General features: G+C 48.1%; 2 protein-coding genes across 2 annotated transcripts in view; one reads left to right on the top strand and one right to left on the bottom strand.

The window, feature by feature from the left end:
- Positions 1–3,615: 3,615 nt before the first annotated feature.
- Positions 3,616–36,678, bottom strand: NOD2 (nucleotide binding oligomerization domain containing 2; the record flags this gene model as incomplete). The annotated part of the gene is made up of 11 exons (XM_080702190.1): positions 3,616–3,688; positions 5,460–5,543; positions 7,836–7,919; positions 10,986–11,069; positions 11,519–11,602; positions 13,135–13,218; positions 15,343–15,426; positions 15,580–15,663; positions 21,532–23,347; positions 27,222–27,327; positions 36,220–36,678. The coding sequence occupies 11 exons, from the start codon at positions 36,676–36,678 to the stop codon at positions 3,616–3,618; spliced, it is 3,042 nt and encodes a 1,013-aa protein (XP_080558316.1).
- Positions 36,679–54,052: 17,374 nt separating this feature from the next.
- The window catches only part of SNX20 (sorting nexin 20), a gene marked incomplete at both ends in the record, with an annotated part of 4,453 nt that continues 213 nt past the window's right edge, over positions 54,053–58,292 (top strand). The window contains 3 exons of the mRNA XM_080702726.1: positions 54,053–54,182; positions 55,585–55,736; positions 57,837–58,292. The exon at positions 57,837–58,292 is cut by the window's right edge and continues 213 nt beyond it. Of these exons, the coding sequence (XP_080558852.1) occupies positions 54,053–54,182; positions 55,585–55,736; positions 57,837–58,292 (738 nt within the window). The remainder of the gene's footprint in view (positions 54,183–55,584; positions 55,737–57,836) is intronic.

The following is a 58,292-nucleotide window of genomic DNA, read 5'->3' on the forward strand; positions in this document are numbered from 1 at the left end:
TACCTGAAAGCCCATGGGAATTTACATCCAGAACATCTGGAATCCATCCTCTCTACCTCCACTGCCAGCCCTGCGGCTGGCCCACTACTCTTGCCCGTAGCAGCTGAGAGGCAGCCCCAGCCCACCCCGTGTTCTCCTCCCATCCCCACCCTCTGTGCATCCAGTCCCATCTCCGCCCAGGAGCAAAGATCTTTCTTTGGTGAGAGGGATGGTACTGGGGATTGAACCCAGGGGTATTCTACTTCTGAGCTATGCCCCAGCCCTTCTCATTTGTTTTATTTTGAAACAGGTCCTTGCTAAATTACTTCATGCTGTTCTCAAACCCGCCACCCTCATCACTCAGTCTCCCAAACACTGGGATTACGGGCATGCATCAACATGCACAGCAAGAGCTCTTTCTTAAACATTACTGAGTCATATCTTTCCTCCAGACTTGCCATTATTCTAAAGTCAATTCTGAACCATGGTCATATAGGCCCTTCACGAGCCAACCCTTCTCATCTAGTGACACCCTCTCCTAGCTCACTGCAAACATACCATGTTAGCTTGCATGGTTGTTATAACAAGCTAGCACAAATGTGGTGGCTTAAAGGTACATAGTCTATTCCAGGCCGGGAGGCCAGAAGTTCAAATTGGGCTGGACCCAGGGCAGCCAGGGCTACGCTGCCTCCAAGGCTCCAGGGAGCCTTCTGTTTCCCCACCTTTCCCAGTCCCTGGAGCTGAATTCCTTGGCTCCTGGCCTCTTCGTACACCTTCAAAGTCAGCAGTCTGGCATCTTGTTTCTGTGGTCCCAGAGTCTTCTCCTGTGTCAAATGTCTCTTTTCCTCTCTTTTCTAAGGACACTTGTCATTACATTTAAGGGATACCAGATAATCTAGGATAAGCTCCCCATCTCAAGAGCCTTAATTTAATCACATCTTCAAAGTCTTCTTGCAGGTAGGGCCACATTCACAGGTCCCAGGAATTACAGCCTGAATGTCTTTGAGCCATTACTCAGCCTGCCATACATACCAAGCTCTTTGTTGTGACAGGGTCTTTCTGTGGCTATTCCCTGTAAGGGGAATGCTCCCTCTCCCTCTCCCTCATGACACAGCCAGCCCCTCTCATCCTTGGGGACACAGCTTACCTGGCACCTCCTCTGAGGACCTTCCTCAGGCCAAACTCTCAACAATCTGAAGAAGGTTCCCTCTACCTTGCACCTTTATTTCTTAGTTTTCCTTCACTGTGACAACATACCTGAGATAAAAAACATGAGAAGAGGAGAGGTCATCTGCTGCTGTTGCTTTGGGCCTATGGTGGCATATCATGGCATGGAGATTATGGTGGAGGAGGAGGCTTATGTCATGGTGGCCAGGAAATAAACAAGAGGAAGGGCCAGGCCTCAATATTCCCCTCAGGGGCACACCCCCAGTGGCCTAACTTCCTTTTACTAGGCTCCACCTGCTAAAGAGCCCACCACCTCTCACTAGCACACAGGTGGGCAACCAAGCCTTCAACACACAGACCTTTGGGGGACATTCAAAACCCAAACTATTGCCAGGCAGGGTAGCTGGAATCCCAGTACATGGGAGGATAAGACAGGAGGATTGTAGGTTTGAGGCGAGCCTCAGCAACTTAGCAAAGCCCTATTTCAAAATTAAAATAATAACAATAATAAAAAGATCCAAACCATAACAATTTCCTTCCTAATACTACAATGAACTGTACTTTACATACCTTCCAGTAGAGTTGTTCTCTGCCTGCCTTTCCCTCTACACTCACCTGAGTGCCTTGACGCGTGAACTTAAAGAAGATAAACGTACAACCCAATATTGTGCAGGGCAAATGGGCTGCTGCATTCACTTCTCAGGGAAAGCAGACCCATCTCCATCTTCCTCCTGACCTTCTACTCGAAACGATGGCCCGGGTAGAGCACAGCAAAGAGCCCACAGGCATGCGCAGCCACAGCAGCCCAGGAAGATGGCGCACACTTGGGGACCAGACACCTACCAAACCTTTCAGGGAGGTGAGACTCCACAGTGGTGAGCAGCTACCTGAGTTCTTGCTCATTAAATGCAGCTAAGAATTATTTCAGTTTGACCTGCACAGGGGACTGCCAGCAGAAGAAAGCTGCCTGCACAAATTCCCCATCTTTGTCTTGGGAAAGACTCCTGAAGCCACCGGGAGAGAAACAAGGAAGGCCCAGGGGCCTTTTCATACTTCGGCCTGGGCACTGCAGCACTCAGAGACACAGCTTTAAACTTCACGCTGGGTTAGACTCTTCTAAGTTGAAGCCAAATGTGTTTTGATTGCCAGCCTATTCCTAAGAATTGCTTTTGCCTTAAGCCATAAATTATTTTGTTGAAAATATTATTCCCCCCTCCCCTTCAAGTAGAACATTGTGCTTTAGGATTTGACAAATTTTAGGGATTTTTTTAAACGTTTGGTCACAATGAAGATAGCATTGGTGATGCAATCATTTTCTCTCCTGTGATTATTTACAGCAGAAAGTTCACGGTCATGGTTTGTATAAAAGTATCAATTTAGTATCAATTTGAAAGAATAAAACTAAGTCATTAACAATTAATAACCAATTTTCAGGCATAACAATGTTTAAAGTAATAACATTTGCACAACACCCAACAGTTTACAAAGGCTCCCACATGTATCGTTTTGAAAAAACCAGAAAGACATCTGCTTGGAAGGAAGGGCCTGGTTTTGCCCCCTGCAAACTTCCAATCCATAACTACATATCCTAAAGCATTCTGGCACAAGTAAAATGGAACTGTCTCCTATGGATTTATTTTAGAAGTCCGTTGTCAGAGTTCAGTTCACAGCCATCAACCAGAAGCCTAGTGGAGCTGTTTGAAATTCTGGCCCAGATTAATTTTTAAAAGCTGCATTTGGACGGGTGCTGTTTCCAAAGGCTTAACTGAAGTGCAATTGATTTCACTGGAAATAAAAGTCCACGTACATCTGAGTGGGATCTGAGTGGGGGAATGGTCAAATTTTTTCTTGCAAATCTTGAAACTCTTGGGGAACAAAAGCTATCCCATGTCTCCTTCCAACAATGTCTTGGGCATCAGAAAGGGGAGCAGAATAAGGTGTGGCCCTTCCCACATGGGGTACCAAGGTAAGGAGCTATCGGATCTCAAGCAGGATAGTGGGAGGAACAGGAGTGGAGATCGCTTGGGTAGATGACCCATGAGTCAAGACATGGCAGAAAGCAGTTTCCTGAATATCTCTCTCCTTCATGAGAGGAGCAGGAAGGCGTCTTTCATGTGGGTCTGGGACTCCACACCAACAGGCATTCAGTGACATCCACGGCCCCAGTGACCCCATTAGAGTCCTGGAGGGTCAGCTGGGGCCAGCTCCATGCGATGGAGAAGGACTGCCTTTTTTGCACATCATGGCTTGAGTCTGGGAAGAACTTGATGGCAGAGTAGGCTTGGAGAAAGTCTGTTCTGCAAAGGCACTAAGGTGCCTTCCTCCGGCAGGATGAAGCTGGCATATGGTGCTCGTGGAAATTAAATCCATCCCTGGGCAGGACAGCTGAGGCTAAATGTGATCCAGCTTCCAGGCTCTAATCTACGGGCTGCTCACAAACACACTGAGGTCAACATCAGCCTGAATACATCAAAGCAAGAGTCTAGTGTCCCTGAGGCTGAGCTTCTCTGTTTCCTCTAGAGAGAAAGAGTTTCCTCGGAGCCTAAAGGGAAGAAAGGTTTGAGAGAGGACAAAATTAGAACAGAGCTTTCAAAGGGAAGTTGCCACTTTTAAACCCATGCCTGAGATGGGCTGACCCCTGGGCCCAGCTGCAGCACTCGTGAGAGGAACATCAATGCTGTTTTTACCTCTGGTCACCTCATGAATCATTCTGCACCATGAACAAGGCTCTGTGACTCTGCAGAAAATGTCTACAACACTGGCCTGGCTAGCCACTATCTCCCCAAGGCCAGTCATTCTTTTTAAGGCAATAACCAAATCTCTCAAGAATGTACTGATTAAGTCCTGATACTTTCCCCAGACTCCATCGGTAGGTGGCAAGGAATACCAACCTGATGCTGGATTGCTCCCTGGACACAGAATGTGACATTTCTTAGGACTGTGCAATGGTTTAAAAAAAGAAAAGAAAAGAAAAACACCCTGGAGCCCAGGACCTGATGACCTCACAGGTTTGCACAATCATAGAGAAAGCAAAATCTCTCCAGGGCAGGACAGATTTCTAGAATCACACAGAATTAGGGTACACAATTCTCCAAAACAGAAGAATACAAGTTTTTAGAATTAAACAGAATCAGGGTTACACAATCAAAAACAGAAAACAAAACCTCTCCAGCCCAGGACAGATTTTTTTGAAGCTTTTGCGCCTAACTCCATCGTTTAATACCCATGTTTGCTGTGACCTTGATGTGCTTTTAGGGGGAGGTACAGGTCTGCATATTGAAAGCAGAGGTCACCGGCTTACAGGGATAAGGTAGGTAAATACAGGAGCTGAAAGAGTATTCTAAGACAACAGGCACGGGGGTCTACAGCCAACCAGGGTGGTTAGGCCCACCTCTCCCCTCCTCTGGTTAATGGCTGACAATGCTAATGGGGATCCAGAGTTGCTGGCTCTTTTGAGAAAACCCTGAAATATAGATCTTCAGAAGAAACCTCTTAGTTTTTCAAATATTGGTATCTAGCCCAGTGCCTGAAACACACACAGTAACATTTACTCATAATGTGTTAGACCAGGGCAATCCTTTCTACTTATTATCTGAGTGAAAAATAAATCCCCGGAAAAACAAGGCTAAATTTTTGAAGTCATGACTCAATGCTTTCTTTTTCAAATGCATGAAGGACTGTGCCCTTTAATTATATAGCTGTGGATACAGCATGCCACAGTCTCCACCCTGTGTAACCGCGAGGACTCAGAACTGCAGAGGGTCTCTCTCGCACAGCATCCCTGACCTGCAAAAGCAGATGTAACGCCCAGGAGGGCAAAAGCTGAGTTTTTTCCTCTCATTTTCATTCTCCAATTACATGTCCATCCCTACCCCATTACTTAGAACAGAAAAGCTTTTTAATAAATACTCCTGATTTTTTAAAATTTTATTTATTTATTTATTTATTTATTTATTTATTTATTTATTTTTGTGGTACTGGGGTTCCTGGAAACCCTTCTACCTCCAGGCTACACTCCCAGACACCTATTTTTTATATTTTTATTTGGAAACAGGGTCTCTTAAGCCAGCAAGACTGGCTTAGAACCTGTGCGATCCTCCCGTCTCTGACGTCCAAGTGTGCACCACCATGCCCGGCCAATACTCCTGATTTTAAAATTAAAAAAAAAAAATTGTTTCTACTTATAGCCAAAAATCTAGAATGACACTGAATATCAGAGTTGGAAGGATCTTAAGAGTCTACATTCCTCTCTCCTCTCACCCCGCTTTACAGATAGGTAAACGGAGGCTCAGAGAGGTTTGCTCAGGCCTTACCAGACTTCCAGGATGGTGGCATTCCTCTCGAGGGCCTGCAGGAGGGCTTCTGCACCAAGGTAGGTGATGCCGTTGTTGGACAGCCTGGAGAAGAGGATGGAATGCTGTTCTTTGCTTATAGCTCTGCTTTCTAGAAATGCCCTCCTCTCCACAGCTCATTGTCTACACTCACTCAGTGAGTGCACACAACCCCTCAAGGATGGACCAACTGAGATCCCCGTTTACACTTGAGGTATCCGGAGCACTCATCCAAGGGAAAACAGCTGGGTACAAACCCAGGCCATCTGGCTGCAGAGCCTGGACTCTAACCAATGCTTGGCAGAACCTCCGCTGGGAAAAGAAAGGTGTGGGCATCTTTCTCTCTCTTTCTCTTTAAAGATATCAGCAGCCCGGGTTTTATGGGGAAACAGTGGGAGATGATATAGTTCCGGATGGTGAATGAGACTGGCAACAAGATAGCGTGGGGCAAGCCCCCACCCCCACCGTGGCCTGACCTCGCTGGGGTGGACAGGGGTGAGTCTGTGACAGCAAGGGAGGACCAACTTCCCATACCCACAGCTGGTCAGTAACGGACCGGGTCTCGCCAAAGCCCCCCATGGGTAAAGTTGGCATCCGACTCCAGCCCACGTGCACCCACTTAACAAGCAAAAATGTTTTCCCCAAACACTGGCAACTTCCTAGCCCCTGAGAAGCAACACAAACAGCTTGCCAAGGTGGATGGCGGTCTGGCAGCAGAGCTGATGCCCGCCCAGAGCCAGCTGAGCACCTGTTTCTGAAGACAAGTATGCTCCTCCGGTGCCACCTGCCCAGCAAAAGAGGCCATCGGTGGTGCCCTGAGGTCCCTGTGAGGTGAGGCCTTTGGCACTAGCCACAGAGCCCCGAGCCTGTGACGATGGCCAGGTCAGCTCCTGCTCACACCACCGTCCCTCTCCTTGGGGTACAGGTCTCTGGCCACTGAGCCCACCAGAGGAAGGAGCAGCGTGTGCCCACCCTCAGAGGCCTTGCTGCTCTCCAGCCCTCCAGCTCCTAGACCTCGCAGGACAACAGCTCCAGCCCCTTTCACCAGGCCGTTCTGCTGCCATTGGCCCAATCCAAGCCACCCTCATCTTCCACCTGGAGACTGCAGTGGCTTCAGGTCTCCCTGAAGCCATCTTACCCTTTTCCTATGGAATAGACACAAAGCTGCAACAATGACCCTTTTTTATAGTAAATCAGATCACAGGACTTCCCTGATCCCTTCCAAATTCCCCCCAAAACCCTTAGAGTCCAGCCTCCAATCTTCCCCCTGGCTTCTGGGCCTCGTGCCCCTCCGCTGTTATGTTCTAACTGCCTAGGCCTCCTTCTGCTCTCAAAGCCACCAAGTCTGTGCCCGCCTCAGGGCTTTTGCTCCTGCTCTTCTACCAACCTGGGGCACCTCCCTGAGACCTCGGCATGGCAGGTGCCTTCTGTTTCCTTGGTCTTAATATAAATGCCACCTTCTCAGGGAAGCCCTGCTCAGGCAGCAGCACCCACACCCTCTCCCTGCCCCCTCCCCTCTTGAAACAGAAACAAATGTGTTTGCAGGTTTGTTACCTTCCCCGTCAGAGCTGTGTGAATGGGGCCTGCTTCCCCGTCACTGCTCCACCCTCAGTGGCTCCAGACAGCACCAGGCACAGAGCGGGGCAGGAGGAGCACTTCTCACATGAATACAAGCCTGGGTGATCGTGTGCATAAATGGATGTAGGAATGTGTGGAAAGGGGCGAGGGAAAGCGCACCTGAATGAACGGGAATCCATGCCTGCACAGCACAGTGAGAGAATCCAGCGGCCAGAACCAAGCGGAGCCCTCCTATCTGGGCAGCGCTGCCCTGGAGCAGGAGGGGGACCTGTGAACCGCGCAGCTGCTGCACTTAGCAACCCACCCACCTGTGCTCCAGCTCCAAGGGCCGCTGGCGGGGAAGACCTGCCACGCTCTGCCCGAGACATTTCTCCTGACCCCGGGAGCCTGCTCAGCCACAGGACAGTGAGCCAGAGGCAGGCATTGAAGAATGAACAAGCACAAGCACAAGTACTTGGTGGACAGACGCCCCTGCTTCCTCATCCTCTAGGGTGGTGAGTGACCCTGTGTGTTCTATACTGATGCCTGGAAGACCCCAGAAGTTTTGCGCTCCAGTGACCTTAGTGATCATTGACCGACAGCCACCCCTTTGTGGGTGAGCAGTTCCTACCAGTGTATGCTGGGAATCTCTGTCTACCCAGACCAATGCACACCATTGTCTACCAGGCCAGCTCATGAGAGTTACCTAGGCTGGGATGCTGCCCAGATCTCACTGCACAGTTCAGATCCCTTCCTAAGGCCAGCCATTAAGGTCCTGACTCCTGCTTACAGGTGCCTTACTTCAGGACTTTCAAACTTGAGTTTCTCTTCAGTCCTTCTGCCAGAGAACATACACCTTCATCCCGGAGATGATTCTCCTCCAGGCTAGTGAGAATAAGAGAGAAAATCTAATTAATGTATAGCGTCATTAAAGTTTAATCCATATCTTCCCTTCTGACTCCAACATTTAGAAAATCCAATAAACTCACAAATAAGAACAGATGAGGTAGGGTTGAGGAGTCTCACTTCCAGTAGCATACCTCTCCCTTCCTCCCCACCCCCCACGTTCTGTTTTTGTTGTTTGCTTGTTTTGTTTTGTTGGTACTGGGGACTGAACCCAGGGACCTTCTACCTCTGAGCTACTCCTTCCCCCAGTGCTTTTAATATTTTATTTTGAAACAGGGTTTTGCTAAGTTGCTGAGGCTGGCCTCAAACATGCAATCCTCCTGTCTTATCCTCCCCCCACCCCAAGTACTGGGATTACAGGAGTGTGCCACCACACCCAGCTTCCAAGGACATCTTTGCAAAAGAATTCACTACAGGGCTACTCTACATAATAAATTCCTTCCTGTTCCAGCTGTCCCGTATCCATGGAAACCTCATTTCATTTTGGGCAGTCATATTCTTGGTGGGAAAAAAAAAGATGACACTTCCCACTCTCTACTGTAGCCAGGGCCAGCCAAGTGACATTCACATGGCCGTTGATACATAATGGACATTGACAGGTGGGGCTTTTTAAAAGGGAGAGACTCCGCTGGCCTGTGCTTTTTGTCCCTCTCAGGTATATAGACTAAATCCTGGAATACAGAAGTAATTGTTGCATTTGGAGTAGCCACGTTATGATGATGAGACAACTGACCGTGAGGACGAAGCCACAGGCTAAAGAAGATAGAACAGAAAAAAAACCAGCCGGGCGTGGTGGCGCACGCTTGTAATCCCCGCGCTTGGGAGGCTGAGACAGGAGGATTGCACAGGTTCGAAGCCAGCCTCAGCTACTTAGTGAGGCTCTCAGCAACTTAGTGAGACCCTGTTTCCAAATAAAGTATAAATCAGGTCTGGGAGTATAGCCCAGAGGTAGAAAGCCCCTGGGTTCCACACACACACACACACACACACACAGCCAGCTTCAACAATTTAGCAAGGCTCTCAGCAACTTAGTGAGACTCTATTTCAAAATAAAAAAATGATTTAAAAAAATAAAAAGAAAAAAAACAGAGTGGAGGCCTCTGGTAGCCTTTAGTAGCTACCTTGACAGCCTACGCTACCTACCTCCAGACTGAAAAAATAAGTCCTTTACTGGTTTAAGCCTTGTAAATGGAGGTTTTCTGTCACTTTCAACTTAATGTACTGTTCAACTAAATTGAACTGAGATTGCCTCCATACTTTATAGTGCCTCTGTAGCTACCTGCAACCTAACTTAGTATGTAAACAAACTGCTACCTAAAACTAAATTTTTCTAACCAATAGCTGAATCTCAGCCAATCACAGCAGTTAAGCTTTAGCCAATCACAGGCTGCCAACCCAAAACACTGTGCCCAAATAAAGCAGACACAGAGCTGTACCAAGCAAGCTGTTTCTGTATACCACTTCCTTTTCCTGACCATAAACAGTGCCTGCCTGTAGGGCTGGTTGAAGCTCTCCTCTCGAAACCTCTCTTGGCTCTGAGTGCTGGCTGGCTCATGAATCAGTGTTTGCTTAAATTAGTTCTGCCAAATTTAATTTGCCTAAAATATTTATTTATTATTTATTTATTTATTTATGTTTGTGATACTGGACATTGAACCCAGGGGCATTCTACCTCCAAGCTACACCCCAGCCCTATATTTTATTCTATATTTTGAAACAAGGGTCTCATTAAGTTGCTGAGAGTTTCACTAAGTAGCTGAGGCTGGCTGTGAACCTGCGATCTCCTGTCTCAGCCTCCCAAGTACTGGGACTACAAGCGTGCACCGACACGCCCAGCTTAAATTTTTCTTTTAATAGCGATCATAACTGATACGTTCACAGTTAGGTGCTTCTTCACTATGAAACGAAAAGTGGTAAAATCCAATCAGGATACAGCCAATGGCACTTTAGCAGAGCTAGTGAGGCCTCCCCTGGCCCTGGCTCATCCACAACATTCCAGCCACAATATCTGCACATGAGCACGGCATATATATATGCCCCATTGCTTTTCTGCTTCCTGGAAAAAATTACACATTTAGCATCTTATCTTCCTGATAAAATATGGAACTACAAAGATGTCCCTGGAGTTGAAGATGATTAGCAGCATCTGAAGGAGGGAAGACTTGGAATCTGCTTCAGCTCAACAGGCTAAGCACAATTCATGGTTCACCTTTCAACTCTCCTAACTCCATTCTCCTTCCAAGGTGGCCCCTGAGTCTAGTACTCTGTGTTGAACAGAACTCAAGTTGACTTTGAAATTTAAAAAACTTCATTATTAGTATCAGTCATAGCACCAGTAGTAGTGTAATAATAGCCGCAGCAACCTTACCTTACCTATGGTTTAACATTTATGGAGCACTTATGCATATGCCAGGCACTATATTAAGTGCTGACAGGCACTCCCTTACTTAATTCTCACATCCTTTTATAGTTGGAAGCCTTACCCTCCTTTTACAGGTAAGAAACCTGAGATTTAGAGACTTATTTAACTTGCCTACTTGGTTCCAGAATCTGTTTTCTTAACTGTTATGCCATGTGCAGGAAGTAAGCAAACCAAGAAATAGAATTCAATTAAAAGCATGAGCAGCTGTACACCAGGCTCTGTGTGCTTTATACCACTCAGGACATAAAAAGACGGAAATCAATCCGTTTCCCACTTTTGTCTCATCCACACAGCTGCTCTCATGGACATGGCCAGGCAATCAAGAAAGCCTGTTAACTGGGCATGGTGGTACACACTTATAATCCCAGCATTTGGGAGGCTGAGACAGGAGGATCACAGATTTGTGGCCAGCTTCAGCTACTTAGTGAAGCCTTCCACAACTTAGTGAGGCCTATTTTCAAATACAGAATAAAAAATAGGGCTGGGGGTATAGCTCAGAGGTAGAATGCCCCTGGGTTCCAACCCTAGTACCACACACACACACACACACACACACACACACACACACACACAAAAGCAAGCCTGTTATCTGCTTCCCCAGAGCAGGGAATCCCCAAACTCACCAGAGTTCTTCTAATGCCACATTCTTTTCCAACATCAATGCTAAGGCTTGGGCTCCCACGCTGCCAATGCTGTTGCCTACAAGACTGAACATAATCATCAAACAAAAATGTGTCAGAGCAGGGAGAAAGGAGATCACCTATGAAGGGCAAAATGTATGGCCCCACTGTCCAAGTGTGCTCCATTTCAGACAGCACTAATGGATTACAGTGCTTTTCAAGCTCAGGAACAGCCTTCAAATCCTTTCCAACAGGAGGATAGGTTGAAATTGATCCTTAAGATAAAATATGATTGATTCAGCACAAGATCTTTCATTTTTAGATAGGGAATCAAGGCCCCAAGAGGGGAAGTCATCTCCAAAGTCACCCTGAAAGGCTCAAGTGCCCTGATTCCAAAACCAATGATATTTTCCCTCCCCCACTGCCTAATCCAGGTGAATGGAAATGAAGTTCAGCCACCTACAGACCTGGCCCAAGCTCCTCCCTCTTCCCTGGGCTCCCCTTGAGACCAGTGCAGGACAGACTCTGCAGCTTACCTGAGCCACTTCAAGCTCTGGTGATCACCCAAGGCTTCGGCCAGGGCCTGGGCACCCTCGTCACCCACCTTGTTGCCCCAGAACCTGAAGCCAACAAAGTCAACAGGTAGTGTTAGTGAGAACCTGCCGTGGTCCTAGACGCGTTCTGGACAGCTAATGGAGTGGCTCTCCGCAGCTTCAGCCAGATGAGCAGAGCCACCCAATCTCAGAGAAGTCTCACTGGGGTATTTCAGTCCCAGAAAAGGAAACCTAGGACACATTTTAGTGAGATATCCAAACTTCCCTTGGATATTCAGGAGCATTAAATCACAGACTTAAGGTATAATATTTTCCCTGACATTTTGCTTCCTGGTAAAACTGTCACCTACAAGTCCATAAGTACCTTCAGGGACTACCCAGAACAAGGCTATTTCTCCCTCAAGCCAGCTCTTGGTCTCTTGTTCCTTCTTAATACCCCCAATTCCTCCATGGTGTCCCATTCCTTCACCTTCTGGTCATCCCCCTCTGACCCATCTTAGTTTAGAAACATCCCTTTCACAAGGTGGAGCCAGCTCATGCTTTCTGACTCAGCTATTGTATATACAGGGACTTACCTGGACATGTATGTGGACAAGTGCTCAAAGATAGCTACGCTAGGATGTTCCCTACACTTTTCATTCAATCATGTGAGACAGGATTTGGAGTTTCAGCACAGTAAATGGCCCAGACAGGTGCCTTAATACATTTTTAAAAAGAAACAAATTTCCCAGATGTGGCAGATGAGATCTCAAGCAGAGGAGAGCTCATCAGGGGCCATGGCCTCCTTTGTTCTATACTCTGTTTCTACTAAAGCAGCTTGAAAGAGGTGCTAATTTCTGGAGTAATACAGTCCCATTCCTGGCTCAGACAGGGCTGTGGGTTGGAACACCCGGGTCCTCGGATTTGTTCTCTTCATACAGCCTCAGATTCTAAAGCCCCTCTAGTTCTTATCAAATGGACCCCAGTTCACACAGGACAGGAGAGAGGCTGCTAAGGACGGCACAGGTGCAATCCCAAGGGACAGCAGCTCTGCCCAGCAACCAGGGGACCTCTACAGTGTATGGGAGTCCTCGCACAGCTTGCAGGTGGCCCCTTCCCCTCTCCCGCACGCACTAGCCTGGCCACACTGCAAGCAAGAGCACTACGGGACACAAGACAGCACCCTCCTGTCCTAGTCTAGTCTCGCCCTTGCCCCAGTCCTTCTCTCCTAGGTCAACAGTCCTCATCATGAATGCACATCCCCGAGATACCTTCGTTTCATTAGTATGGGGTGGGGCCCAGGCCATGGAGTTCTTCAGAAGCATAAAGTGCTTCCAACGTACAGCCAAGATCCAGACCTACACACCCCAAGGACCCCAAGGACCAGCGGGCTCCCTAGCCCCTGTTTATGGCACAGCCCTCCCCCAACCCTGACATCGTGGACCTCCTGTCTATCAGGTGAAGAAGCAAACACTAAGGCAGCCTGGGGCCACCCACTCTCTCAGCAGAGCCTGGGCCGCCTCCAGGCCCTGCTGGCTGCTGAGTTTCATCTGCCCCTCAAGTCCTGAAAGCCCTTGCAACCCGCCACGTGGGTCCCTCTGTCCTGGAATCCAACCTACCCCAGGAACTGCAGGGAGGCATTTTCTCGGAGCCCCTGGGCCAGCACCTGGGCTCCTGCAGCGGTGATGTGGTTATTCCCCAGTCTGGAAGAGAAGACAGAAGAGGCTGAGAGCACAGTGGAGGACAGGGAAGGAGGCTGGTCAGCACCCTGGACAGGGAGGCCAGGAGGAAAGCTTTGACGACCTCGCCAGGGAGCAGCAGCCATGGGCTATTCAGTTCACTCTACATCTCCCAGGACAAGTGTGTGTGTCTGGGGCTAGTTCACAAAGCAGTGTGACAGGCCTAGGCAGAAGCCAGAGCAGGCCTCCATCTTTGGACATATTTTCTCAGGGGACAAGGAGGATTCAGTGTCACACCTCTCCTCCTCAGTCTCAGCCATCCTCCATCCAGACCCCTGCACACCTTCTGTAGCCTTCTCAAGTCCACTGTCTTGCCACAAGTAACACTGACCTGTTCTACAAGAGCTGGGGCAGACCCAGATGGTTAGGAAAGAGGAGAGCACCCTCTGAGACTTGTGGGGGTGTTTTCTGCTGACCCCAGGACGGACACTGCAGGAGGGAGGGCCACAGGGTAGCATTGGGTCCCCTGTGGACACCGCAGCAAGAGAGCTGCTAGTTGCAGCCAAATCTAGACACCTCCAAGAGCTTCAGAGAAGTACCTAGAACTCTCACCCACATGGCAGACTTCCTGGAAGAATCATACACTTTCATCTCTTCAGAGCACCTTAAGTCACTCTGGCTCACAACAATCTTATAGGGCAGGTACTATTACCCCCTTGTAGAAGGGTCCTCTGGCACCTCCAACCTCAGCTTCCTGTAGGTAACTCAGGGCTTCGGCTGCTGTGCTCAAAATCCAACCCCATGGCCAGCTTCTCACAGGCTGTGATGGAAAGACACAAGACAACTCCCCTCCCCTAGGCCACACGGGCTGAGGACACCCCAAGGGCCCTGCTGAACTCTTAGAACTGCACCAAAGTCCACAGAGCTTCCCCCAGGCCTTCCTTCTTCCTCTCTGTCCTCCACTCAAGGTCAGACATCCCCCAACCCAAACCTCCCCAGTGCCCTCCTTGTTTCCCCTTGCAAGCATTTCTCCAATACATTTGTTCCACATCTAATCACTTCTTGGAAGACTGGACGAACATAAGGATAAACAAGCTGCAAGCTTACATAATTTGCCCACGATCTTTCAGTCACTGGGCTTACTATATAAAGCACTTACTGTACTGTACCAGCTCGCCATGAATATTAACTTGCTCAACCACCCCAACAACCTATGAGGTAGCTAACATTATTATTCCCTTTACAAAGTGAGAAACAGAGGCCCAGAGGCATTAGGCTGACCCCAATTCACATAGCTAATGAGGATTCAGATCTCAGAGGTTCCTCCGTTCATACCATGGTAGCCTAGCCCCAGTGCCCCTAATCCCAGCTACAATGCACTATCCACAAACCCAGGCCCTCCCAGGGGAGGTGAACCAGGTCAGTCTAAGAGTAGCAGGTTATAGTGTCAGAAATGAGTCTTTTGTACAAAACAGCACCTGTGGCCTTGGCCCCAGCCACTCTGGCTGAGACTGAGCTACACAGGCAAACTTTAAAAAATGGCAGCTCCCATCCCCAAACCCAGCCCAGCAGGTGGGGAGAAAAGATGGAAGCAATTCTTCACTTCGTCTCAAATCACAGGAGGCAAGAATATCCAACAAAGGGAGACAGAAGGGTCAGATCAACCCAAGCGCCAGCCAGAGGGACATTTTAATGGCATCTGGTAGGAGGAAGAATCTAGTTGAAGCCAAGAGCCTCTGGAGCACTGCGGACCTCCTGAATGAAAGGGGAAACCTAGCCTGCTCCATGGGTGAGAGGCCCCTTTGCGAGCAGTTGGGCAGACGCTGCCACAGCGGTGGGGGCAAGTGACTGCATGAGCCTCCCCCAGAAGGACAGACTCAAGTGCATCAGGGAGCCCTGCAGCCCAGAGAGCTTGAGACACTCACAGACACAGTGAAGGATCTCTTCATCCTGAGGGCTGAAGGTCGAGGGGCAGGCAGTCCTCAGCAGAGCTGGTCCAGAGGAACCCACAGCAGCAGAGACCCAGCTCAAAACGAGACTGTCCAGTACACAGTCAGGAGGCCACAAGCCCCCCGTAGGCCAGGCCAGGGTAGAAGCCAGACCACACTGAAAATGGGTTTGCAAGGGAGCGGGGAACCCAGGACTCACCTCAGTGCCAAGAAGTTCTGCTTGCAAGCTAGGAGCCTGGCCATGGAGTGTGCACAGCCATCGGTCAATTTGTTGTTGAACAAACTGTTAAGTTCCAGGAGAGAGGAGACAGGCAGACAAAGCACCTGGTCAGTGAGCCTCAAACCAGGACATCGCTCACTCAGCACTGGCCAAGTGGCACAGCTTGGAGTGAGAGCGGGGACCCAAGGCCCAGTGTCCGCAGCCCAGCCGACTTACGCTAACTTCTGCAGCTGCTCACAGTGAAGGGCATGCTCTATGAGCTTACAGATGCCTCGGTCTGAGATATTGTTATCTCGCAAACTAAAATTGACAAAATAAATTAATTAGAATATGGAACTGATAGGAAAGGGGAGAAAGTGTACAAAACCCCCAGAGACTTTTATTCATCCCCAAAGTGCCAGCATCTGTGCTCAGAGTCACCACAAGGGTAGAGCACCTGGAAACCCCTCCGGCCCTGGCCAGGCAGCTGGTGATGTGGGGACAGCCCAAAGAGTGGAGAGCCAGAGCTGCCACTCTAGAACACTGAACTCCTCGGAAAGCCATAGATCTAACCTCAGGTCCAGTTTCCATCTCTGCAAAAGGACAATGATCATCACAGCAGCCTTGCTGAGGGGCCCTGGAAAGGAGCTAACCTATGGGAAAGGTGCAGCCAGAACCAGACCGGCCACCCCTGAGGGCAGCAGTGGTCCTCACCCACTACAGAGGGTGGGAGCGGCCGGGCCTTCCAGGATATGCTCATAGGTTGTGCCTGCGGAAGCCCCTGCGATATCCTCCTGCAGGGCAGACCCTGCCTAGCAAGCCCTTCCAACACTCCTCCTAGAATATCATTCCCCAAACTCACCTGATCAAAAGGTCAGCTGAAAGCTTCTGTGAAGCACAGATTCTTGAGGCCCTATTCTGAAGAGTTCATATTTATGGAACAGAACCCAGGGACCTGGTTTTTATTTTTTTTTTGGGGGGGGTGCTGTTTTTTTTTTTTATTTTGTTGGTACTGGGAATGGAACACAGAATCATTCTATCTCTGAGCTAAACTCCCAGCTCTTTTAATTTTTTTTTATTTTGAAACGGGGTCTTGCTAAATTGCTGAAGGTCTTGCTAAGTTGCCGATGCTGGTCTCGAAACTGCTAGCCTCCTATTTCAGCCTCCCAAGTACTAGGATTACAGGTATGTGCCACCACCCCTGGCTGGATCTGTATATCTGAACAACTGTGCGCATGAGTATTTATCTTCAGGCAGACTTGGGAGGCAGGACTAACTGGCTATCAGCTCAGTCATTGGACTCCCTCATCTAGATGTTCTGATCTTGATCAGCCACTTACTATTTACTAGCTATTTGTTTGAAGGAAACAATTGCATTACCACCAGGCTGCTCACACAAAGCCTCTGAGCAGCTGGCCAATGGCGAGAGTCACCTATAACCATGCGCACCAACATCCATGGGGCATCCTGTGCACCTGCCACTTCCCAACAGTAACATTATTTAACCCACGATGAACCCAGGAAGCAGGTAACACAGAGGCACAGACACGTGAAGTGACTTTGCTAGGTCTGCACAGCACTTAAAAAGGGGGGGCTAAGTGTCTGGTTCCAAACCCCACCCCTAACCACAACTGTAGGGTCTCTTGAAGCCTTCTTTAGGCTCTCCGGAGCATTGGTTTTCAGACTGCAGGTTCTGTGACCCATTTGTGGGTCATGAGACTCATTTTGAAGGTCCTGAGCAGCATTTTAAAAATGGAAATAGAACAGACAGAACAGAGCAGAGTGCATCAGGGTTAACAAAGGAAAGCCGTTTCACCAAGCTGTGTTTCAATTCTAAGTGCTGGTGTGCCCGCTCATTTGCTCTCCCTCACTGTGAGCCACTGCCAAAAACTTGGAAACCCATCACCCTACAGTCAGAGAGAGCCAGGGTCTAAAGAAAGATGCATAAGGGCACTTTACATACAGCGTTTCCTAGAGGCTGAGATTTCGGTTGGCATGGAAACACTTGGAGTGGGAGAGAGGCAGCCTAGTGCTGTGGGAGAGGAGCCTGCCCCTCCTTCCTCCCTTCTTCTTTCCTTCCTTCCCTGTCTCTCTGTCTTTATCTGTCTCTCTTTCTGTGTGTCTACACACACACACACACACACACAGAAATGCCTCCACTGCAACTTTATGGCTGTGTGTAAGGTAAATAGCAGTAGTACTTGGTCAGGGGCTTTAACTGCTGTGTTACCTTTCTGTCACTATAACAAAATGCCTAAGAAAACTAACTTATAAAAAAATTAATTTGGTGCACACTTTTTAACAATCCAGTCCACAGATGATTGGGCCCTACTGCTTTTGGGCCTTTGCCAAGGCCCATCATGGCGAGAGTGTGCAAAGGGGCAAAAGCACTACATCACACTCCAGGGAGCAAAGGGGCCAGGTCCCACAATCCCCTTCAAGGGCATGCCCCCAATATTCTAAAGGCTTCCCACAAGGCTCTACCTCTTAAAGGCTCCACCATCTCCCAGTAGTGCCACTCTGAGAACCACATGGACCTTCGGGGGACACTTACCCCAACCATAAAAACTGCTAATGGAAAATCAAGCTGATTTGAATAGACCAGTAATTCTCACAGTATGAGACCGGTATCAAAATCATCAGTGATGTTGATTAAAAATACAGATTCTGCCGGGCGTGGTGGCGCACACTTATAATCCCCGCGCTTGGGAGGCTGAGACAGGAAGACCATGCAGGTTTGAAGCCAACCTCAACTGGCTTAAGAGACCCTGTTTCCAAGTAAAAAATAAAAAATAGGTCTGGGAGTGTAGCCTGGAGGTAGAAGGCCCCTGGGTTCCATTCCCAGTACCACCAAATAAATAAATAAATAAATAAATAAATAAATAAATAAATAAAAATACAGATTCTGCTGGGTGTGGTGGTGCACGCTTGTAATCCCCGCGCTTGGGAGGCTGAGACAGGAGGATCGCGCAGGTTCAAAGCCAGCCTCAGCTACTGAGTGAGGCTCTCAGCAACTTAGTGAGACCGTATTTGCAAACAAAATATAAAATAGGTCTGGGAGTATAGCCTGGAAGTAGAAAGCCTCTGAGTTCCACCCCGAGTACTACCAAAAAAAAAAAAAAAACAGATTCCTAGGCTGCCACCTCAAACCTACTGAATGAGAATTACTGGGGGCAGGCCCATGGACCTGCATTTAAACAAACATCGGAGTATGCTATCATCTGAGCACCATGTGCTAGAATCAGGCCAGCCTCGCCATTTATTTATTTATTTATTTATTTATTTATTTATTTATTTATTTTTGCAGTACTTGGGATGGAACCCAGGGCATTCTACCTCTGAGTGACACCCCCAGCCCTATTTTTTATTCTTTATTTGGAAAGAGGGTCTCAATGAGCTGCACAGGGCCACACTAAGTAGCTGAGGCTGGCTTCAAACCTGTGCAATCCTCCTGTCTCAGCCTCCCAAATGCTGGGATTACAAGTGTACACCACCATGCCTGGCTCCAGCCTCAGCTTTCTTTGAAAATAGAGACAGACCCACAGCCTCTCCAGCCCTTCTATATATCATGGAGATCATGTGAACATTCCTATTTGAAAAGAGAAGAGCCCTTCAAGAATTCTAGAGGTCAGTGCAGATCACCCAGATGAGTGGTACCTGGCCTCTTGGGGTTTGCAGACCCCTTAGAAAGCCTGGTAAAAACTATAGGCCCACTATTCAGGAAAAATTTCATTCATATTTCTACCAGAATAGCTTCAGCAGTGAGAGTCTCCAAACCCCCCAGTCAAAATACCATGATTCTTCTCTACTAAGCAAATGGAATATTGTGCTGGCCATCCATCTTCTTTTTACCTGGTCAGATCCAGTCTCCCCTCTCTCCTGAGCTCTTGGTCCAAGGAGACTGATGCCCATGGACAACATCAGCAGGTAGATGGCTCTGCCTCCCTGGTAGAAATTGGGCTAGTAGAAGGCACTGGCAGGAGCCAATACTCAGGGAGAAGAGAGAAGGCCAGACTTAATTCTCCCAGATCCCCCACCCAGATTGCCAAATCCTGGCATTCCTCTACATACCTTCCTCTCAGCTGGTAAGCACTCTTCCCTGCCCTTCAGGCCCACCCCTTTTGCTATAGCCCCAGGCCCTGCACCACTCCCCTTGGCTCTTCCTAATTTCCTAACACCTCTGTGTAGGCAGACCTTTAAGCCAGGTCTCACTGAGTTGCAGAGGGCCTCACTAAGTAGCTGAGGCTGTCCATGAACCGCGATCCTCCTGTCTCAGCCTCCCGAATGCTGGGATTACAAGCGTGTGCCACCATGCCCAGCTCGGCAGACCTTTTATTAAACCTTCCTCCAATTGCCAACTTAAGGGTACCATCTATCTCCTCTAAGACCCTGCTTGGTATACTCATATTGATATATTAATCATACAGAATATACATATTATGTACTAAAGATACATACTTTATATTGTTATAAACGTATGATCATGGTCCTTCTCTAAGAATTCACAAGAGTCATTCATTGCACAGGTTCAAATAGATACCCATGTGATTATGCCATGGAGAAAGAAAGTCTTGCTGTTTTGTCTTAGAGAAGATACACCATCCTAATACAAGGAGATATGCTTGGGTCAATGAAGGTCATCTGGAAGCAGCCACAGAGCTGCTGTGAATAGATTTTTAACTTTAATCCATAACTTCTGCTTTCTCATAGTTTTTAAATAGACAGCAGGACACCCCTTTTCTAGAATGTAAGGGAAGTTGGGGAGCTGCAGCATGCTGGTTGCTGAGCCTGAGCACACCATCTGCCCTCTCCTGCCCCAAGATGTGGAAAAAAGACCCACACACTGAAGGGCACAGACACTCCAAAGAGTAAAACCTCACATCTTCAGCCAGGCAGGGAAAGCAGTACTCCCTCCCCCAGGTAATGCCGAACCCCATCCAGACACTGCACCGCCTAAGGAACTGAACAGTGGGTGGAGCCTTGCCAGCACACTCTATCTCTCAGGTCCTGGATTCCCATTTGGTAGGGATTTTAAAGTTTCAGATGGGTCATAAGTCACCTTTGATTTGAAGTAATTCCTAAAATACAAACACATTACACAAAACTTTGCACATGACCTCAAGGTTTTCCTAGAGCTCCAGAAATGGATCCATAGACAGATTACTCGGGAAAGAGGTCAGCAGGGAACTTGTAACCAGAAAAATGATGAAACAGCCTGCTCCTTCCTGTGTGCACTGAGAAAGTTACTGCACTTATCTGAGCCTCAAATCAAGCATAATGCCCCGACTGTTAGCCTAGAGTGGTGGTGCAGATTAAATGAGGTCATTCTGGAGAGCCTAGCACAGTGCCAGGCACAGAGGCCTTTCGCTGAAGTACAGCTATTGTTCGGTATTGAAAGTGAGGCCCAGAATAGGAAGTGGTCTGGGGTGGTGGAGCAGCAGCCGGGGCCCTGCTACAGCATCTCATGCAGATCTTGAGAAAGCTCGGTCAGGGGACCTGCAAAGGCATAGATCCCCCATGAAGTATGTCTAGCATTCCCTTCTTCAAAAAATTATTTTAAGCTTATTTGGATTAATATGTATAGTTGAAATTTTATGTATAAGCATTATAACTAAAACTGATGGGCAGCGGCTTGTGAGAGACTCAGGCAGCAAAGATTTTTTTTCCCCCCAAGGATAAAGTTTGGGCCGAAGATTAAGTTCAAACTGACCTTAGTTCTGGGCCAATATATAAGATTAAGTTCAAGCTGGCCTTGTGATGAGACAAAGCTTACTTTCTATGATTGTTTAAATGTCTGGCACAATGCCTTGAAATCTGTAAAAGACTTTTTCTGTCCTTGAAGTTCCCGTTTGTATGACTATAAAGATTGTAACAAATCCTGAAAAGAGGAGTAAGAAAATAGTAAGAAAGAAGTAAGAGAGAAGCTGGAGAAGCTTCCATCAGAATAAAGTTCGAGAAGCTGCCATCTGGTTTTGTGTGTCAGTGTCTTCTCTCTCACGACCTCGACTCTCCTCTCACCAGCACACGGACCTTGACTCTTGCTAGGGCTGAACCCCTGCAGGGCCCAGACTTCCCAGTGGTGTTCCCACGGGTGTTCCCAATGGAGTTCCAATGGGTGTCCCCACCCCTAACTCTTGATGACACCCTGCCAACCCCCCAAGCCAGCCCAGCAGTGCCAGCAACACTCACTAAAGAGCCTTGCAGACGCTGAGGCAAGGCAATAGCTGCTCCACGCCAATATCACCCACGGAGTTATAGTCCAGCTGCAGGGCCACAGGCCGCCGCAGGTGCCGCAGCACAAAGGCCAGTGCGGCACACTCAGCAGGGCCCACGCTGCAAAAGGTCAGCTTGAGGTGCCCGACATCCAGCTTGCGCACAGCCTCCTGCGCCAGCCGCTCCTCCTGCATCTCGTACAGGCTCCGGATGAGCCAGACAAATCCAGGCAGGGCGTGCATGCTCTTGGCCTCGCCCGGCAAGGCTGGCGGGATGGACTGGAAGTGTTTGTGGAGGCTGCGGGCCAGACACCAGCGGGCACAGGCCCGGCGCTGGAGCAGGGCCTTCCTGGACACCTGGCACTCAGCCAGCAAGTCCCAGTGCTCCTGGGATAACAGCCCGGCTAGGAAAGCTGCGGTGATCTGAAGGTTGTGCTGCTCAGCCTTCTGCAGCAAAGCTGTTACGCTGTTGTCCTCGTGCCCAGAGCCCTGGACGCAAAGCCTGGGTAGCAGCCTGGCCAGTGGCAAGCTACCTGGCCTGCGGCAGTTGAAGAGGTGTCTGAGTGAAGCTGTGGGCATGTCAGCACTGAGCACCAGGTAGAACGCAGCAAAAAAGCACTGGAAAGTAATGTGCAGGAACTCCAGGGGCGCCGCACACCCTGGCATGACACTTTGGGCACGCACCAAGAAGCCTAGAGAAATGTCATCAGGGTTGACCTGTGCTGCCTGGAGCTGCTGGGCTGAGAACACGTAGCAGCACATGCCCAGGCCCCAGAGAGCCAGCTGACCCAGGTGCAGGAGGGTGGAGAGCCTGCTTTGAAGGAGGCTGGGTCCCAGGCTGTGGGAGGCTGCGTCTGAGGGGCAGGCATGCATCAGAAAATGCTGCAGGATCAGAAGGTACATATCCGTGGTGGTCTTTGGGGACCCCCTGCTCTGCAGCAACAGCTCCTGGTGGCATTTGGACACCATCCACGAGATAACAGGAAGGTGGCACATCCCATGCAGGGCTGAGGTGGCTTGGAGCAGGTGGATGAGACGGTCTGCCACCCCAGGCTCAGGATGGCGCTTCCTCAGGTACAGCTCGATGCCCTCCTCAGAGAAGCCCTTGAGATGGCACTCCATGCGCACGTACTTCCTGAGGAAGGCCGACACCGCGTCAGGACGGCTGGTCAACACCTTGCGGGCATTCTTCAGCAGGTTGCCCTGCAGGAGGTTGAAAAGCAGCGTCTGGACCGACGTGGGGTCCATCGGAGAACAGTGCCGCTCTTGGTCCGTGAACCTGAACCTGAACTCGTCAAAGCCATCAAAGGTCAACAGGACACGATCAGGGTGGTCAAGGAGAAACTGGAAGACATCCTGTTGGCCAACATCGGGCCAACAGCAGTGTTCAAAGAGCAGTGACCTGACCGACAGTGGCTTGGCCACACACTGCAGCTGCCGGCAGCTGAATGGAAAGACAAAGAGAAATTCCTGAAAGTCTTGCCCAGTGGCCCACAGTAGGTGCAGCCGCTGCAAGAGCGTGCTCTTGCCACTGCCCGCCTCGCCCACCACCAGCACAGTGTCCGCATCTTCATTGAGGTGGCCATGGGTGCTAAATATCTCCTCCAGGCCCAGGGTGGCAGGGCTCTTCTGTGGGGCTCCAGCCACGGCCGCCTCTGCCCGGAGCTCCAGGATATTCTCTGTGTATATGTCTTCCAGGCACAGATTCTCGGCCCCATCATAGGTACTGAGGAAGCGAGCCTGGGCGGACACCGTGGTCTTCAGCTTGGATATGTACTTCTTGCATTCAGTGGCTGGAAGACAGAAGACATAACAATGAGGGTGGGATGGTGGTCAAGACGGGAGCTAACTGGAGAGTGGGTGGCACAAGGCAGCGTGAATTTACTAATAGGAAGAAGAGCCAGTGGGCATCCATCCTGGCTTCTCCACTCACAACCTGTGGACTGTGAGGTCAGTTATGGAACCTCGCCAAACCTCAGCCTTCCCTACGAAGGAGGAAGACTGGTAGTCACTACCTTACAGAATGTTACATGGATCCACTGAGCTAATGCCTGCAGAGTGCCAGGTGTGGCATCCAACAAAAAGCAAGGGTTAAAGAGACATCACCACTGCCATGACACCTCCTGACATCGTGACTGACAGCTCTGCAGGGCTGGCTCTGAGGACCTGCATCTCAACGTGTGTCCTACCATCTGGCTAGGCGGTCTTAAACGCGTCCCCTCTCCACTCAGCCTCAGTTGCCTCCTTCTAAAGGGAAACAGAGGGTGTAAGGACTTTGGAGCACAGATTCTGAAGTCAGATACACCTGAGTATAAATCCTGGGCCCACTATGAATTTGAGCAAACTTCTTAGCCTGTCTGAGCCTTGGTTTTGTCTGTAAAACTGGTGACAATCCCTATCTTCAAGAATTGTTTCAGGAGGCAGTGAGATAGAATAATATCTGACACTTGGTAAGAATTAGAAGGTGGTGTTTACTATTATTGTTAGTGGGTACAGTAGGCACAGCAGTAGCCCTCCAAATATGTCTACATCCTGATCCCTGGAACTGGTGAAAATGTTTTCTTACATGGCAAAAGGACTCTGCAAACGTGAAGAAGTCAGAGACCTTGAGATGGGGAGAGGAGCCTGCACAACCTAGGCGAGCCTAGCGCTGGAGGGCCTCGTCTGGGCGCCAGGCCAAGCATCCTCCTCCTGCACCCTCTGCAGTGCAAGAAGCGTGCTCACGCCCAGTGTGCACCCAGAGAGCTGCCGCTTTCCTTTATCATCCTGATTCCAGTGTGTGCGAACCACTTTCTGGGTCAAGGCTTAGTTCCCCTTTCAGGAAATGGGGAAGTACCCTCCCAGAGTCCCAGGCTGGAGGGAGGTCAGCATAGTTGGCCTCATCACAGCCTCACTGCCCCCAGCCAAGTATTGGCCCAATGCTTCTCAACCCAGAGGCAAACGAGTACACTTCACACAGAGCTCTTGGCTCAGGCAAAGTCACATAGAGCGGACACTGGATCTATGTCATCTTCTTCCTCCTCATCCTACTCTTCCTCTTCTTCCTCCTTTATCTCCTTCTATTTGTTTATTTATTTATTGTACTGGTAAATTGAACCAGGGGTGTTCTACCTATGAGCGATACCCCAGTCCTAATTATTTTTTATTTTTATTTTGAAAACAGGGTCTTACTAAGTTGCAAAAGTTCTCACTAAGTTGCTGAGGCTGATTACAAACCTGTAATCCTCCCAAACACTGGGATTACAGGCATGCGCCACGACTTCCTGGCTCAAGTGATTCTCCTTCCTCAGCCTCCTGAGTACCTGGGACTACAGGAATGTGCCAGCATACCCAGGCTGTATCCCCCCCCCTCTTATTCCCAGAGCTTTCTACCCTCTGTATATGTCCAGAGCACTGAATGGACATGGGAAGATATATATCTTTTTTCCCCCCATCCTGACTTCAAATGCAGGTTCCCAGCCATCCTTGATGCTATTATAGAGAAATAAACACACACCCACTGTCACCTCTCAGAGAATCTTTTTTTTTTTCCCCCGGTGGTACTGGGGTTCCTGGAAGCCCTTCTACCTCCGGGCTACACTCTCAGACCTATTTTATATTTCTTATTTGGAAACAGGGTCTCCTAAGCCAGCGTGCGTGACTGGCTTCAAACCTGCGCGATCTTCCTGTCCCCACCTCCCAAGTGCGGGGATTACAAGCGTGCGCCACCACGCCCGGCTCTCTCAGAGAATCTTAATGGCACAGGGTTACAACACCTGCAGGGCCAGCTATACTCAATGATCTCATCAGAGAAATGAACCATGAACCGGGGCCCAAGGAGGGCACCATGCCTTGATATCTATACCCTGTTCTCAGACGAGATGGCACACACACACAGTGCCAAGCACAGGCTTCAGCCATCCTGCCTATGAGCCTGCTTACTGCCCAAAGGGCAGGGCCCAAGGTGATAACACATCTGTCAGCACCAGGTGCACTTCTCAAGGGCCTTCAGTACTGATGAGCTTTCCTTTGAATGATGTGGGACAAGGTTCCCAGAGTACGAGGCTTGAATCCTCTCTTACAATTACGACTTACAATTTCTTCTTTCAAGAAAAGAGAAAATGTAGATGAGGACAGTACTGTCCAATCCGAATGGACTCCCTCACCCAGTTCCCACATCTACAAAGTGGAGAAAACAGCACCTATTTCCCGGGGCTGGCGCCAGGGCGGATGTTATCCATAAGCACCCAGCAGGATGCCTGGTGCGTCCCAGCTGTGCTAGCCAAGCCCCTCCTATTCCTGACATGGGTCAGCAAACATGGGCACCGAGGGACACTGCATTCTCCAAATCCACTTGGTTAGCCGGGCATGGTGGCATACGCTTGTAATCCCCGCGCTTGGGAGACTGAGACAGGAGGATCGCACAGGTTCGAAGCCAGCCTCAGCTACTTAGTGAGGCTCTCAGCAACTTAGTGAGACACTGTTTCAAAATAAAGTATAAAGTAGGTCTGGGAGTATAGCCCAGAGGTAGAAAGCCTCTGGGTTCCACTCACAGTACCACCAAAAAAAAAAAAAAAAAAAAGAAAGAAAGAAAGAAAGAAAGAAAGAAAGAAAGAAAGAAAACTCCACTTGGTTCTTGGGTTTCTGACCATGAGCAGCTAAATTGCAGAGATCCCGAGATACAGAATATTATGTTAAGTGAGATGAGCCAGTCTCCAAGAACGAAGGGCTATACATTTTCTCTCATATGTGGAAGCGACAGAGAAATTGGGCAACAAAAGGAACTTCAGATAAAAGAGTAGAGATTTTAGTAAAATAGTAGAAGGGGATTAAGGAAGGGAGAGGGGGAAAGACTGGATAAAGGAAACAGTTAAAATAATGCTAAGGCTGGGCATGGTGGCAAACACCTATAACCCAGTATTTGAGAGGCTGAGAAAGGAGGATTGCAGGTTAAAAGCCGGCTTCAGCAACTTAGCGAGGCCATCAGTAGTTTAGTGAAATCCTGTTTCACAATAAATGATAAGATATGGTTGGGGTGTAGCTCAGAGGTAGAATGTCCCTGGGCTCAATCCCCAGTACCACAAAAACAATACACACACACACACACACACACACACACACACACACATATGTGTGTGTGTGCATATGTATATGTATATATAATATGAAATTATCAATACCAATCTTAATAACACATACAGGGAGAGAGGAGAAGGCAGGGTGGAAATCTAGAGGAAAATGCCCCAAGTGCTGTGTGCGTGAATGTTTCTATGACTCTGAACCTCATTAGGATGTATAATTACAATGCACCAATAAAAGTATGTTAAAAAAGAGCTACAGCCCTATCTCAAAAAGTGCACCTGTATGTGTGGGGGACACAGATGTTGAGAGTTTGTATAATAAGGAACACCTGTAGTTAGTCTTCAACATACAGGAACTCAAATTAACACTGTGCAGTGCAGGAAGTAATGGCAGCTGAGACCTAATATTAATTCATTCTTCTCCCTAATTGTTCCCGCAGCCCAGTGAGTCAGGGGGTTGTGTTAGCCTTAAAATGAGGAAACTGAGTTTCCAGGAAGCTTGTGCAGCCAGCATGTGGGATACTGACTGACGTGTGTTTGCTCTTAACCACGAATCTCCGCTGACTTCCTTTCCCTTTCTCATTAACTGAGAAGAACGAATACGTACCCTCAAAGGGCAGGGATGACGGGGCTGGTAAATCCTGAATGTGCTGAAGAAGGAAGGCAGCCAATCCATTCACCTTCACTGTGGCAAGATCCAGCAGCCTTCTTGCCTAAGGGGAAAGCAAGGCCATTATTTTTTGCAGAAGGCTGATGGAGTGGCGTGGAAAGGTTTCTACTGAGTACAGGTTGAGCCTCCCTAATCTGAAAACCTTAAATCTGAAATGTTCCAAAAGCCAAATATTTTTGAACACCAACATGACGTCACAAGTGGGCAATTCCGCACTATACAACTTGTTTCATGTACAAAATTACTCGAAATATTGTATAAAATTACCTTCAGTCTATGTGTATAGGATGAATATGGAATACAAATGAATTTAATGCTTAGACTTGGGTTATGTCCCGAAGATACCTCATTATGTATATGCAAATATTCCAAAATCCGAAAAAAAAATCAGAAATTCAAAACACTTCTGGTCCAAGCATTTAGGATAAAGGATACTCAGTCTGTACTACAATTTCATTAGCATCTCCCTTCCATCACAATAAAAGCCCTGAAAAACAACCAATAACCACATGAGTTTAAAGAAGTTGGTACAATATTGAATGGTGAAATAAACACACACATCCAATCCAGCTACCTCCCAAAAATCCACAAAAGAGCCAATACCTAAAACACAGACAAAACAAGACAAAATAGGTAAGATAAATTGAAGACATACACCTAAAAATCTACAAAGAGAGGCAAAATGACTCTGAAAGCTAAAAATGATTCGGAAGAGAAAGTGTCACTGAGTTCCATGTTTTGAACGTGCGGACATGGTTTCTGCTCCTGGCCCCACATGTCCATCCTCTAGCCTGGACTGTGCTGTTGAACGTGGGATCTGCACATCCTGCTGCCCGTTTTAATTTGTTTCGTAGACCCACATATAAGCTATTATAGTTAGCTATGGAATGCCCCTGAAGAGCTCATTAATTCATAGTCGGGTTTGATATAGATAAGTCATGAGAGTTGTAATCCCAGCAGTGGATACATCCATTTTAATGGATTTATCTGGGTGGAAACCTAGGGTGGTAGGGTCAGGCTGGAGAAGGTGGTTCCCTGGGGCTGCGGCCTCGGGGTATATATGGTTCCTCCTCCTCTCACTTTCTCTCCTGGCTCCGGCCTCCATGATGCGTGAGAGCAAAGTCTTGCGCTCTCTCCCTCTCTCTGCTTCCTGCCACTGCCATGCCTTGAGAACCGCGGACACCAGCCTCACATGGACCGAATTCAAAATCTCCAACTGTGAACAAATAAATCTCCTTTCTTCTAGGTTATGTGGTTAGAGTATAGCCATGAGAGAGCTGACTAATACACCTGCCAAACCTGCAGCCTCCTTCATCCCAGCCAGAGTCAACTTTGTCCTTCCAGACACTCAGCCCCAAAGTTTTGGAAGGTTCCTCAAAGCTGCAATACATCCGCAACTCCTTCCAGCTCCACCTACAAAGTACATCCAGGATGGCACTGCCCAAGCAAAACAGAATACAGGATTCAAATGCAAGTCACATGTGCAATTCAAACCTTCTTACAAGTAAACATAAATTAAATTCACCTTTATCAGATATCATATTTAACCCAAGATATCCAAAATACTGCCACTTCAACATGTAATCAATATAAAAAATCAATGAGATATGCAACATTCTTTCTTTTGTATTGCCTTTAAAATCTGGTGTGTATTGTGCCCGTAAGAATTTCAGTGTGAACCAGTTGTGTTGGTATATGCCTGTAATCTTGGTACTTGACACAGGCTGACACAGGAGGATTGCAGGTTTGAGGCCAACCTCAGCAATTAATGAGACCTTGTTTCAAAATAAAGAATAAAGAGTTTGGGGTGTATCTCTGAGGCACAATACCCAGTACAAAAAAAACTAATAATTTCAATGTGGACCAGCTATGTTCCAAGCACTCAGGAGCCACAGGTGGCTCCTCTACATATTGGCAACACAGCTGTGGAGCCCACTTTTCATCACCTCTCCACTGCCAGCCTGCTCCAAGAACCATCATGGCTCACCTGGAACACTGCAAAGGCTGCCAATCTGGCCTCCCTCCTGTATCTCTGCCTCCACCGTCTATTCTATACCAGAGCCACAGTGTAAACCCTTACGAATAAAAGATCACACTGCTTCTTTTATAAACAGCTTAAGATTCAAAAACCTAAGTCCGGTGGTAATCTAACATGTTCTACAGATAACCTTAACACATTCTATAATTTTTTCTGCTTGTTATCTATCTCCCCCACAGAGCATCAGCATCTCCAGGACAGGACTTCTGCCTGTTTTGTCCACTAAGGCATCTCCAATGCCTCAAGGAGGGTCTGGCACAGACACAGTGCTCACGGGCATATTGAATGAATGAATGAATGAATGAATGAATGAATGAATATGGACTTATAAGATTCCTGAAAGCCAAACCTAAGCCAAAATTGGGAAGTTGAAAAGCATATAATGTACCCCTAGAATCTGTCAAGGGTTCTGAAACAATCTGCACCAGTTACCTCTGGAACTGAAGGAAATTATGAAAATAAGGACTCAGCCAAAGTTGTCTATGAGCTAGATCTCCCATGGCAAAGTCAAGAGGTTTTATTCTAGAAAGGGTAAAGGAGAAGATCCCTAAGCCAGGCATGGTGGCACATGCCTGTAATTCCAGTACCTGGGAGGCTGAAACAGAGAGGATCACAAGTTCAAAGCCAGCCTCAGCAACTTAGTGAGGCCTTCAGCAACTGAGCAAGACTCTGTTTCAAAATAAGAAGTGTTGGGGGTGTAGTGGTGTAGTTCAGAGGTAGAATGCCCCCCAGCACAAAGAAGAAAAAAAAGGAAAGGAGAGAAGGCTCTGACTTGTGAGGCATTGGGCATAATTAGAGAAGTAAATGGCATATCTCAAAAAATGATTAAATGACCAAGTACAAGCTGGGCGTGGTGGCGCACACTTGTAATTCCAGCATTTGGGAGGCTGAGACAGGAGGATCATGGTTCATGGACAGCCTCAGCTACTTAGTGAAGCCCTCTGCATCTTAGTGAGACCCTGTTTCAAAATAAAGAATAAAAAAATAGGGCTGGGGTATATCTCAGAGGTAGAATGTGCCTGGGTTCCATCCCCAGTACCACACACACCAAAAAATAACCAAGTACAAAATGAATGCTGAATGCTGAGGCTCTTCCCCAGCACCACTCAGCAACCCCCTCATTCACTGGGCTTCCAGACCTCTCTGGCAATCTAACCTCCTCCCCCCAGGCAGGAGGTCTGTGGTCTATTCAAGGAACTTGACCAACTCAGGAAGAAAGTTCTAAAGATATAAACATTGCCACTTCCAAAAATGTCTACAGTGGAATTCATAGAAGACAAGTTTAACCTGCTCAGTAAGTTTTAAAGTCTTCCACTATAATAATGATAAAGATACAACTGATGATTACCATATAATTCCCTCCAAAAAATTAATATGGAGCTAGAAACCAAACCAGTGAAAAAAAGTAAAGCAATTTGTAGAATAGAATAAAACCCACCTAACCTATCAAGCAAAAAAAAAAAAAACACCCAACTATCATTATGATCTTTAAGTAAAAGAAAAGATTGCATTCATAAAACAAAAGCAATATGCTATAATAAAGATAAACAGTAAAAAAACTATTCTTGCAAATTAAACATAAAATGAAAATATTTAAAAGTGAACATTTTTTAAGAGTTTAGAGTTCAGAATAGCATACAGAATACAGAGCAAAAAGACACCGAGATGGGAAATAGAAGAAAATTAGAGGGTTGGTCAGGAAATTCTAACATTCAAACAACTGTAATTCTATAAAGAGAAAAGAGATGAAATGATGTGTAAGGAATCATCAATAACTACATCAAGTAAATTATCCAAAACACAATGATACAAGTTCCTGGATTCACAGGGCCTCTTGGTTCTTTAGTACTCAAGGCACATAATTTAAAATTTCAAAGGTTGAAGACTAAAAGAAAATTTGGCCAGCTTCCAGAAAGAGATACATAACGGCTTTAGAATTCTTAGCAGCAGCACTGCAAAAAGAAGATAATGAAATAATGTCACCAAAATTCTAAAGGAAAATGTTGGCCAACCCAGAATTTTAAACTCAGTCAAATTTCCAGTCAACTACTAGAGAAATGCTAGGCATGCTCAGAAAGCTCAGCGCTCACACACTCATTCTAATGAACTGACTGGAGGATATAAGATCTACCAAAGGGAGTACACCAGGAAAGAGGAAGAAATACAGAAGAAATGTCAGGCTGCAGAAGACCCAACAGGGCAACAGCGAAGGAAAATCTCACTGTGTGCTACCAGGAGAGAGTCACCTGTTTATGTATAAAGGAGCAGTTATGCAAGACTGAGACATGGTGAGAACAGTTATCTCCTGGATGTCCAGGGTTTTTATCTCTATTTGACTTGTCTTCATCATGATCTAACATCTTTCCTTCTCTGAACCCCTTGCTGCCTAAGTCAGCTGAGGATATGCCTTTCACTCTACAGAAGCTACAGTATTATTACTCCTTATTACTCCACAGGATATACAGCAGCATTTGGTGAGTTCACAACTGAACGAGGAGAGAAGACCACTTCCTCAAACCATTTTCTCACTGGGCATCCAGTTCCTATCTCATAACCAGATACTCCAAGCTGTAATGAACCCTAGACTTCCCCAGATTCTCCAACAATCTTGTCCAACAAACCTCCCAGAAGAAGGCCTTATAAATTCCCAGGGAAGGTGAAACCAGACCAAATCCCCGGGACCCTGGTAGGCTACCCTGACCTGGGAGTCTCCATCTAAGAAAGAGCAATACTGCCCTTTTTTTTAGACAGCTTATGTGTGGCTGCAACTTGGTGTTTCAAAAGAAGGTAATATATTACTTGGCAATTTATTTTAAAATATTTTGAACCAGGCGTGGCGGCTCACGCTTGTAATCCCCGCGCTTGGGAGTCGGAGACAGGAGGATCGCGCAGGTTCGAAGCCAGCCGTGCTGGCTTATGAGACCCTGTTTCAAAATTATAAAAAATAATAGGTCTGGGAGTGTAGCCTGGAGGTAGAAGGGCTTCCAGGAACCCTAGTACCACCAAAAAAATAAAATAAAATAAAATATTTTGAGCAGGGTGTGGTGGCGCATGCTTGTAATCCCAGTGCTTGGGAGGCTGAGACACAGGAGGATGGCACAGGTTTGAAGTCAGCCTCAGCTACTTAGTGAGGCTCTCAGCAACTTAGTGAGACCCTGTTTCCAAATAAAAAAAAATTATGAAAAATAGGTCTGGGAGTATAGCCTGGAGGTAGAAAGCTTCTGGATTCCATCCACAATACCACAAATAAATAAATAAATAAATAAATAAATAAATAAATAAATAAAATATATTGAAACCATAAAGAAAAGAAAAGGAATGGTTAACACAAGAATCAAGCCAGTGATTGCCTTTAGTAGTTGCAACTAAAGAAAGGCCTGGGTTCTGGTAGCATCTATTGTTAACCTGGGTGATGAGAACGTGTTTATCCCGTACACACAAAACCTGTGCACTCTTCTATAGGCATGGTATATTTCCCAATTAAAATGTGTAAGTTAATATTGTGACAGGAGCAAGCAATTCAGAGCTCAGTCTGACACCTCAGCCCCATCAACCTTAGCAGCTGCATAAGTCACAGGGACAGCTGGCATCACACAGCTGGTGGGACCAGCCTCAGGTTTCCGAACCACTGTTAGGCCCAGCTGAGCAAAACCACATGAAGCCCCCACATTCTACAACAGAGAAAAAAGAGCACCAGCTATGAAGGAAAAAACAGACCTGGATTCCAATCTAGCTGGCCTCTTCCCAGATGAGTTAGTTGGACAATGTCTTCACTGTTAAAAACCAGTGCAGTCACACTACACTATCAGAAGGATGTAGTGGACTTAAGTGAGATAGTACTAGGGAGGGCTGAGTACAGTGCCTGGCACACAGGAGGCCCTTTCTCTGTAAACAATAATAATGGGCATATTATGAATTTAATTCTTCAACTTGCGTTTTGTTTCATTTCATAGCATTTTCTAGTTTCCAGCCTGTAATCTATGATAATTATCTCTATACAGGAAATTAAAAGACCAGTTGGAGGGATACATTAGTCAGACCTGAGTGACACTCACTGAATCAGAAATTCAGCCACTGAGGGAGGCAACCAAATCAGAGACCACAGAATGCTAGGGAGAGCAAAAGAGTCTCAAAGAAAGGTAGATTCTAAAGACTGAAGCCTCAGGCCACGTCATCCCCTTGCCATCTCCTACAATCCTAAGATTTCTTGTCCAATATCCCTTCTACCTACTCAGTTCAGTTCCCACTTCAGTGCTGGTTTATGCCGTCTGCTTAGTTCTTTCTTAAGCTATATCCTTAACTCCTTAAAAGCTCTTTCAAAGCACTGAAGGTTATTAATGTCCCTCTATGTTCCACTTTAGCTGCATTCCACAGATTTTGAAAACACAATATTTTAGTTATTTTTTATTCTGAATACTGTCTTATTTCTGTTATGATTTCTTCTTTGCCCTATGAATTATCCCATTTTCTTTTTTTCATCAATTCAAATACTTCCTCTATTCATGCCCTGTCTCCTATGGGAACTAAGGATCTCAGCAACCATCTCAACAGCAACCATCTCAACAGATCACATGAAACAACAAGGCAGGTACAATAAACGGTATGTCTTCTAAATCCCTTGGAACAAGGCACAAGGAGGTGGTCTTCAGGGTGTGATTGTAGGTTTCATGTGGCTAAAAAGAACCACATTGTCTGCTCAGGCAATAGCTAGCCACCTTCAGCCAGCTGTAAAACAGAGTAGTTAGCCTCAACCTAGGCTTAATTATAATCGCTTTAACATCATAATTTTTTTTGGTGGTACTGGGGTTCCTGGAAGCCCTTCTACCTCCGGGCTCCACTCCCAGGCCTATTTTATATTTTTGAAACAGAGTCTCTTAACGCCAGCGCGGCTGGCTTCGAACCTGCGCGATCCTCCTGTTTCCGCCTCCCAAGTGCGGGGATTACAAGCGTGTGCCACCACGCCCGGCTAACATCATATTTTTAAACATATATATTTTGTAGTACTGGGAATTGAACCCAGGGGTTATTCTACCTCTGAGCTATAGCCTCAGCCCAATTTTTTTTTTTTTAATTTTGAAACAGAGTCTCACTAAGTTGCTGAGTCTCACTAAACTGCAACTCTCATGTCTCAGCCTCTCAGGTACTGGGATTGCAAGAGTGTGCCACCCACTATACCCAGCTAAAACTTTTTTTTTTTTTTTTTTTTTTGCGGTACTGAGAATTGAAGCCAGGGACATTCTACCTCCTAGCTACACTCCCAGCCCTATTTTATTTTTTATTTTGAAATAGGATCTCACTAAGTTGCAGAGGGCCTAAGTAGCTAAGACTGGCCACAAACCTGACATCCTCCTGACTCAGCTTCTCAAATACTGGGATTATAAGCATGTATCACCACACCCTGGATAAATTATTTATTTTTTTAATGGACAAAAATATAAATTAGAAATTTCCCCAATTGATCCCATCTTAAAATCCAGTAGAATTCGAATTCATTCCTTCAATAATTCGTTTACATCATCAAATATTTATCAAGGACTTATCATGTACAAAGCACTCTGAATACAAGCTTTAAGACAGAGCCTGGCACACAGTCAGCACCTAACAGACTCTGGCTGAACAAATGAAGAAGTAAACTGAGGACGACTGAATTTGTCAAGGCCCTACGTCCACCATGGCTCTCCTTTCAACTACTGTTACTCAAACCACTTTCCTGGGCCCTAATTTCCTGATTATAAAGTGGAATGTTAGTGCTGTTTCCCATTTGTCCCACCAGAGGCCTTCAAACCACTGTTGGAAGAAAATAAAATATAGTTTCAAAACTATCCTACACTTTCCTGTCGGTATGGTCTCAGTTGAATCATTGAATTTTCAGGGGAAATCACAGTTCCAACTCCAAACATTTACAACCTAATGCAACTTCATAGCAGAAATCCTACATGGATATTTATACTAGTACACAATGTGCTGTATTAATTATTAATAAACAATTAGTATAATGCTCTGCTAAACTGTTAATTTAAAAGGTAACAATAAGCCGGGCATGGTGGCACACACTTGTAATCCCAGCATTCGGGAGGCTAAGACCGGAGGATCGCGGTTCGCAGACAGCCTCAGCTACTTAGTGAGGCCCTCTACAACTCAGTGAGACCCTGTTTCAAGATAAAGAATAAAGAATAGGGCAGGGGTGTAGCTCGGAGGTTGAATGCCCGTGGGTTCCATCCCCAGACCCACAAACAAAATAATAAAAGGTAGTAGCAATAAGTGTATACAAGTGTAGAACATCAATTGTAAAAGAAAAACAGCAGTCCATGGTGATAGAAACCGCGTTTCCTATGCCCCAGATACCACTGGAAGTGTTATGCAAATTAACTCACTGAGCCGGGCGTTGTGGCGCACGGAGGTGGAGACAGGAGGATGGCGCACTTTCGAAGCCAGCGCGCTGGATTAAGAGACCCTGTTTCCAAATAAAAAGTATAAAATAGGTCTGGGAGTGTAGCCCGGAGGCAGAAGGGTTTCTAGGAACCCCAGTACAACCAAAATAAAAAAAATTAACTCACTGAGTGCTCCCCAAACCATGTAGAATAAGTACTATGACTATTTCCAGTGTTTTACACATGAGGAAGCTGAAGCAGGAGAAGCTAATAATGGAAAGTTCCAGACAGAGGCCCAAGCCCACAGCCACCCTTGTCTGCACCCGCAGCAAGGTAGCCCCGGGCTCCAGCCCTGGCCCACTTCCTGTGGTGCACTGCCACTCAGGAGCAGCTCTTACTTGCCTGACCACTCTTTGGGGGGAACCCCGGGGATCGTATTACCCCATGGGCTGACTTCCCAAGATCAACTGGCCCTGGTGACTCAGTGCCCTCCCCTGTGACTCAGGGCACCCAGGTCAGACCTCACCCTCTGGGACGACGTGAAGATAGGCAACTTGATTTCATCACATTCGAACTGGCTGACGAAGCCCTGCTCCTGCGCCAGGTCCAGCACGGTGCCCACGTGGCTGTAGAGCCTCCTGACCAAGGCCGGCCGGTGTCTCTGCAGGTCCTGGGCTGGGTGGAGTGAGCGCAGGTCCTGGCACGCAGGCAGCTCAGAGGGCTGGCAGTCAGCCTGGGCCTCCTGGATGGCGGCAACCAGCTTCTCACAGCTCCAAGAACCCTTGTTCCAGACAGTGTCCAGCAGGCGCCTGGCCAAGTGGGAGAGAGGCTGGCCCTGGAGGCGGAGGCCCTCGTAGTCTTCCCAGGAGAGGACTTCCCAGGACAGCAGCCAGTCCAAGACACTCTCGAAGCCCTCCAGGGACCCCGAGACCAGCAGCCCCACCAGCTGAGTCCTCTGTGCCTGGAAAGTCTCCAGTGAGCTCATCTCACAGCCTGGGGAGAGAAGCAGCGGCTCAGGATAGGGCTTCTCCAGAAGCCCAGTGGGTGTGGGTGGCCCGGCTCAGGCCCAGAGTGGGCAAGAAACTGGCTCAAGGTCCCACAGAGAATCTGAAGCAGGTAAGAATTCAATCAAGACCCGTGGCTTGCTGGGCACAGTTGCCCACACACACTGTAATCCAATACCTGGGAGGCTGAGACATGTGGATCACAGGTTTGAGTCCAGCCTTGGCAACTTAGCAAGACCCTGTTTCAAAAATAAATAAATAAATAAATAAATGGTCTGGGGTGTAGCTCAGCAGTAAAATACCCCTGGGTTCAGTTCCCAGTAACTAACATACACACACACACACACACACACACACACACACACACACACCTAGCTCCCACATTTACAGTTAATATCTGGCTTAAGAAGTTTAAAAAGGTTACAGATAATACAAAGAACAATATCTCTTGAGGAATAGGGGAATTATTTCTTTTTGAGGCAGGTGAGCGGGCTCTTCCTTGCTGGCTGGATTCAAGCCAAGCAGCTTCAATAATGGTTAATATTTATCAAACACCTGACACCATCTCAAGTCCTTTCTTGTATGAATTCGTTTGGTCCTCCCAACCACTTTACAGGAAGTATTTTGACCAGCCCCATTTTACAGAGGAAGAAACTGAGACATACAGGCCAGTGACTTGTGCAACTTGTCTCAAGTAGATAAGACAGAGCTGAGATTTGAGCTACAGTAGTGCCACTCCAAGATGTGCACCTTTAACTGTCGAGGCCCCATGGGCAGGCCCATCCCTGTGTACATAAGTAAGCACTGCTTCCCAGCAGGCAGGCTCAACACAGCCACAGAGATCCAGGCTAGGCAACATGCATGCTTTTGCAAAGAAAGCCATTTTGGCGCTTGCTGGTGCATTGTTCCTGCCAGCAGCCTCTCCCTTGCCCAAGACACACACCCTTTCCTAAGGCACTCACTCACAGCACACACTACAGGCTGCTCTCAAAGCTGGAAGCTGGCCCGTCATGACTGTCATCAGTGGCTTGCTCTGGCTGGGCCCTCAGACTCTGAGTTCTGGGAATTTGCAGGGCAGAGACCTCCAGGAACTTCAGGTCCTGGAAACGCCTAAGCAACAGAGAAAAGCATGGTGGATTCTGTGGTTGTCACAGAGCCTGGGGGCAGGGCTGGTGCCCAGAGAAAATGAAAGTGAAAGGTTGCAGGCATGGAAAAGAAGAGGTACACTGGCTTCTTTTTATACATAAATCAGGGACACACTGAGCTATTTAAGGGAGCAGTGGCCAGGACCTGGGGATTCTGCCTCTTTCCTGCTGGTTAGTTATGGACCTCACTTGCTGCCCAGCCCACATCCCAGGTCTTCCTCACCCTGGCTGAGCCTGGCAAAGCACTGAACCCTGTGGAGGAACTGTGGGAGTGTTGCTGAATCAAAAAACCCAGGCAGGGAAGGGAGGGCCTCTGCCGGTCCTCCTGTAACAGCAGACAAAGCGGGAAGAGATGTCTCCACCTGAGAGTGCTGCCAACAAGCAGGCTGGAGGCCTTGTGCTGGCCATATGGGGAAACTGAGGCAGGAAGGTTGACTGTGCCTTGCAACTTAGAAAGGTGGAGATCCCCACTGCACAGGCCACTGAAACCAGGAACAAGGTAGCTCTCCTGGTCAAGCAGGGGTCCTCCCTGTGCCTCCCTCCAAACAGAGAGCTAGGGTGGAAGTGGGGAGAGCAAGCCAGGCAGGTAGAGCTCTACCCTGGGTCCTAGCATGGTCCTCCCCTGCAGAGACACCAGCCAAAGAGCAGCATCAGCCCTCACACCCACCCCTGCTCAGGTCCTGGGGGGAAATACTTGCCCACCCACCCTCCCTCTGAAAACAGCCCCCAAATAGGATCAGCAATAGGGACAGCGCCAGCCCTCTTGCCTAGAGGATGCTCAGGGAGGGATGCCTGCTATTTCCTTCTCATCTGAAGACCTAGACCACCCTCCTCGCAAGCCCACAGGCAGGGGAGCAGGCAGGCTAGGTTGTCTGGGGACAAGCTTCAGGCAGGGAGGGAGAGGTCCAGTGACACTGGGCTGGCATTCCTGGACCCACCCAAAGACCCCCACCTTCAGGGGAAATCCCAAAAGGAAGAGCCGGGAGCCAGAGCCAGCCAACAGAGCTAGGTGATTCTGACACAAAGCCTTGTGCATCACCATGTCCCTCACTGAAAGACCAGAAGTGAGACACACCCGATGGGCGTGCTTACCCACAAGGAGGCCAGCTGCCAGCAAGCACGGCCCTTCCCAACACACAAGGCCAGGCTGCCTGCCAGATACTGAAGCCTTACACACCCAAGCTAGTGACGTCAGATCCTGTGCACTGGGGAGGGAGAGGCAGGCCCAGGTCATGGGGCCTAGTGTTCTGTCCTCCTACCAGGAGCTGGAAAATTCCATCTGTGCCAGTCTTCTTCTGGAAACTTCAGAGCTAAGAAAATGCCCAAGGACCAATTAAGCTAGCTCCCTGTCTCTGACAGACATTGCCCTATCTCATCTTAAACACCTGGAAAGATAGACTTGGCCTTGGTGCTGTCGCCTCTAACCAGCTCAGGAAATTCATCAGCTTAGGAAGTCCTTTGTTATGTAGAGCTTAAGTTTTTCCTGCTTTACTTTAAATTGGAGAGAAAAAGAAAAACAGGTAGATGTTTACTTTTCACTATTTTATTAAAACTGTCCTTAAAACTCTAAATCTTGAACCTTTATCACCTGGTCAAATTATTCCTTTTTTTTTTTTTTTCAGTACTGGGGATGGGACCCAGGAGCATTCTACCTCCTAGCTTTACCCCCCAGTCCTATTTTTTATTCTTTATTTTGAAACAGGGTCTCACTGAGTTGCAAAGGGCCTCACTAAATAGTAGCTGAGGCTGTCCACGAACCGTGATCCTCCTGCCTCAGCCTCCCAAATGTTGGGATTACAGGTGTGTGCCACCACGCTCGGCTCCTCTTTAGACTAAATATATCAGTCTATCTCCACTGCCTTCTCTTCTCTTTCTTCTCTGCCTTAGTTATTACAATTTTGGAGGTACTAGTGATCTCTCCAAGGTGAGGCCCAATCAAAGAACGGAACATCTATGCCTGACACCTCCTCTCTCCCAGCCACCACACCAGCCTGGCCTCTCTGCAGGCTTTGCTTAAGGGCTTAAATCTCAGTATCTGGCCCCTACAGACAGAAAGGGAGGTCCAGGGAAGCCCAAGCAGAAGGGTCCTGGTCCTAGCCAGGGCGGGCCGGCCCGGGGGCACTGGCTCCAGCCTCTCATACCCCTAACCATGGATGCATCCTCTTTCCCCTTCCCACCCTAAGAGATCAGTTCCCACTAGGGCATGGACTAATTAGCAAAAGGAAAGCTCTCTCTTAACCCAGCCCCTTTCGGCTCCAATCTTGTTTCTTCTGTCTGTTACCTGGTGCTATCCCCAAGTCCTCCCCTCTGCTCACCTCCGAGGGCTCCCAACCCCAGAAAGTCTTGCCTGCCCTGCCTGAGGGTTCTGTCCTAACTGCTCTCCCCCCTCCTTGAAGCATTTCCCACAAGCATGGCCATCCAGGATGCAGACTGCCTCTTCCCCATGCTCTTTCTGTTCTCTGGGTTGGTTCCTAGTCCCGTGGCCTCCAGAGCTCGATGGCCTGGCTTCTTCTCCATATCACTCCCTCCCTAAGGGAGCCTAGCTGCTCTTGTGGCTTGAAATGCCAACTATATAGAGTGAAGATGCCCCAAATTTTACAACCGGCTCTATCCCCCCACAACTTTTCCCAGCCACCTACTCAACATCACATGAATGCCTGAGGGGCATTGTAAATAGACAAGCACAAACCAAACTCCTGGCCCTCCCGCAGACAGCGCCTACCTCAGGGGATGGCCGGTCCAAACCTCTAGATGCTCAGGCCCAAACCCCACGGTCACCTTTCTCTTACATCCCAAATCTATCCATGCCATCTTCAAAATATATGCTGAATCTGAAAGCCTGTTTTCTCTATCTCTGTCTCTAAGCAGTAACACGTGCTCTCCCCAGAACAATAACAACAGGCATGGTCCCTTCCCCAGGCCCCTCCCATGGCTTCCCACTGTACTCAAAGTGAAAACCAAAGTCTGCACAGTGACCTTCTAGGACCAATGCAAGGAGCCCTCCCTGCCCACCCCTTATCTCACCCACCCTGCTCCAGCCACACAGGCCTCCTCCTGGTTCCTAGAACAAGCAGAGCCTGTTCCTGCCTATCATGCTTCTGCCTCAAGGCCTTTGCATGAGCTTTTTGCTCTGCAGGTGCTATCTCCTTCCCCCCCAAATAGTCACATGACTCATCCCTCACCTATGACTTTGCTCAGTGGTCACTGTCTCAAGGCCTCCCCTGACTCTGCTATATAAAACTGGAATCCCAACTCATGCTTTACTTTTCTCACCATCTGTATTTGCTTATTTCATAGCTGCCGCTCCTTTTCAGAACTTGCACTCTGCAAGGGCAGGGAGTGCTGTCTGATTTTTCCACTGCTATATCCCATCTCATCCGTGCATTGGTAGATTGAATGGATGAGTGAGCATATTCTCCATGGCTCCAGGAGGCAAGCGTGGGACCTAAGATAGAATCGGCAAGCCACAGAATTTGCCTAAGTGGAAAAAGAGCAGCAGGACAGCAGGACATTAAACTCACACCTCATAAGTAACAAGCGGTTACCTGGGCTCTGCCACAAAAGGATTCTGACCCAGAGTGGGGCCAATTCCGCTTCAGATCTGGTACAGAGAGGCAAAGGCACCTTGAGTAACCAACAGCCCACAACAGAGGGATGGGACTGGAGAACAGAGACAGTGGGAATACCATTGTGGTCTTCTTTACCACAGGGCTAAGGAAGAGTGTCAGGGATATTCCTCTCTGTAAATGGAAGACGCCAGAGGAGGCAAGATTCACAGCCCTTTGGAAACGGGCCAAGGCAAGGAGCCTACATGCTCAGAAAGAGCTACAGAAATCAGGGCAAACTTGGAGACCAGGTCTGGCCTCCAGCCCTAGTCCAACTTCAGGAGACCCGCCAAGGGGCTTTCGGGTTTATTGGAACACAGACAGGACCCCGTGGCGGCTTCACCACCTCGGAAACACAGGAAAGGGCCAAGAGCCCAGAGGATGTGGCGGCGGGCGCCTGGTGGTAGGTCTGGCTGGGCAGGAATGGGATTTAGCTTTCACACCCTTCAAGAGGGGAAAAGGATGCAGGCGACACCCCTAAGAGTTACAAGGCTGCAGGGAGGATTAGCGATCACCCAGGTGGACTCTCACTTTCTGGCCTGGTGTAGGTGGGGAAACTGAGGCCCGCGGAGAGGAACGCACTGGGCAGAGCGGTCTCCTCACTCTGGGGCTAGGATCTCGCATTCTGCATGTAGGTTCTCCCTCCACAGCTCTCGCCACCCCCAAGTCACAGCTACCCCTCAGACTCAAAGGCTCACACCCCCGAGCCTCTTCGACCTTCTAAACACAGCTCGCCAAAGGGCTCCCCAACCCGAGACACCCCATTTCTCCTACTGCCCGTCTACAACGCGGATGCCTCCCGGGGAAACCGAGGCAGCCCCTCCCCAATCCCGGCAGCCGGCTCCAAGCTCACAGTCGGCCTACCACGGACCAGCACTCACCGCCCACCGCCGGCGCCGGGATCCCTCCACCCGCCGGGGCGCAACTCCCCGGGTCAGCCCGGGCTCCAGCTACCGCGGGGGCACTAGCCCCGCCCCGCGACCCCGCCCGACACGCCCGCCAAGCCAGGCTCCGCCCACCGCCCCAGCTTGGGCCACACCTCTTCCCGCGTCTGCTGCCCCAGGGTCCGCTGAGGGCCAGAAAGAGGCTGGCTGCCCACAGGACTGCACCGCCCCTCGGTGTGTCCTACTCTCTAGGCTTCGTTTCAACCAGGAGGGAACTAGAAAGTCCTGGGAACAATCCCCCACAGCCTGACCCGCTGTCTTTGAGGAATCAGTAAGACCATGCCTAAAGCCTTAATACTGATCCTGGATGACAGGGCATTTAAAGTTCCTCTTTTCCCTTCTAATGTCAGCCCTTCTAGTTTCGTAGTAATAGGGCTTGGACGACTGCCTCCCCATCATAACCTAGTCTGCGATTTTTATTATAACATTATGATTATTGATTATGATCATTGCTCTGTAGCAATGCCTAGCCCCAATGTAATGGCCTGCTCTGCTTACCTAAAGTCATTCCAGGACTTCCTAGTCTTCCAATCAAGAGATACCGGTTTTACATTTAAGGTTATAATATAAATGTTTTTGTTTTTGTTTTTGTTTTTGTTTTTTTTTTGGTGGTGGTACTGGGGTTCCGGGAAAACCTTCTGCCTCCGGGCTACACTCCCAGTACCTATTTTTATACTTTTTTTAAATTTGGAAACAGGGTCTCTTAAGCCAGCACGGCTGGCTTTGAACCTGTGTAATCCTCCTGTCTCTGCCTCCCAAGCGCTGGGATTACAAGCGTGCACCACCATGCCCGGCTATAAATGTTCTTTTTAAAAACACTTATATTTGAGTTTTTAACCATGTGAAGTGATCATTGATTTGCCCCCAGCCTCTAACCACTGCCCAGCCCTGCTTCCAGGTAAATACCTGTTCAGGTGGTCCACAGTCATCCGAGGTGGGCACACGCTGCATTAAAGGGCTGCGTGGATGGTGTGCAGCTCTATCCACAAGGAGGTTCACTGCCGTCCTGTTGGTCACAGTGAAAAGCTGAAAACCTCAAGGCCACCCGTGGGAGACTACTTGAGAAAACTAACAGCACAGGAACCTGGGGAACCCAACTCCTCCCATACCCACACCAATCCAGGAGCAAAGTTGCCAGCCTGACCCTTAAAATACCTCCGAAATTCAGCCACCTCTTACCAGACCCACCATGACTGCCTCGTTCCCAACCACCATCATCTCTCACCTGGTTATGGCAAGGGCCCTAGTCATTGTCCATGATTCCACCCATAGCCTTTCTTAAGCACAGCAGCCAGAGTGAGTCTTTATTAAAAAGTCAAAGCATTCACACTTTTGTTGAAGGTTCCCAAGTCACTCAAAGTAAAAGTCAATGTCCTTACAATTGCTGTTTGACACCTAGTGCCCTCCCAACCCCCAGGGATGGTGAATCTTGGTTGTCAACTTGACTGGATTAAAAGATAACCTAGAAAACTGGGACAGCACACTTCTGTGTGTGTCTCTGAGGATGCTTGCAGAACAAATGGCAGTGTGGGTCAGCAAACAGCAGGGAGACCTGCCCTTCCTGGGGCAGTACTGTCACATATGAAACAAAACAGGTTCCGAGGAAGGTGCATGCACCAGCCTGGGCAAGCTCCATCCAGCAGACATCAGACTGCTGCTCTTCAGCCTTTGCACACAGACTCACCAGAGACACTCCAGGGCGCATCCAGGCCTGTGGCCTTGATGGGGTCTGCATCATTGGGCCCTATTGTTCTGAGGCATCTAGCTTCCTGGAATGAGCAGGTGCTGGTTTCTCTAGCTCTCCAGCATGCAGGTGGCCACTATGGTACTACCCAGCCTCTGATCTTGTAGGCCAATCTAATAAACCCCTTTTATAATTACCCCTACATTCTGTTGGTTTGGTTCCTCTAGAGAACCCTGAAAAAATATTGGAAGAAAACATAGGTGTAAATTTTGGTAGCCTTAGATGAAGCAGTCAAACAACCTTAATGTCCATTAACTGATAACTAAATATTTACATGTGGTACATGGACGCAATACAATATTACTCAGCCATAAAAGGAAACAAAATACTGATACATACTACAAAATAGTTGAGCCTTGAAAACAGTATGCTGAGTGAAAGAAGCCAGAAGCAAAGTGCCACATATTACATGAGTGCCCAGAATAAGCAAGTCCATAGAAACAGAAAGTAGATTGTTTTCAGGTACTGGGAAGAGGTGAGAATTGGGAGTGACTGTGAATAAGTATGGAGCTTCTTTTTGGTATGATGAAAATATTCTGGAATTTGATAATGATGGTGGTTACATAACCTAATGAATATATTAAAAACCACTGAATTGTGTAGCTTAAAATAGTGAGTTTTAGCCGGATGTGGTGGTGCACGCTTGTAATCCCCACGCTTGGGAGGCGGAGACAGGAGGATCGCGCAGGTTTGAAGCCAGCCGAGCTGGCTTAAGAGACCCTATTTCCAAAAATAAAAATATAAAAATAGGTCTGGGAGTGTACCCTGGAAGTAGAAGGGTTCCATCCCCAGTACCACAAAAAAATATATATCTCAACAAATAATTCAGTTGCAAAAATGTTTTTGTCGTTTGCTCATATTCTGTAGAAAGAGTCTATACCTGAATGTATTTCAAAAATCTAAAAGACTATCCTTCAAATTTATGCTTGGTTGCAAGTGCATTTTTTATTCATGTACTGGGTGCTGGGGATTGAATCCAGGGGTGCCCTACCTCTGAGCTGTACCCCCAGCTCTGTGTGTGTGTGTGTGTGTGTGTGTGTGTGTGTGTTACTGGAGATAGAACCTCAGGGCATTCTACCTCTGAGCTACACCTCAGGCCCATTTTACTTTTTTTTACTTTTTTTTTTGAAACAGGGTCTTGCTAAGTTGCTGAGGGCCTAGCTAAATTTCAAAATCTGTTCTCGAATCTGCAATCTTTATGTTTTAGCCTCCCAAGTACTGAGATTGCAAGCATGTACTACCATGCCTGGCTTAATTTTTTTTTTTTTGAAACAAGGTCACACTAAGTTGCTGAGGCTGTGATCTTCTTGTCTTGTCTCAGTCTCTCAAGAACTAAGATTATAAGCATGTGCCATGGCACCCAGCTTTCTTTTCTTTTTTTTTTTTTTTTTTTGTGGTGGTACCAGGATTGATTGAACCTAGGAGCATTATACTTCTGAGCTACACTCCTACTCCTAGCCTTATTTTATTTTTTATTTTATTTATTTATTTATTTATTGTGTGTGTGGTACTGGGGGTGGAACCCAGGGGCTTTTCTACCTCCGGGCTATACTCCCAACTCCCAGACCTGTTTTATACTTTATTTGGAAGCAGGGTCTCACTAAGTTGCTAAGAGCCTCACTAAGTAGCTGAAGCTAGCTTCGAACCCGTGCGATCCTCCTGTCTCAGCCTCCCAAGTGTTGGGATTACAAGCGTGTGCCACCACACCCGGCTTTATTTTTTCTTTTGAAACAGGGTGTCTCTAAGCCTACCATGCACTGTCCTCAAACCTGTGATCCTTCTGTCTCAGCCTCCTAAGTACTGGGATTATATGAGTGCACCACCACACCCCACTTATAAGTGCATTTAAAAAACTCTTTTTAGCTAGACTGTATTTTCTAATAAACATATACTGCCAGTATAGTAATAAATTTTAAAATGTCAGATTTCAGGCCTACTCATGCCTCTTCAGGGCCCTGTGCAGGTTATAAGCCCTAAAACAATGCCCAATGGCCTTAAACCTCCACCCAAAGTACTCTTCCAAGCCTTCCACCTAAACAAATAGATTTTCTAAGAATGGGAGGAATGTGTTCTCCTGATTAAAAAAAAAAATTTCAATTTTTCTCCATAGCTTCATCAAAAATCCCGGCACAAGCCAGGCATGTTAGTGCACAACTGTAATCCCAGTACTTGAGAGGTTGAAACAGAGGAGGATTTCAGGTCGTTGCCAGCCTCAGGCACTTAGCAAGGCCCTCCACAGCTTGGTGAGACCCTGTTTCAAAAGAAAAATTAAATAGGGCTGAGGGTGTAGCTCAGAGATAGAATGTCCCTGGGTTCAACCCTCGGTACCAAAACCAAGGGGACAAAAATTCCCAGCTTAGATCATATGCGAGCATCCTGAAGCTGAGTGTTTCAATCAGCCTTCTTGCTGCTGCGATCCAAACACCTAACACACAAAACCTAGAGGAAGATTTATTTGCTTATAGTTCTGGAGATTTAGGCCCATATACATATGTCCCCCCCAATGTGTGTGTGTGTGTGTGTGTGTGTGTGTGTGTGTGTGTGTGTGTGTGTTCTATTTTGTGACACTGCCAAGCAATGGCTGCAGGAACCAGGGCTGCAGGTCCTTAGGGCACAATGGTGGGGAGGAGAGAGAGCAAAGGTTAGAGGGTTAGAACCAGCTGCTGCAGTTGGGCGGGGCTGGGGACGCACACATATACCCACACTGTACTTGGCCACGCCCCCAGGGCCCCTCCCACCACCACCACCAAATGCCTGCCCTCTGGAGCATGCAGTCCCCAGAGAATGAGGTCTGGGTGACTCTTTACATCTAAACTATAACACTGAGCAAGGACCAGGAGACTGAGCGATAGAGACCAGAACTCCCTGAGCCTGCACCCCACTTTTATCTTATCATGTCTCAATAAAACCTCAGCGGTGCCTCCATTTTAAAGTTCTGCCATATTAAGAACATTTTAAATCTTCCAAAAGGCTTATGCGAGCGCAACTTGCAATGGGCAAACAAGACTGATGACCACACTTACTTAACTGCAGAACACCTCATCAGTCTGGGTTTGTTTCACCAGCCCTGGGGAGGCACGCCTGTGGGTGATCCATTCTTGTTGAATTTTTTCAAAGAAACTGTTTCAATATTATGATCCCAAGTGTGTCCGACATCTGTACAGGTGGTTAGTGGTAGCTTCTAGTGTTTAGTTATTTGCTCACATAGGATACTTTGGTGTTAATAGGACTTTACTTAATATCATGTTGCAACTAGAAAAACTGAAATTAGATGGTGTCCTGCCTGGGATCACTCTGTGAGTCAGAACTTATCTGGAACCACAGCACAGATAAACCCTTCCTGTGTTCACCCACTCATTCATTCATTCATTCATTCATTCACACAATTCCTTACTGAGCACCCACTAGGTGGCAGGCACTGTGCTTGGTGCTGGGAACAGAGTGTGTACACAGGCAAAATCCCTGTTGTTATAGCAGCTGAGACGAGACAGACAACAAGTAAGTATGCAAATAAGCAAAACTGTGCTAGATCTTGGCAGAGGAGAAGGCCACCTGGTAGAGGGACTATGAAGCTGCCACACAAGGATGTGAAAGAGCCCATCATGGAAAGAACCAGAAGGAGGGTATTTCCAGTTAAAGGAACCGTAAAGGCCAAAGCAAGCTCACGCAATCAAGCAGCCAGGACGTTGTGGGGAGCACCCAGTGGGATCAGGAGGGAGTTGAGTGGCAGATCCTGGAGGATTTGCTCTGAGCTTGGTGGAATCCACTGAAGGGCTTGAGCAGGAGGATGAGGCTCTGGTGTCGGACTTTAGAAGAGGCCTCCAGACTCTGAATTGCAGGGATGCCAGTCTCCCTTCCCAACTCCTCCATGCCCCCTCTGCATGTCCGGCTTGCAGCACTGTGATGGGGGATGTCCACTCCTGCTTTCATGGGGAACCCTGCTTGCCTAATGAGGACTGAGTGTGTATCCCTAAATTCACATTTGAAACTCTGACCCCCCGGTGTGATGGCATCAGGAAGGTGGTTAGGGCAGGAGGAGAGGCCCTCAGTGACGGGATCAGTGCCCTCATCAAAGACCCTGAGAGTTCTCCAGCCCTGTTTCTGCCCCATGGGAGGCCACAACAAGAAGATGGCCATCGAAAACCAGAAATCAGGCCCTCCTCCGATATTGCATCTGCCAGCATCTTGATCCTTGACCTCTCAGACTCCAAAACTGCAAGACCCAAATGTTTATCATATAAGACACTCAGGCTGTGGCGTTCATTCTGTTACAGCATCCCAGATGGACTAAGTCGTTACCCTTGCCAGTTTTCCTCTATCTCACAGAGCTTTGTGCTGCAGAGAAAAGCCAACACCTGCCAGGTGGCCAAGCATGAAGTCCTCCAGTCACTCTCATTTGGCTGGGTCCTTCCAACACATGGCAGACACCCCTCCATGTTAGGGGGTGGTTCCAAAATGTGTCTTCTGCCCCCAGAAAAGGAAGCAGTGGCTGCTGCACACTCTTCCTTTGTGGTTGCTGACTGTTGGCCAAGGGCTCATAGAGCTGCAGAGAAGGGCTCAGAGTCTGTATGGGATTCTCACAGATTCCAGGCATTGGCAGAGGTTGGGCAAAAAAGCTGGAGGACAAGCTCCAGTACTTGGGAGGCTGAGTCAGAAGGATTGTGGGTTTGAGGACAGCCTCAGCAACTTAGCAGACCCTGTTTCAAAATAACAAAAAGGGCTAAGGGTGTAGCTCAGAGGTAGAATGCCCCTGGGTTCAATCCCAAGTACCTAAAACAAACAAATAAAAATAAAAAAGAAAACTGGAAGACAGCTAGAGACAATCCAAGGACAAGAGAAGAGGGGGTGATTCGGCTTCACTTTACATGAGCCCTCATCTCCATGCCATGCCAGGCCTTCTGCCCAGCGGTATGTCTGCCCGGTGGTGTGAACTCGAATAGAAACCAATGAGATGCAGACCTGCACCCAAGTGGCTCCCCAGCCAGCAGCCCGAGGCATGCCATGCATGGCAATCCCCTTGAGCTCTTCCCTAAGGCAGGCCATTACGTATGTGAATGCTCTTCTCATAACAGTGATGGTACTTCAGAGAAGTGAGATCAAATGGCCACTTCAAAGAACAAGACCAATCAGTAAACAGGTGCATTATAGAGCCCTGTTTTAGACAGCATTCTCACTGATATAACCCAATAACACTTACCACAAACAACTTAGAGAATGGAATATTTATTTGCTCGCAGTTTTTGGAGGTTTCAGCAGTTCAGTCCATGTCAAGCCAGGTCTGTGGAGCTCAGGGCAAGGCAGTAGGAAGCAGAGAGAGGGAGAGAACAAGGGCTTTGCTTTCACATCATAGAAGCCAGAGCAAGAGAGATAACAAGAGGAGAAAGAAACTTATATAATCCCCAAGGCCACATCCCCAAGGATGCTTCCTTGACAACTAAGCCCTACATCCAACATGGCTGGCTGCCTGGTTTCCATGAGGGGTCAATCTAAATCTAAATCTAAACCATTACAAACTCCCAAAGAGAAAGACAAACTAAAGGTTTTGGAATAACAACCACTGTCAGCACTTGTGCAGCATGGAATAGCATTGTTCTCAATGCTCTGTACATCTTAGCTCATCCTAGCCTCCCAATGGCCTATGAGGCTGTCGCAGATGCAAATAAAGGAGAAACCTCTGTGCCACTGGCTATGAAAGAAAAGATTGATGTGATAGAATGTCTTAAAGGTGGCAGCTTCTTTTTATCACACAATCTCAATAAGTACAAATGCAATCCACAGGAGGGAAAAAGATATTGAGAGCACATTTATCCAAATGAACACATAAAGAATACCTATAAACCACTGAAATAATTCAATAAAAGAGGAGTAGTAGACTTGAATAGACAATTCACCAAAGAAGTAGGAGAAAAGCCCATGAAAGGATGCCCAATATTGTTAGTCCTTTGGAAAATACATCTTAAAACCATGATAAGATACCACTGCACACCCATTAGAATGGCTACAAAAATAAAACAACCTGATAATATCAAGTGTAGGCAAAAAGGCGGAACTCCTGGAATTCTCACACACTGCTGGTGGGAATACAAAAACGTGCAGCTGCACTGGATACTGGAATGAAATTGACCAAATTATGTCATACGCATGTATAAATATGTCACAATGAATCTCACTGCTAGGTGTAATTATAATGCACCAATAATTTTTTCTAAAAAAAAAAAAAAACACAGCCATGCTAGAAAATGGTTTGGCATAATCTAGTACAGTTGAAGCTATTCATACTAAAAGACCCAGCAAGGACACCTAAAATAATGACATGAATTTGAACAAATGTATAATTTAACCTGTAGAATTGATCATGATAAGCCATCCTAGAGACAACCCAAATGTGTATCAACAGACTCCCCAAAAGATAAATAGTGACGTATTAAAATAATGTAGCAAGCAGGGCCCAGTGATACATGCCTATAATCCCAGTATTTGGGAGACTGAGACAGGAGGATGGCAGACTTGAGACCAGTGTATGGTAACTAGCAACACCCTGTTTCAAAACAAAAACAAAATGGGCTGAGGGTATATCTCAGTGATAGAACACCACTGGGTTCACTCTCCAGTAATACACACACACACACACACACACACACACATGATGATGATGATGATGATGATGTAACAATGTAACAATAGAAATATTTTTCAGGTCCAGCTACAAACACACAAAAAAGTTAGTAAATCTGTGTGTGTGTGTGTGTGTGTGTGTGTGTGTTTGTGTGTGTGTCTGTGTGTCTGTCTGTCTGGGGATGGAACCCAGGGGCATTTAACCTCCAAGCTATATCCCCTGCCCTATTTTTTGTTCTTTATTTTGAAACAGGGTCTCACTGATTGCAGAGGGCCTCACTAAGTAGCTGAGGTATGTCTGCGAACCGTGATCCTCCAGTCTCAGCCTCCCGAATGCAAAAGTTGGTAAATCTTATACACATAAATGTTGAATGAAAGAAGCAAGATACCAAAGAATACAAACAGTATGTAGGGTTCCGTTTATATAAAATTCAAAAGTGAGTAAAATGAAACTGTTAGGGATCTGTTCGTCTGTTTATCAGTGGTAGGCTCATAAAGCAAGGAGGACCCCTATCAGAATCAGGGTGTGATGGCCTCTGCTGGGGACAGAGAGAACCAGCACATGGCGGACTGCTGGGAGGAGACGGCACGTCCTGCCCTAACCCTTTGTCCTTACAGCCACAAATGCTGGTGGCCATGAACCCGTCGCTGCCCAGGTGCTTCGCTGCCCCATGCTTTCTGTTGACAGTGTTGGTTGTAGCTTTGCACCAGATGGGATGCAGGCCACCCCACTGCCATTCCATGCCAGGCACCAGCCCTGCATTCTACCAGCTCTGTGCTCCTCAGTTTCCCCATGTGTGAGTGGGGCATGATGTCACGCCTCTCCTGGAGGGTAGGAGAATAAATATTAAGGGGTGTTAGGGTTAGGAGGTGTCTCACAGATTCCTGTGTCAGAAGCTTGATTCCCAGTGTGATAGGGTTGGAAGGCAAGGCCTGGGGAGACATGATGGGTCATGAGGGTAGAGTCTTCGTAATGGCCTAATGTCACTATTGTGGGAGCGGGTTAATGACTGAGAGACTGTACCCTCTTGCCCCCTCTTTGCATAGCCCACTTGCCCTTTCACCCTCCAACACGTGGTGACGACACACAGCAGGGAGGTCCTTCCTAGACATGACACCCTGCCCTTGGACTTCCCAGCCTCCAGAACCCTGAGCTAAATAAACTTCTTTGCTTTATCATTCACCCAGACTGTGGTCTTCTGTCACACCAACAGAAAAGGACTGAAATAAAGGCCTTTGGGAGCTATGATCTGAATGCCAGAGATCATCCAGGGCTCTAATGGGCTGCTGGGAAGTGAGGCCCAGCTGAACTCCCTAGGGCTGGCCCTGCCTAGCCCCGCCCCACCCCACCCCAGGCTGCCTGTCAGCAGAGCTCAGTATACCATCTTTAACTAGCCAATGAGCTGGGGCAAAAAGGAACAGGTCACACAGCCATTTCCTGTTTTCAAATAGGGAACTTAGCAAAGTGGCGGCCAGGCGGCCATACAACCACTTGCCGGAGCTTAGAACAGAAAAGCCAAGGGACTGTGTGACCCCTCCTGGACCACCGGACATGTACAAAGCCTGAAGGCCTCAGGTCAGTGTTTGATTCCAAGCTCAGAGGGCTCTGCCTGCTATGGCCTCCATCCCAGCCTCCCTGACTCCCAGGTTCCTGACTCCCTGAGGTGTCAGGAGATAAACAAGTTGCTCGAGTGATCCTGTGCTCAAGCATGTGTGGCTTGGGCCAGCCAGGCCCCTGCTCAGTGCCTCAGTTTACCCATCTGTAAAAGGCGAGGTCAGCTGAAGGGCCCCAGATGGCACCCACTATTTGGCTGCCTAGAGAGTGGCCCGGGCATTGTCCTTTACCTGGACACAGCAAGAGCAGCCCCAGGAAGCACAACTCCGACCCAGCTCACCCACCTCCCAGACCAGGCCCATAGAAGGCGGCTCTCGGCCCTGGAGTAGGGGACCACAGGGACCAGCAGAAGGGCTCAGGCAGCAGGACCCTACTTCTTTCTAGGCCACAGTCAGAAGTTCAGAGCTGGGGTGTGGAGCCCAACACTTCCCCAGGTCCCACCCTCCACACGCAGTTCCTACGGGTCTTGGTGAAGAAAGGGCCACTTACGCCCTTCTTAGTTTGAATCCCTGTGCCTAAGTGGCACCCCGCTTCTTGATCCATCTGACTGTTTTGCTTTTTCTAGAGTACAGATAACTGTAATTCTGTTGCAGCTTAAATCGTTTATTTCCCAACTGTTTCTCAAAGCACCTTGTGCAGGCCAGACCCTAATAACAGGGACAGCTGTACAGTGCCTGGCAAGGGCGGGGCCTGAGCTCATCTTTATGGGGTTTGGCTGGCTTAATCTGCACTCCAGCCTCACGAAGGAAAGTAGGTTCTGCTCTTATGGCCATTTTATAGGACACTGAGGCACTGAGAGATTGAGTAACTTGCTGGCCACTAGCTCATCTCATTTCTTTACCTTGGACATAATTGGAATTCACACACAAACCAGCTCCCAGCTGCCTGCTCTCTGCCCTCCAACTCACCCCTGAGCACGACAGAATTATGCAGTCGGGTCGGCCTGGGTCGTGCCCTGGCATCGTGCGCCACTCCAAATCTCAGTTCTTCTATCACAAAATGGTGATGAGAACAATTTCTATCTCAGATGGTACTCAGAGTAAGAAAAAAAATGTGTATTGGGTGCAGAGTACAGGGCTGGCATGTCACAAGCATCTGAGACAAATTTCGCTTTGCTCCTTGGGTATGCTCTACAGCCACAGGACCTTTGCTGTCAGCAAATGTTTGCTATGGGTGATTGATAGATAGATGATACATTGACATAGTAATATAAAATTGAATATCAGGACATTTATGTGGCCAACATCTTTCTCCCAAGTAATCACTAAACATATTGCCTTTACTTGAAGTCATCTCATTTAAAATTCAGAGCAGCTGGGAATGGTGGTGCACGCCCAGAGACAGGAGGATCACAGGTTCAAGGCTAGCCTCAACAACAGCAAGACCCTGTTTCAGAGGTAGAAGGCACCTGGGTTCTATCAGAAGTACCATAAAAATAAAAGTGAAATAAAATCCAGAGCAAATTGATAGCACAAAAATCACAACCCCAAGAGAAGGGTCTGCAGCACCCGAAACCATTTGTCCAGCAGAGGGGCAGACATAGCTGAGCAGGTGTGAAGGGGCAGCAGGGGCCACTGTTACCCCCCTGCCTGCTAGCAGGAAATGGTACATGGATCCCCATCACCCAGGAGCCCCAACATGAATGGAAACTTACTGTTCTCTCTTATACCCCTGGCAGCCTTGGAACATGGCAAGTCCCAAGCACCCTGAAAGCCCCGGCTGGACAGAACCCATAGTCCACTGTGCAGGAAGGACTGAGCAGGAAGTACCCGCCATGGGCCCAGGCATCCTATGTGCAGGACCTGGAGGACATTCAGGTGAGCGTGAGGCTTAGGCCTCGGGGAGGAGGGTAGAGATGTAAGGTCATTTGAAATATATATGTGGTTTCCTTGAATGGATACCCCAAGATAGCTGGGCATCTCTCTTAACTTGAGTTGTCCCAAAAAAGACCTGAGACAAGGATTGGCTGCTTATCTGGGAGAGATGCCCACGAGGCATACAGAAAGTGGGAAGCAACAAAGGGAAAGGCAGAAGCCGCAACAGGGTATCAACGAGCTGGGGGAGGATCCCAATGGGAGTCCTCTGGGCGGGGGTATGGACCATAGCTCACAGTTGTTGCGTCCGAGGGAATAGGAAGCCAGGTACCATCTAGTAGTCCTGTCCTGAATCAATTGAGGAGGGCCCCTGAGCATGCTAAGGATCCAGAAAGCCTACAGGCTAAAAGTGATAGGAAGCCAGTAGCATGTTTCAGAACAGTGCGTACCAAGGAGGGCCTGGCCTGTCACCAACATATCTTCTCTAGTGCCATCTCCTGGAACAAATCTCTTCTTACAATCATTCAGAATGGATGCTTTGAACACAGGCTGTGTTCACTTCATGGAATCAGGAACAAGCTACTATATTGGTACTCAAATTCAGTAGGGAAATATCAGTGAAAACTCATACAGACATCACAAAGACGCTATTGGGACAAGGTGGGAGGCTCTCACTCTAATGCCAAGGGGCAGTTGAAGTGACAGGACGGCTGGGTTGGCACGCTGGACATGGGCTTCTGAGGCCCATGCCCCCTGCAAGGTGGGGAATGAATCTAAGCTTTTTCCACATTCTTAGAGGAACCAGGCATGGTGATGCAAACCCAGTACTTGGGGGGCTGAGACAGAGGAGAGCAGGGCTCAAGTGAGGTTTAAAAAATACTGCTGATTTCCAGGAAAACAGAAGGATCAGATTCAAGGCAGAGGAGAGGCATATGTAAGAAAAAGCATGGCACATCGCAAGGAAGTGAGAGAGTTGGGAGGGCAGCCAGGATGAGTCTGGACTACACATCCCCGTGGCTCCCTCTACCTCACTGCTGCATACAGAGTCACTTTGTAGGAAGAGCAGAAGTGAACAGATCTTGCCTCTTGGGAGCATGGGGTTTCACAATAGGCAATCTGCAGGCCAGAAGGAGACGGTACTACAGACCCAAGCTGCATTTCAGAACCAAAAAACCAGTGTGGGTGATGGGCTATTTGAGGCTGACAGGGGCAAATGGATTCAGCCATGTTGGGCACAGGGATCTGGTGATGCCCCCATCGGGCCTGTGTTAGGGCGGGACGAAGGTGATGCTCACTCTTCCTGAATTCTGATATCCCATCCCAGACAGACCCATCCACCTCCCCAAGCCCTTGCCTCTAAAGTGCACCAAGACGGTGCAGATCCCTAAGGCTGCTGTCCTTCCAGATGCCCACAATGGCCCAAGCTCCAGTTCCAGCATGACTACTCGGGAGCTGCAGGAGTACTGGCAGAATGAGAAATGCTGCCAGAAGCCTGTCCGGCTGCTCTTTGAGATCGCCTCCACCCGCATCGAGGAAAGGAGGGTCTCTAAGTTTGTGGTAAGCCAAGATCGGGAAGTGAGGGAGCCCCTTCTACTGCCCCCTTCCTGGCCATGGACCATGGACATGTCTTACAGAATCTCATCTCTCCCAACCATGAAATGGGAGGACACACTTTAACTCACAGAGTTCTTGCCCAGAAATGGTCCAAGTGCAAGATTTCATGTTCAGCACTGCACTAGGTCCTCTGAAGGATACAGACATATGAATCACGTTCCTGATCCTTAGAAGGAATTAGCCTGAGTGAATCCCGCGGTATCAAGCATTAGCCACCTGTGTCCTTTCTCCCCTGATCTTGTCATCTCCTGTATCACTTACTATTATTATTCTTAAGATTTTGTTTAAATTGGGCTACTTTTTAAAAAGTGGAAGGCCAGTATAATATGGCATTAAAAAAAAGTAGTTAGATAAGTAAATACAAAGAGAGCTAAGTGCTGTCATTACATTCTGGCTGCCTGCTGGGGCTGTGGACAGCTCCATGCTTGGGGGCCAGTATGTCTGTTAGACTGGAATTCCATCCTGTGCTAGGGAGATTAGGAGCCACACTCCACTCCGCTTCTTCTTTAACTGGGACCAGGGTAATAACAATGGCTGCGGCTGAGTGCCAACTGCATGTGGGGCACAGTTCCAAGAGATTGGGTGCATTGCTCAGTTAATTCTCATCTAGTGCATGAACTAGGTATTATTTCTATCCTCAGTTTATGAGTGAGAAAACTGAAGCTGAGAGGTTAGAGTACCTACGACCACACAGCCACTCCAAGGTAGGGCTGGAGGTATAACCCATGCAGTGTGGCTCCAGAGTCTGTGCCTTTAATCAGTAGTCTCTTAAAAGAAAACTGGAATGAGCCAGGTGTGATGGTGCATGCCTGTAATCCCAATACTTGGGAGGCTGAGACAGGAGGCTCACATGTTCAAGGCCAACTTCAGAAACTTGGAGAAGCTCTCAGCCACTTAGTGAGTCCCTGATTCAAAATAAAAAGATAAAATGAGACTGGGGGTGTAGCTCAGAGGTAAATGCCCTTGGGGTCAGACCGGGGAGAGGGGAATAAATGAATGGATGAATAAATTGGCACAATAATTTTCTTGCTATGTAACATTATAGCCAGTGTGCCTAAAGGATGCTATGAGGTACTGGAAACCATCTACCGAGTGTTCTACACAAGAAAACACAGTTCAAATCCATGCTTCCCAGTTCAGAACCTGGAAGCCTAGTTGTTGAGTTGTTTTGTTTTGTTTTGTTTTGTTGCGGTACTGGGGGGATGGAACCCAGGAGCATTCTACCTTTGAGCTACACTTTCCTATATATATTTTTTTTATTCTTTATTTTGAAACAGAGTCTTGCTGGTTGCAAAGAGCCTCACTAAGTAGCTGAGGCTGTCCTCAAACCGCAGTCCTCCTGTCTCAGCCTCCCAAATGCTGGGATTACAGGTGTGCACCACCACGCCTGGCTGGAAGCCTAGCATAAGAGCGTTCTGGGCCCTACACGGGCTGGTTCCTGTGCTTTATTCTCAGAGATGCTCCATGTTGTTCCAGGGGTGGCTCTGTGTGTGTGTTGGGGGGGGGTTGACCCCAGGAGCATTCTACCTCTGAGATATACCCCAGCCCTTTTTGTTTTTGTTTTTGTTTTTGTTTTTGTTTTTTTTTGGTGGCACTGGGGTTCCTGGAAGCCCTTCTACCTCCGGGCTACACTCCCAGACCTATTTTTACATTTTTTTTTTTTAATTTGGAAACAGGGTCTCCTAAGCCAGCGTGCGCGGCTGGCTTCGAACCTGCGCGATCCTCCTGTCTCTGCCTCCCAAGTGCGGGGATTACAAGCGTGCGCCACTACGCCCGGCTTGTTTTTGTTTTTTTGAACAAGTTCTTGCTAAGTTGCTGAGAGTCTTTTCAGGTACTATGATTGCAGGCATGAGCCTCTAAGCCTGGCTCAGGGTAGGCTTTTGCCAGGAGTCCCCTTATAACTCCGAAATGCCCAGGCGTTTGGGGAGCTGCGTGTAAGGATAACCATTTTCAGGGCACCATCACAGCCACCGTCATCGTCCAGGGCTCTCTTATTACTCCCCTTCCCACCCCATGTAGTCAGCGTCTCTGCCCCCTCCCCAGATGTACCAGATCATCGTCATCCAGACCGGGAGCTTCGATAGTAACAAAGCTGTCCTGGAGAGGCGCTATTCGGACTTTGAGAAGCTCCAGAAAAGCCTCCTGAAGACGTTCGGGGAGGAGATAGAAGACGTGGTGTTCCCCAAGAAGCACCTGACTGGGAACTTCTCGGAGGAGATCATCTGCGAGCGCAAGGAGGCGCTCAAGGAGTACCTGGGGCTGCTCTACGCCATCCGCGCCGTGCGCTGCTCGCGGGCCTTCATCGACTTCCTCACGCGGCCCGAGCTGCGCGAGGCCTTCGGCTGCCTGCGCGCCGGCCAGTACGCGCCCGCGCTGGACCTGCTGGCGCGCGTGGTGCCGCTGCAGGAGAAGCTGACGGCCCACTGCCCCACCGCCGTGGTGCCGGCCCTGTGCGCCATGCTGCTGTGCCACCGCGACCTGGAGCGCCCGGCCGAGGCC

Source organism: Muscardinus avellanarius (assembly GCF_963383645.1).
Source record: "Muscardinus avellanarius genome assembly, chromosome: 10".
Taxonomy (NCBI): domain Eukaryota; kingdom Metazoa; phylum Chordata; class Mammalia; order Rodentia; family Gliridae; genus Muscardinus; species Muscardinus avellanarius.